Here is a 60,948-nt window from a genome sequence, read left to right as displayed (position 1 = left end):
CCAATGGTTTGTGCTACCTGGGTATAGGGGGCACTGCGGCCACCATCTAATGGCGGATGAAAAAGGTAAAACAAACGCACGCCGTAGCGTAGAAAATGCTAATAAGCCTAGTAATTTTTGTTTGTATGCATTGCTTTTTTGTTTTATTCTTTTAAAATTAATTTTTAAAGTCTTGTGGATATTCTGGCCCACGTAGAAAGAAATGAGAATTCAAGAAGCATTACTAAACATTGGTAATTAATGCAAATTTCGTTAGTTTTAAGCAGCCATTTCCACAATTTTGAATTCGATATTTATCAGTTCTTGATTGTAGCTGAGTTATTTCTCAAATTGCCGAATCGGTTCATTTTAATTTTTCTGTTTCGTAATTTCCAAATTTTTGAATTATGTTTTAATTCTGTCATGCATCATCACGGTTGTCACCATGTACTCTCACGGATACATCGCGGAAGTTTTTATTTTTAAATTGATCTTTCATTATTTCTTTAAACTTATCGAATTCTGTAATCTTACCATTTTAATCTGCACACGATAAAAAATAAAAATGGTTTATAACTGACATGCGAAATCTCGCCAAGGGTTCTTAGCTCGCGCAATACTAAAACTATAAACCTAAACATTTTTGGCGAAACTCTTCAGCTGATAATGTAAGCAATAAAGTAAAGTTGGCGCACTATTTCGGCGATGAAAATTATCAGCGTTAAACATTTTTCATTTCGTTCTACGATAATATATTAAAGAAAATGTTTTGCAAACTGTCCATCTCAACAAAATGTTGCAGTAAAATAAGGTTAGTTAAATTAATTACTTTGAACTAGGCGGAGATGAAAGCCTTAATTCTTCTGCTAATAAAACAGAAAACTACCATCGTATATCCGTGAGAATTTTGTTGATGATTTGCTTAGCATGACAGAATTAAATCATAATTTAGAAATTAGAAACATACAAAACAGAAAAAGTTTAAATTAACCGATCCGGCAATTTGAGAAAAATAACTCAGCTACAAATGCAAAACAATGAGCGTTAGCCAAACAAGACAAAAAAAGAAGTATCATCTTCTTCCTCTTTTGGTAATAATTCGTAATGTCATATAGAATTTAATGTTATTCCTGTCAGTCTTATGGCTAAAAATTTGGTCCATCAAGAATTGATAAATATCGAATTCAACATATCGTGGAACTACGTAATTTGTATTAATTTCTGACGTTTAGTAATGCTTCTTGAATTCACATTTCTTTCTACGTGGACCAAAATATCCACAAGACTTTAAAAATTAATTTAGAAAGAACAAAAGCAAAAAAATCAAGCATACAAACAGAAATTACTAGGCTTATTAGCGTTTTCTACGCTTCAGCATGCGTTTGCTATACCTTTTTCATCCGCCATTAGACAGTGGCCTATAGTTTAGTGCCCCCTATAGTTTGTTGTAGTTGCGAATCTAAGACACATCAAATGCGTTAACAAATACTCATAACAAACGGCCTATGTTTACCAACAGACACACGTGGAACGCAATGTTTTACCTTTTTCTTTGATTTTATAAATCACCCCAAGGTAGCGTATTCAAGAGCTGAGTTGCGAATTTTCACAAACATGAGTGTATAAAAAAGTAAATAGAGATTTTTTATAATGACGATCGTTCTACGCTGGTAAGATTCTCGCCAAAAAATATATTCCTCACTTTGGAAGGAATTTAAATGCTTGTAATAGATTTATCATGAATATTTTTTTACTTCAATAAATTTTAAAGCCTACGAGGAATCCCTGAGGTACACTCGAAGGAGGTCATGGCGCATCTGTGCCATTGAAATTTTTAGGAGCGGGTGTTTAAAGGGGTATTTTCCTCTTTTTGGGGGGGTTTACGTAAACCGGTAATCTCAGCCGAACACGACTTTACCAATGTAGGAGCTTTTTTTTCCTCCCCTTTGTTTTCAACAGTCGGTGATCACAACTGTAACTGTTATACCATTATGGCGTCTCATTCGAGTCGTTCAAGCTCAGGATGGCCTAAATCAACAAATCAAAACAATCAGTACACGGGAAAATACATGACGGGCAACAGTACTTCTCTAAATGCTACTCTTAATCGCTCGATTAGCTTGTGAGTATGAAACTATGTGGGATTTTCTCATATAAATTGCATTTGTGTTCTGAGCCGCCATTTTGTGTCACGGTACCGGTTTATGTCAACACCATAGGACTATTTTTTTTTTTTTTTTAAGATTCGCATTTGTTCTGTTGTGCCTATTTTGTTGAGTAATTATTTTCCAACCAGTATAGACCATTTCATCACAATAATTCCGTTGCTTGAATTGTGTTACCTGCTAAAGCTTGGAGTAGTTGCTGCTTTTTATTCAATGTCAAAATAAAACTCTAGTTAATGTATCCCTCTACATAAAAATGCAATAAATCAACTGATGCTAAATATTTGCGCAGAACTATAACCAACTTGTCAGTTCCTTAAATGCTTTCCAAAGATTCGAGTAATCTTGTCTTATTGAGACCCATCATATGGAACTGAGGGAGGAGGGGGGGGGGGCGCTCAAGTGACTCCTTACTTGATTTTTAAACACATACTGAAATTATGCATTTTTATGCAGCTTGATGTGTTGAAAACTATAAATCACCCTCCTCCCCGTGAAAAAAAAAAGGTTGAAATTGATGGCCCTAGTTTTTATCCTACATATGATTGTTTATGGAGGCTGGTATTACTTTCAAAATATCAAATCTATTTGATATCACCACACTGATATAGGATTTTGAACGAAACAGTCAACATTTATAGACGAGATTACGAGATAGTCAATTACAAGATATCGCACACCAACAAGGACAGTGACGCAACTAAAAATTTGGGAGAAATGTACTAGCTACCAATTGATTTAAAATCTAAATTTTATGCTCTTTCTTGCCACAAAACTCACTTTCATAACTGCTGTGTGGTGTGGTAAAATTGATAGAATCAAAAGTGACACATATTCAAATTTCATAATTTTGAAGAAGAAATTTCAAACTCTTGAAGATGTATTGTTAATTTAGATAACACACAAAAGCTAACCAGTAAATAAAACCTTTATTTTCTTGAGCTGTTTTTTTTGAGTTCTGCCACTTTCCTTGCTGTGGTGCTATATCTGACAGTAACTCGTTTTCATTTATGGAACCAGTGGAAGTTTGCAGACCCCCTTCCTCTTCCTCCCGATAATTCTCTGAAATAGCAGGGCAAAAACTGGTCAGTAAAGTTTAAGTCAGTAATTTAAAAATTGTCAGTTTTTTTAGAATTTAGTCAGTAAAGTCGGTTTTGAAAATTACCAATTAATTTTAAGATAATATTCACTGTCAGTTTTGTTTTCATTTTCTGATAAACTACAGAAAATACCAAAAAAGCAATAAATTGCTATTGTAGCAGCCCAATTTCACCAGCCTCGTAGTCTGTTTTATTTGATAAAAATCTTAGCTATATTCTTTTATTGGATTGGGATGAATTAGTTTTATAGAAAACCTAGCTGCCCCCCCCCCACCCCTGTTTGATATTGGGTACGTTCTTAGAAACATTTTCCTGTTTTTGCCCAAAATACAACAGGGGTCTAGCCAGAGGAAATTTGGGTCCTTTAACGGAGCCCTCACAAAAATTCGATCAACCAAAATGGACCTTTCACAAAATCCCGATTAACCAAAACAGACCTTTCACAAAATTCTGATAAACAAAACGGATCTTTCACAAATTGTTCATAGAAAGAGCAAATCTCGAATCAAAATTGCGCATATTTCCGCACATAAAAACTAGAGACGTACCGAGTACTCGGTAACTACTCAGTACTCGGCCAATTTGCCGAGTACTCGGTACTCGGCCAAACTTTGATCAGATACTTGGCCAATACCGAGTAGTTGCAAAAAATTGAATTTTGTCCAAGACAGATATTAAAATTTATAAAAAAGCTCAAGCATGATAATGTTCATAATGTTCTGCAATCATTTACAAGTCAAATTTAAATTTTGAGAATAATGAAGTTTGTAATGCTTCAATGGATTAAAGCTTTATTTTAATGCCCCCAAAGTTAATAAAACTTATTTATTAAAAATAGTGCAAAAAAGGTATGTATAGGAATATATGGAATTTTTATATCAAAAATGGATTTTTGCTACATACAAAAATTAGTTATAAGAAATATAAAAAAACCTTTGCTTAAAAAATAAAAGGAAATAAAACAACGTTAAAAGCACAGTGCAGACACGTGTTTTGGCATTACAAGGAATTCCTTTTTCAGTGCACAAAATGTGAGCTCGTGGATTTAGAGGCATCCGACAAAAGTAATCATCGAATCGTAATAGTGCGGGAAAGTTGCAATTGGTGAAGACTTTCAAAACAAAAGAAAAATTTTAAAAATCGGATAATATCTTCCGATCCCGCAACAAGCCTGAATATTTGAAAAAATGGAAAATTTCGTGTTTTCTTAGTGATTTTTCAAAAATTTTGTTTTAATGTTTCTTTTTAAGGCTCTAAGACGGAAAAGTTACGATTGGTAAAGCCTTCAGAAAAAAAAAATCGAAATCGAATAATACCTTCTGATCCAGAAACAAGCCTAAAAATTCTAAAAAGTTGAGAATTTCAGGTTTTTTTCCGAATTTTTAACATTTTTGATTCAATGTACTTTTTCAGGCTACAGAACGGAGAAGTTACGTTTAGTGAAGACTTCAAAACAAAAAAAAAATATCTTTTTGAAATAAAACAATATCTTCCGATTGTGCAACGAACCTACATGTTTGAAAAAATGTAAACTTTAAAAAGCCCTTTTTCAGCTTTTTTTTTTATTTTAGTTTAATGATCCTCATAAGTTCGGTATGAAATACTAATGGAAGAACGTTTGTTTATAAAAGAAATGTGATATTTTAGTATTAGCCTGCCTGTGAAATTGTACACATGGCCCTTTAATCACGCGAGATTTATATTTGTTTATGCCGCTCAGTACAGTGTATGCATCTAATACGCCCCATTAGTTGGCTTGTGTCTATAGGTATCTTACTTAAATGAATAAAGCAGTCGTGCTGGCATCAGTATTTCTCATTCTTTCTAATGTGCGTGTGAAGTCGATTTGCTCTGCTAAACGTGTTTCAAACATGAATCCATCTTCGCAGAAAAGAATTACGAGAAAGTCCTTTGAGTGCCCTATATTTGGCTACCCGAGAGATTTGCCAACAAATAAGCTCCCTACTTATGAAAATGTACTTCAAAGTTGCTTTCAAGAGAGATTTGAGTTAGCTAGAAAAGTCAATAACACGAAAGTGAGTTTTTCCATTGTTAAGGACATAGTGGCGCAAAAAGTTAAATGTATCTTTGATAAGGCCTCGATTCCTACAGCTTCCCTGAAAAGAATTGCTCAGCTCATTGATATCTTCTACAAAAAATATCTCAATTTCATGAGATCTTACAACCGAGACAAGGATAAACCAAAGTTTACAGAAAGGATTGATGAATTTAAAAGTGAAGCAAGGAAACTCTTTGACGTCTCTGCGTGTAAGTGCGTAATGAATGTTATTTGCGTAATGAATGTTATTTGCACTTGTAAAAAGACCCTAGACATTTGTGAATATCCAATTTACATGAAATGTATGTGTGAAAAATCTAAAAAGATACCGATCTCTGAACAAAGATTTCTCTATCTTCAGAGGAAACATATCATAGGAAAAATTGGAACTTTGGACCAAAAGGAAACAAAAAGGTCGAAAAAAAAGATTTCAAAGAAAAGCCTATGCCTTAAAACGAAAAGTTACTGAGTGCGTTTCAGTCATGAAAGATGAATCTGATCTTTCAAATGAAGAACAACCAAGTTGTTCAGTCAAGGGAGAACCTGATAATGATTACAAGTCAACCGACTCAGAGAAGAAAACCCGGTGGCAGATGAGGATTAAGCTGAAAACTACGGCACTAAGTAGCGATCATTACGGCGTATCTGATCGTGCAACTGCTGCCATAGCATCCAGTGTGCTTCAAGAGGTTGGCTTAGTGACTGAAACAGATACTTCTAAAGTTGTTGATAGACAAAAAATTAGGAGAGAAAAGAGCCAAAATAGAAAAGATCTGCAAAGTGGCATTAAACAAGACTCTGTTCGTGATATTTATTTTGACGGAAGGAAAGATGATACTTTATATATAGACAAGATTGAATCAAAGCAATTTCGGCGAACAGTGAAAGAAGAGCATTATTCTATTATCAAAGAACCTGATTCCGTTTATATTGGCCACGTGTCTCCAAACTCTGGATCAGCCAAAGACATAGTGAATAGCATTGTTTCATATCTAAATGAACAAAGAATTTCACTGGATGATTTAGCCATCGTAGGTTGCGATGGTACTAAAATCAATATTGGGTGGAAAAGTGGCGCGATTCGTCAATTTGAAATTTATATTGGACGACCATTGCAATGGGCTATTTGTTTATTACATTTCATTGAGTTGCCTTTTCGCCATCTTTTTCGGTATTTGGATGGTGGAACAACTGGCCCAAATTCGTTTTCTGGACCAATAGGAGAACAACTCAGAGGTTGCGAAAAACTGCCAGTAATAGATTTTCAAGCAATTGACTGTACAATTCCAGATGTAAACAGAAAGTGCTTGAGCAAGGATCAAAGATATCTTTTAGATATATCTCAGGCAATAAAGTTTGGCAATTGCCCAATTGATTTGTCAAATCGTGACCCCGGCCCACTCTCACATTCCAGATGGCTCACTTGTGCAAATAGAGTCCTTAGACTGTACGTAAGTGTATCGATCCCATCAGGTGACTTAAAAGACATAGTGACTTTTATTTTGAGATGTTACATGCCGGTCTGGTTTGAAATAAAGAACCGCAAAAATTTCACAGACGGTGCCATTCATGTTTACAGAACAATTCAAACCTGTCGATACTTACCTGACAATCTAAAACAGGTTGTTTACCCTGTCATTGAAAGAAACTCTTTCTTTCTAAAGAATGGTAGTTTTGCATGTTTAGAAGATAACTTAAAAGTCAAGAAATAAATTAATGTTTATGTGTAATATAGTGTTTTTTAAAAGGCTTTTCCCTGTAACACCGGGGGAAAAAACAAGAACAATTTACTTTTTAATCACTATAAGAAAAGATGAAATTCTCCCTTTTTTTCTACTTTTCATGCTTGTTCCTGGATCAGAAGGTATTTGATTTCAATATGTTTTTTTAAATTTCGGAAGGCTTCAGCAATCGTAACTTTTCCGTCTTAGAGTATTAAAAAGAAACGTTGGAGCAAAATTTTTAAAAAATCGCTAAAAACACATGAAATTTTCCATTTTTAAAAATTTTAGGCTCGTTGCCGGATCGGAAGATATTATCCGATTTTAAAAATTTTTGTTTTGTTTTGTAAATCTTAACCAATTGCAACTTTTCTGCACTATTACAATTCCAAAATAAAAATTTTGTTTTTTTCGTTCCACCCTAGTAGTTACATTTCAGCAAGAATTTAGTTTTAAAAACTTTTATATGGACAAGGAGGTCTATACTACTATTCCAATAAGTTCAAAATTCATCACATGTGTATCGGTGGTTCTTCTTAAACATAATTGGTAACTCGGCCGAGTAGTGAAAGGCCGAGTACTCGGTAACTCCGTACTCGGCTACTCGGCCAAAGTGCTACTCGGTTCGTCTCTAATAAAAATGATAATTTTTGGAACGTTTTTTTAAAGTTACATTTGAGGGATCAGCAATTACAAAATCTGCTAATTTTGCCAAAAAAAAAAAAAAAAAAAAAAGTGGCACTCTCTTGTGATGCTCCTGTAAGCAATAAATAACTACTACAGCCAAATAAATGTAATACTTGTTTAATTCTTTTTGTTTCTTTGAATTAAATTAACAGCTGAAAGTCAGTTTGGTTTATAATTTTGCTTGTTAGTTTTGTGCAGCAGTGTTGTTGTAAACTTCTCTGAAAAAGCGTCAACCTTCTCTGAAAAGGCACTTTTCTCATTGCTCATGATTTAATAATCAATAATATACAGGGAAATGAACTTCGAGCTGCAAAGGCAAAGGATAGTAGGGTGGGGGGGGGGGGGGGGATGTGATCGCTTCAGATAGGGTTACCAATAGAGTGGGCCGAAAAAAGGAAATTTTTGATAAGCAACTTCTAATAACAAAAAAGTTGTGCATTGCCATCCTAAACATGGGGGAAAAAATATGTCTTTAGATCGAGCAATGGCAGCAAAGTTTGAAAAAAAGGTAAAAAATGGTCAATTTTCAGATATTTTAATAAAAATCCAAATGTTCAAAATTTTTGTTCTAACTCCATAACTGCCGAACTTGTAAGATTTTGCCTTACATTGTAAGATTTTTGGAGGTATTGTAAGTTTGTAAGATGTTATGGCATAATTGTAAGATAATTAGGTTTATGATCTCTGGTATTGTTTTTTTTTTTTAATGAGTTTCCTGTTATGTTGATTCATAAGAATAGAGAAACTGCAGATAAGAAACCTAAGATAAGCTCCAAAGTGAATTTCGCTCTGTACAAATAGATGATTTGCACGATGTGCTGAAAAGGGAGAGGATGGGTAAAAAATAGGCTGTATTGAAGAAATTAGTTGATGTCAATGGTTTATTGAAATATGAAATGTTCTCCTTTTCTATGCTTTCCATTTTAGCCATACCTCACAGCAATGCAGAGTGCAAAAGAATATTTCGTAGTGTCGGATAGGCGAGGACAGAGCTGTGCAGTTCTCTGTCTGATAATAAACTGGATAACATTTTAATCATTAAGAACTTACAAAAAAAAAAAAAAAAGAACTATTGTTTTGAATAAGTTATTGAAATAAAATTTTTGAATGTTGCTAAGTCAGCAACTTAAGAAAGCTTAAGTTCCAGTTAAAGTAGTTTCAGCAAAAGCAGCTGACTGCATTAATTTATGAAAGAGAAAGTAAAATAATTCTGCAACTTATTAGTTTCTTCCAAAAGAATATTTTTAAAGATTAATATTTAATGCTTCTTACTGAAAAATATTAGACAATATTTTAAAAGTGCACACTTGTATTCTTAAATTTTTAAATGTACAGGCCTGCCTTTTAAAAACTAACTGCTTGTAGTAATCCCATGTTTCTTTTATGTGAACCCAGTTGTTTTTTTTTTTGTCATTTCTTTTTTCCGTGCTGATTAACTGTCCAGAAACAAAACAAAACAAAAAAAAAAAAAAAAAAATAGTGTATCAATTTTTCTTCAAAAAGAAAAAAAAAACAAAAGTTAAAAATATTTTTGCTGTTTTATGGTGGAATGAATCGAATGATGCAGTTTAAACAAAACAAAGTGTGAAAAACTTGCCGTTTTGTAATTATCAGGTAAGGAGTTTACTGTTGTAGTAAAATATTCTACTTCAACATATGATTTTTCTCAAAAAATCTTTAAATTTTCTTCAGAAAAGGTTTTAAAGTTTAGTAGTAGTATTGTTTTATTAAATTTCTTGGTTAATTCTTTATAGGTATCCTCTTACAAATTACACATTTGGAACAAAGGAGCCTCTCTATGAACGTGATAGCTCAGTACCTGCTAGATTCAGAAGGATGCGAGAGGAGTTTGAAAAAATTGGCATGAGGCGTTCTGCCGAAGGGGTTCTTCTTGTCCATGAGCATGGGTTACCCCATGTTTTGTTATTACAACTTGGCACAACATTTTTTAAATTGTAAGTATATTTACAAAAATAACATGATGGCTGCATTTATAATGATCATATATAGTAGAGTTGGCATCAAGCCCTTATCTGCGTACCCGCAGTGCAGGGGTGCCCACGTCCTTAAAGGGCCAAACTGTCTAAGAAATTGATTGAAAAAGCTAGCACTAAGACTTATAACGTTGCAAAGATACACATACACTACTGGTCTTTATGAAGAGGCCAAACATTTATAGATCCGGGCCTGGTCGGCATGTTTTTGTCAAAGGTGGATAAACCGGTAATTACTCGTGGAAAAATGTTTTAATCATTTTTTTTGCCAAACTGGCAGAAATAGATATGCAACTGTGCTTTTACAACCTGAATTTCTAAACATTTTCCAAGGAGTGAGCCCCCGAGACCTTCCCATGGCATTGAAGTCCAAAATTTTGCGTTTTGGACCTTCTGTTTCTTAATATGGCAGTGAAAGATAACTTGAATCCCATCTCTTCCCCCTACATTACCAAAAAAGTCTACAATCCCGTTTTAAAACTTCAATATCGAAAAACTTCCAGAGGAAGATCACAGAACCTATCTCCAGGGTTCGTACGGGTCATGGAAATCCTGGAAAGTCATGGAAAAAAAATAACAGAATTTCTGACCTGGAAAAGTCATGGAAAATTGAAATTTTCATTGAAAGTCATGGAAATTTATTTCAAGTCATGGAAAAATGTCCTGGACAAAGAGAAAGGAACAGTAACTAAAGGAGCATTAGAAATCTTGAGTTATTTAACAATATGGCACATAAAAGCTATTAAAAGTGGCAAATTGAACAATCCAAAAATTAAAATCTGAATTTTGAAATCTCATTGAATCCACTTCTGTCGCTGCCGCTTGCTATTTTTTGCGATGTGATTTTACTGCCTGGCCATCACTTGTTTTGAATTTTCTGTTATTTTCAACCCTTCTTATGTTTCATATTCTGTAGTAGCAAAATTTCACGTTCTTAGTTTTGCCACGCCCACTCAAAAAAAGCAATTCAGTTGCATGCGAGTTCGATTCCATCTTTTGTAAGAACTTTATCATTAAAATTTTCAGAGCTTATCTTAATTTGTTGAATGTTTTAGAAAATAAAGATCTTAAGTCAGGCGACGGAATACAGAAAAAGAGGAATTCTAATGCTCTAAAACAGTAGTGCCCAACATACCGCACGAAAAACTAATCCATGCGTTCCACTGCTACGTTCACTGTCGGGAATTAAACGTGTTCTGGAATTTCTGTACCTATTAATTTATATGCATTTGAAAATATGCAAATTTGTAAAAAAACAAATATACTTTTGAATCAGAAGATAGATTCATTACTGAATGGTTTTTTTCAAAAAAGATCTGGTTTGGAAACATACAGAACTAAACTATGTGGCTTTACTTTAAAGAACCAAAATACTGTTGAGTTACGTGGATGATTAAAGGCACTGTTGACACTAAAAGGTAACTTTTGAAGCAAATTTATTGAAACTTAGTGATGACTCATTCAACCTTTGTCCCATTCAATATCATTCTGCCTGTTTTTTTAAAAAAATCAGACATATAAGCATCATCATATTTGCTTCACTGCATTTTTAGTTTACTTAAATTTTTATGATGAAGAAAAATAAGAATAGTTTAGTTTTTTAAGTGTGCACTTATATTTTTTCCACAACGATTAAGTGCTTCAATGAGGCTGTGGCATTCATATAGATGTTTTGCTAATGCTCATTTCCAAATATTACCAAGTTTGAGATTAAATAGTGCTATTCTCTTCGTGTAACGAGGTCATGAAAATTTTCATTGAAGTCATGAAAAAGTCTTGGAAAAGTCATGGAATTTTTTCATCCAAACAGAGTATGAACCCTGTATCTCCCTAACATCACAAAAATGTCTGAAAATGCTTTTTTGAACTTGATTATCAAGCAATTCCGGCGGTGCTGAACCCCATATTTTCGCCTAAGGCCATCAAAGATGGCCTACAGTTAGTTGCATTTTTAGGCTTACGATCCATCCCCTCTACCAAAATATGAAGATTGACCGAAATTGTGTTTTGGAAACTTCAATAACCAAAAGTGACTGGGGAGAAGTCCCCGAAACCGATTACTTCCCATAAAGCTACTAAAAATGGTTAACTTTTGCATGTTTAAAATTTTAACTTCCAAAAATTTCCGGGCAAAAGTTCCTCCAAAAATTCAGTTTTTTTTTTGAACTTAAATTTTAAAAAACTTTCCAGGGAAAGTTCTAAATTTCGTTAATTTCTCTAACGTCAGGAGCCAGCGTTTGAGTTTTCAAGACTTCAATTTCAAAGAAATTCCGGAGAAGAGCCCCTAAATCCGTAATCCTTTATTTCCTAACATCATCGAAGATGGTCTAAGAAAGCTACGTTTTTGGATCAGTTTGGACTTAATTTTCACTCAAACTCGTTTAATCACAATAATTATTTTATGAAAAAAATACGTCATGCTTCTTTTCTTAACTTCAGTTTCTTTAAATTAATTTTTATAACTCATTCCCCCCTCCCCCATTTATTGGTCGGATACACCGCTGACTTATAAAACCTGGCGCCCTTATAGCTGGTCTTTCCACCTCCCTATTTGGTGCCCAGCATGGGGCCCCTGACGGTTTCTACTGTAAATTACTCTTAATTGTTTCTTCCCAGTTAAAAGAAAAAGATATACATGGAGGGGGAAGCTCCGTCTCCGACTTCAGTGCTGTCAGAATATGTTCTTTCATTTTTTTCTTAGTAGATAGTAGTAGTAGGGAGTAGCAGATTAAAACAATAGAAAGATAGTTACTGTTGCCATACTGAATTATTATCACTTTTTTGGTGATCGCGGCAGTGATAGTGTACCCAAATTTAAAGATGGGAAACTCCTGCACTGCATTTTAAACTGTGCATGATTTCCCAACTTTTTATGTGTTTTGCGCATTCCCACGCCCTATTTCAAACCCTGCATGCAGAAAGTTGTGACATTTTCTGAGAGATAATAAAAGTTTACTCATAAAAATTGCTTCTAACAACAAGTCTGGCAGATCATCTATGAATGAATATACACCCAAAAATGTGTTGTAAGAATCTGTAATTATCACCACAGAATTATTTTAAAACCATACTTTATTGGCCTATCTGAGTTATTATTCATGTGTTAGTTTTGTTATTTCGACGGCCACTCCATGTAAATGAATGTATGATGTCCAAAAATAATTTTATAAAACGGCAATAGTAATTTTGTAAAAGGGTGGTTTAACATCTTTTGATATTGCAATGATTGCGTTCTTCCAGATTTGGTTTTAAAATGCGGCTGGCTTTATGATCCTGTGATTTTATTAGTAGCGGGATACTGTACTACAATTTCTCCACATTTATCTTTTTTTTTTTCCAAAATAGCATTTCATAAATTTTTTCAATTAGTTATTTACGGTGGCACAGAGAAGGGGAGGGGGGATGAAAACACCTCCCAGAGACATTGATTTTAACATAAATGCATATTCTAATACAATAGTTGAAACACATGAAAGAACTTTTTGATCAAAAAAACCCATCCAGAAGGTTTTTCTGGCTGCACTAGTGGTTGTTTGTATTCCGCCGGCACTTTTTACTAAGTAGAAATTTGTTTTTGTTATTGGTAATCACTTAATGCAAGACTTTTATTCTTAAAGTAATCTTAAAAATCCAAGCTAAATGGAGCGCATAGAGAAAAAATATTGACATATGAAGCATGTTGAAACATTGAAAAATTTAAAACATGTGCTTGAGATTAAAAAAAAAATCAAATGACAAGTGAAATAATGAAATTAAGTGATGGATTTTTTAGTGCAGGAGGAAATATATATGTCCTGACATCCCTAAAATATTCATGAGGATTAATTCCAATATTTCATTCAGTTTTTGCAAATTTTGTATTGTTTTTCTTACTTTAAAATAATGTATTCAAATTCTTGTGTTTTGATTTTTGCTTGAACATTTCTGTTGAAAACCTTTTCAACAAGTATAATAATAATTATCTTTTTTTTTTTTTAAATGTAGACCTGGTGGTGAACTAGAAGCTGGGGAAGATGAACTTGATGGTTTAAAAAGATTAATGACTGAGGTATTTAATTATTTAGCTACTTTCATAAAGTAACTAAACAAATTTTCATGTGTAAAGTAAATATCTGTGTAGGACGTCTCCAAATCATTTGTTCCCTAAATGAAACACTTTAATTTTTCCCTAAAATATACTTTTTTGTTAGTTTTGGATGAAAAGTAGTGATTACCTCTGTATTTCAACTGGAACACACAAAATTGTGCAGGTGCTACAGCACCAAGGCCAAATACAGACTAATTTTACTACCGTTTTTCGGTCCTTTCACAAAAATCTTATTTTAAAATTGCTATTTCACAAAAATCAAGTAATAAAATCAGCAGCTTCACAAAGCTAACTTTGAAAATCAGCACAGTCACAAAACAGTATTGAAAAATCGAAACTTTCACAAAAACCCACATTTTAAAGTAGAAAACTTGTATTTCTGTTTAAAACTGGGTTTACTTGTAAAATAAAATGCTTAGATGATTTAAATGAGCAATCACTTAGGTAACAACTTTTTTGTAGTATTGATCAAAAAATTAATGCTGTTGAAAAAAAACTTAAAAAAAAACGAAAAAGAAAGAAAAAAAAAAAGAATATTGATTGGCAACACTTTCACAAAAATAGGTATTGAGAAAAAAATCCTGGATTGGGCTCTTGAGTGCACCTTAATGTCCCCATTCCTACTACTTCCTGTTTTTTTTTTATCCAGACCTCGAGCCAAGCAACCCTTGAACCAACACCCCCAGAGGTATTATTCAGTTGGAACTCTGAGAATTTTGTGACTGCAACAGATTTGACAACCAGGGTTCACCAATATATATCAGTCGATATGTATCACAATATATATCCAATATTTATTATGAAATTATCTTGATATTTTGAAATTTTCAATATTTATTTTTTAACTACAGTATTTTCAAAATAAAAATTATATTAATTGTAGTAATATTGTTCATTTACTATCAAAAATAGCCAAGAAGTCATGTGTTATATTTTTATGATGTATTAATACATCATTAATAAAACAAAGTAACATAATATTCCTTTTTTATATAATACTAGCCTGCGTGCCCGGCGTTGCACGGGCTACTTAAAAAATGACAGAGCTGTTCAATTTATGTTTTTGTATTATTCTGACATCAGTTTCTAAAGCACTAAGGAGTAAATAATTACGCGTAATGCAAGGTTTGCAAAACACCAGTAGAGCATATTTTTGGCAAAAACCTCTTTAACTTTAATCATATTTATCAATAATACAAGTTATGAGTATTTTCAATTAGCACAAAAGATGAAAATATATGCATTTTCAACTATAATATGTGCTCACTTTAAACTGAACTAAATCTGATAGAATATGTCTGAAATATTTATGTACAATTACAATCAGCTTTTTACATAAAATGACACACACTTTTTTGTTGATTACAGAAACTAAAGCACCAAGACTTATTAAATACCAATAAGCATTAATTTAATATCAAGCCATCTTATTCCAATTAAGCTTTAGTTAAAATCCTTAAAAACAATCTTTTTTGTTCAACTCTGTTTCTCTTAAAGAAATCCAAACAATCTTAATTTAACGTGTTCTTTTAACGATACAAACTGTATTGCAAAAACCGCAACAGGAAGGAAAAAGAGATTTATTACAATTCGAAAACTCACCCATGTGACGGAAAAAAAGTCCAACAAAATAAACATAATTAGTCGCACATCCTAAATGTACCCAAATATGAGGCCGGTGAATGATAAACTTACACTTCAATCAATAAACATTACTAAAGAAACATTTTTCATATGCTGAAAAGAGTTAAGAACGTTGAATGTGAAAAAATAAGAAAGGACAGACAATAAATGTCCGAATAGAGCAAACCAATTTTAAACTAATTAAAAATGAAATTCTAGATGGAAACGTTGTTTTAAGATTTGGACAGCAGCCAAAAAAATCTCTCTTTTGACACAATTATTAGAATTTTATTTGCTCACCCATATGCAAAATGGCAACCAGAAGGAAATAAAAAATTCCTGAATAGCGTTATGTTAATTAACGTTTTAATTAATATCTCCGCTAATTAAAGTCGTACAATTATGAGATTGGTCCTATTGTTTTCTTTGGAAAATTTCGAATTGATCGGTATCTCGTTTGACTCCCGGATTCGCAGTGTGTTCTCGAGAACATTGATCTTCAGACAGACAGACAGACGTACGCGAACAGATTTTAATATTATAGTGGATGGATTCATAAAATTATTAGTAATGAAGAAATTTTAATACAGATTAAAAGTGCGTAGTTAAATATTAAACGTTGTTCAGAAAAAAAAAAGAAAATCTAATGACTGTGTACCGACTAATGCATATGTTTAATTGTGAATTGTATAACTGTTTAAATAAGGAAATATGAGTAAAACTGCTAATACTAAATTAACTCCATTAAAATCTATAAAAATGTAAAATAAAATATTAGATATAAATAATGATAGAAACATTACTTTTTAAGCCTACATATTGCAAAAATAATGTAAGAAAATAAAGAGTGATTAAAGATTCTCATTTACTATTTTAAAGACTAGTTTGTGTGATTGAAAATATCGGATAATATATCAAAATATCTGATATATATCAAAACATTGGATATTTTTCATATTTTCGAAAACATCGTGATATTTTCAAACCCTGTTGACTACAGAAGAACGTAGAAGACACTCAATTGGCTCACATAAAGCCTGCATCGTTCCAATTATGAATGCTTTACCAATCAGACCATTTTTCGACCTAGATGGTTCGGGCAACTGGTTGCCTTTGAGTTGGTAAATGAGTTACAGTGAAACTTCAATAAGTCGAAGTTGTAGAGAATGCCAAAAAAATTCGAGTTATCAAAAGTTCGGTTTATAGAATACGAAAACAAAACTATATTATTAAATAAAATACCTCCCCTGACTCTTATTAAATTTATAATGCAAACAAAAAAGTGCTAAAATAATATATCACAGATAATATCTTCGTCTCAAAGCAACAGTAGGATATCTTACTGTCATTCCTGGGATTTGATGTCCCTAATGTTGCCCTGAGGCGACAATATATACTAGTCACAATTAATGTATAATACAATCCTATAAATTCAAGTTTGTATACTATAGGTTCAAATTTATAATTGAACATAACAATTTTTATTTACAGTAAAAAAAAAAAAGATATTTTTTAAAAATCAAACATTGCTTTGGGCAGAAATTAGGTCTTTCATTAAATAGTCTTCGGATAATTTTAAACCAGGGTTGGGTTTTGGACTGTCCGAAACTGGTTTTGGACAGAACAGGTGGTTTTTTACCGTCCAAAACTGTCTAAAACTGCCCAAAAACTATGCTAAACAGGGTTCGTACGCTCCGGGAATTCCGGGAAAACCGGGAATTGTCAGGGAAAATGACACTGTCAAAAATGTCAGGGAAAAGTCAGGGAGTTTTCAAATTTTGTCCTCCAAAAATTTTTTTTCCCCAAGGAATTAAGTACCATGAGGTCTAGTCTTCGTTTTATTGTGATTTCACGAAAAATTTTTAAATTTTTATCTAAACCGACTGGCACTTAAAAACTGCAATCGAAAAATGAACGTTTTTTTCACAACGAAAAATGCGCCAAAAGAGCGAAGATTTTCTTGCATGGAGTCAGTGAGGGGAACGCATTTCTTTCTACTGCCTAAAGTTATAGATGGGTTGCCACAACATTCTATTCGGTTCAGGGTTCTCACGCTTCGGGGAAAACTTAGAATTATCATTTAAAATGACATAGTCAAAAATGTCAGGGAATTTTCCAAATGTGTCCCCAAAATTTTTCTTTTTCCCAATTTTTTCCCAGGGAATTTGGTTTTATGAGATCTAATCTTCATTTTTATCGATGTATTTAAAAAAAATTGTAACAATTTTAAAGCAATGAAAAAAGTGGCGACCCAAAAAATCTTCAGCAGCCGCCATTTTGGCTCTCAGTAGTTCCCAAGGGAAAAAAAAATCAGGTGAACAGCAATTATGCACAAACTCAAAAGGAGAGAAGACAATTTACTGCTTCGGAAGCACAACCTGTAGATGGGAGGGTCGATCGGGGAAAATCGTTTTTTTTTTTTTTTTTGATCGAAAATCATTTCAGCTACGTGTGAAACGTAGTCGCCATCTTTGGTCATTCACAAGATGGAAGTAGATACGACCCTAAAATGCCTAAGTTTCTAAAAACAAAGCAGAATTGGATGTTTTCTTTAATTGAAAACTGATGAAAATAACAAAAAATGGTCTACAAATTGTTTTTCTATAGTTATTTAAAATAATTTTCTTGAGAAATGAAAAATTTTGTTCTTAAAACTTAATCTTATCCTCACTGCCTCGGACGCAAATGTGCTAAAAACTTTTCAATGAATTGTAGTTTCATGAAGATTTATTATTTTTTAATTGTCTTCATGCGACAAATTAAAAAAACTATTTCTTATTTTTGGGCATAGCCGCCATATTTGGTCATTCCCAAGATGGAAGTACACAAGACTTTTTAAGTGCCTAAGTTCCAGAAAACGGCATTGGATGTTAATTGCAATGCAAACGAAAACAACACAAATTGTGCCTTTTTTTTCCGGATAATTTGTAATCATTTTCTGGAAAAATGCAAAATTTAATCTTCATAACATTTTTTGTTTTAATTGATTTAGACTCTTATGTGCTAAATACTGACTATTTTGCTTTTACTGTAGCTTTTTAAGGATTATTAATTATTTATTACTACTTTTATACTACAAATCCAAAAATCTACTTATTATTTTAAATTTTTCACTTTGTCGCCATATTTGATCGTTTTCACAATGGAAGTAGACTTAAACTTCCAGAAACAGAATTGGATGTTTATATCAATGAGTAACATTGAAAATAACATTAAATGTGCAAAAAGTTATGAATTTTTGAAAATTAACTATTACTTTCTGGAAAAGAAAATTTGAAATTTTAATGTAAGCGTCCTTTAATATGTGAAAAAAAAAAAAAAAAGATTATTGGCATTGGCCTATGATCGGCGGATGTTGATTTTTTGTTACTATGCATTACATGGTATGCCGATTGATGCAACAAGTTAACCATATTTATACTGAAATTTAGCTTTGCATTTTGCTCAATATGTTTTGTGTAACCTACTTATAAGAAATATAAAAAGTATTGTAAACCAAAAGCGGATGCTAAAAGGTTGCTGCAGGACTACAGCAAAAACGCGTAAATAATATTACGCGTGACATCAAAGAAACGCTAAAATAAGTTGAAAGTACTCTGTTTTCAACAAATAGTAAACAAATTAAAACAATTTTGAACAAAATGTTTAAAGAAAACTTAAAATTTTGACAGAGAAAACAAAGGAAAAAAAATCCTTTTTTTTTTTTAATCTAAGGGGAGAAGTTTCAGTTCTTCTGCATTGCTACTTTAAACAATTTTAATTATTTTGAAAATATTACTATTTAAACTTAAATTTTGAATGAAGCAAGTAACCTGGAATTTTCTAAAAAACAACCTGGAAAACCTGGAAAAGTCAGGGAACTTTTTTTAACCAAAAGTGTATGAACCCTGGCTAAAGCTAAAGGGGTGAAAATCTTATCAATTCATATTTACTACAATATTTGTAATGCATAAATATAGATATTAGTGAGGTTTTATTAATGAGTATTTGATAACATTTTTCTCCAAAATGATCATTAAAAAATATTTTACTTGAAAAAAAATTGTCAATAACTCTATTGCAAAAACTTCCTTATGTAACAGTTGGTAGTGTTATGAAAGGAAATTCACAACACTACAACTAATTTCAGTTCTATTTAAAACTCAAAGGAATGTTATTAAATGTGCAATATTTAGGTGCAAAAAATATTAGGTGCAATTAAGTTTTACATGATGTTTTTAACAAAAATTATTTTTCAAATCATAGATTAAAGAACAAGAAATTGATAACTGAACGCTTATATTTTAAGCTGTGCTATTCTTATTTAGTTCATATTTTTAATATATTACATTTATTGCACTACATTTTGAACATTTTCTTCTGAACACACATGCATAAATGTCAAAAAATTTGATTTATAGAACGAAAAAAAAAAAAAAAAAAACATGCATACAAATTGAAATTTTTAATGAAGAATTTAATTTCTAGCTAACTAGATTAAAATCTGCTGCATAAATAAGTTACGTATATATTTATATTCTTGAAGATTCACATTGAATAAATGTATTAAATAGTCAAAAAAAGCATAATTTAACACATTTTGTTCTGTTTTTGATATTTTCTCACAAAATATAGTTTCTCAAAAATAGTTTTGGACACTTTCAGTCAGTTTTGGACACATGAGTTTTGAACAGGACGGTGAAAACCTCCACAACTCTGCTTTCATTTGCACACATGCATAACAGGGGTCTGTCCAGAATTTTTCACAGGGTCCGTTTTTTGTGAAAAATCAAATAATTTTGTGAAAAAAGAATTAATTTTGTGAAAAATCAAAAAAATTTTGCAAAAAAAAAAAAAAAAAAAAAAATGTTAAAACGAAATTTTAGAATTTAGAGATGGCACAAACTGCATCAATTAAACTTAAAGTTGAGTGTTTTCCTCTTTTATGGCGAGAAAATCATTCTGGATTTTTTTCTGATATTTGGCGGGGGGGGGGGGCATCGCTCTTTCAAGTATCAATATTTATCTACCATTCTGCATTATGTTAAATTTTATACTAGATATATTTCTGTACAATATTTAAATAATTGTAACAAAAATATAAATAAATAAAACAAAATTCAGAATAGGGTCCAGCATTCAACTTTGTGACCCAAGATACTCTTAAAAAGCACAGAATGTCGTTTTAAAACTTATAAATTCCGTGATTTTAACAAAAATAAAAAGATATTTCAATTGTTTACCTCTTAACAAAGCGTAATAATCATCAAAAATTCGAAAAATCGGATTCCCATAGCGGATGCAAAGAGATCGCAATTCTCAAAGTGCAGGCATCAAAAGTATAAAAACGGCTTGTAAAAAGAAATATTTTTGATAAAATCATTTTAAAAATTGCATTTTTTAGAGTCCTATGATAGCATATCATTAATATCTGTGGACACAGTTGACCCCCCCCCCCCCAAAAAAAATAATAATAAAATAAAATAAACCATCTATTTCAGCATTTTAATTTTTGACTCATAACAGAAAATGGAATTTTGCTTTAAAAACTTGAAATGAGAGTTCTAACAGAAATAAAGAGACTTTTCATTTATTTGAATCCTAATAAAGCGAAGTTAGCTTTAAAATAGAACAAAATATGATTCTCATATTGGATGTTAAAAGATTGCATTTTTCAAAATGTAGACATCTAAAGAAAAAAAAACGGTAATTAAAAGAGTTTATTTAAAGTTAATCATCCTTGTTAGCATCGAAAAATCAAAATCCATATAATTTTCTCCCAAAATAACAATTAAACCTCGCACCGCACCACACCGTAAAAACACAAATATTGACAAGCCAGCGGATAAAATGATGAGAATATTTTCTAATCAAGTCATTATAAAGGTTCAACGCCAGACACTAAGTGGTGATAGTTTTGAAGTTGGTAACCCTATCTGAAGCGATCATATTTTTTCCTCACCCTTACTATCCCTTTGCAGTTCTAAGTTCATTTCGCAGATATATATTATTATTGTTTATTAAATCATGAGTGGGGGAAAAGTGCTTACCAATGCCTTTTCAAAAAAGTTTACAACAACACCGCTGCTAATTAGCTGTGATAAAACAAACAACCATTATATTTATTTGGCAGTAGCAATTATTTATCGCTTGCAGGAACATTGCAAGAGTTGCCGATTTTTTCTTCTCATTTTTTCAAAATTAGCCGATTTTGTATAAGCTGATCCCTCTAATTTGACTTAAAAAAAGGTTCCAAAAATGATCGGTTTTATACACAGAAGTATGCATTATTTTGCTTTCAAATTTGCTCTTTCAATAAACAATTTGTGACAGATCCGATCTTGTTTACCAGAATTTTGTGAAGGGTCCGTTTTGTTTGATCGGGATTTTGTGAAAGGTCCGTTTTGTTTGATCGGGATTTTGTGAAAGGTCCGTTTTGGTTGATCGGATTTTTGTGAAGGGTCCCGTTAACGGACCCAAAATATCCTCTGGCCAGACCCCTGCATAAAACATAAGGAAATTTGGTTACTATTATTAAAAAAAAAAACTGATGAATAATCATAAAACTCATGCATACAAATTGAAATTTGAATCAAGAATTCAACTTCTATGTAACTAGATTAAAATAAGCTGCAACATAAATTGAATGTTCACATTGAATAAATGTTCAATATAAAACATTACTTCGATACAATTTTATTCTGTTTTTGATGTTTTCTCATAAAACACAATTTCTCTAAAAATATAGTTTTGGACACTTTCGGAGAGTTTTTGGACACCAGGGTTTTGGACAGGACGGTAAAAAACCAGGGTTTTTACCGTAGTGTCCAAAAACTTGCCAACCTTGTTTTAAACCATCAGAGAGGGGAGTCAGTGACATTCGGAAGGGATTTCCTAAAATTGCGCCATGCATCTGCTGTTTTTCTTGCTTGGGGGCACATCAAAATTTAATGCAAATATCCTTATTCTTTGCTACAAAAAACAATCAAAATTAACTCAACTTTTTCTTGGTAGCTTAAAATTTTAAATATTCTCTGAACCTATTTTAAAGTTCTATCCCAAACGTTCAGGAATCAATGAAGCGGCACCGCAAAACATTAGCTTTCTACAACAGCAGAAGAAAAAAGCAGACAGTCTTGGAAAGATCAACAGCTTTGTAGAATACGCACCCCTCCCTGTAATATTTTCTAACTTTTTGGCTGCACTAAATAAAAGCTTTGGTTACCCCCCTGATCAGGTTTTTCTTTTCTACTGAAAAAAATGAAGTAAGCAATTATTTGAAGGGAAAAAAAATCCCAAATTATGTTTCAAAGATTTATTTGATCCACTTTGTCTAGGCGCCTTTTCATGCAGTGCAATTGTGCCACTTTCTTCTTTTTGATCATACTTTTTGATCAAAAAAAAAACAACACAAACTTTGAATTATAGAGTTATGCTAACTAGAAAACTTTGACTACAGTCACGAAATAAAATTCGACTTATCAAATATTTCGGCTCAACGGAATTGGGCTTATCGAAAATTCATAACATTAATTATCCATTTTATGGGAATAAATATTAGCTTCGGCTTGTCAAAGTTTTTGTCTCATCAAAGTTCAAACTTATCAAAGTTTGCTGTAATATGAAAGCACAGTGGCACTTGTATTTTTACTCAGCAGTATTGTGCAAATCCCACTGAATTCTTGCTTTTCCCATTTATTCTTTTTCTTTTTCCAAGATGGTGGTGTCATGACCTAGATCATTTTACCTGGATTAGCCCATATTTTTTGTTGAGTTGTCCTTCAAATTTCGTATATTTGTTTTAACTTATTTCTTTGTTGAAACACCAGTTTATTGTTAGTATCAAAAAGGGTAGCAATGCAATTAAGAAATTCACAGAAAATGCTTTCGATCAACTAAAGTAATTCTATCCTTTTCCCTAGATTTACACTGACCAGTTCAATTTGGAAAGAGTTTTTACGAAATCTAGGATATTCGCACAAAAAATCAAGATTTGAGGCACTAAAATTAGGAAAAGAGTGGCAGGGATCTGACCGAAATTTCTCAGATCTCCTTGAAAATTGTCTGGGTATGGAGGTTAGAAATAAGAATCAGGACGGTATATAGAAAATAATTTCGGGTGAGGGTTTTAAAACTTTCATGCGGAGCTTTGCACAATTTGTGCTAATGTTCAAGTGGTCGGGTTATCGATTATGAAAGCATTTTATGCGATTAATATACATATTGTTAAAGGTTCCGGTGCGACTTCCAACTTTCTTGAAAGTACGACACAGTTCTTGAGAAAAACACAGGAGATTTATTTACACTATGTACAGGAGAGATCGTTAACAACTGCTAAATTAATCATCAGCAAATAACAATCAACACCGTAAACTCAACGATTACACACATATTTACATCCAAATACGAAAAACAACACAGCGAAATGCCTCGCAATAAACAGAGCTAATACACTCTCAGTACAACTTCTCAATCGAGACTGACTTTTTATCATGTGGGACGGCTATTTATAGACATCGAAAGAGAACTCTCAAATATTCCACAAGATTCCCAAAAATCGTAGACCGTTATCTTATTTCTTTCCATTCAAATTTTATCATTCAGAAATGAGGGAACCGTATACTTCAGCCGAATGTACATGGGCTGTATATTCATTACAAGAAACTATTAACAGGTTACGTTACTACAATAATTTTAGATGAAAGAGAATTTAATAAACGCCAGATTTAGCTAGATTACGACAAATTAATCACAAAAATGATCATTATTTATAGAATTTGTAACAATATGAAAGACATTTGAGTTTTGGAACAATATTTTTTGGAAATTTTTAAATATAAACAAACATTTAAATGTCAAATTGAACTTTTCGGGGGGGGGGGGGGGGTGAACCCTAAGAACCCCTCCCCTTGTATATGGCCCTGATAAGAATCTAAATCCAGGTGGCTCAAAGCCATCTGAGATGCTTTTCCTAGCCATCAAAATGAAAAATCTAGGTGCTTTGTTTAAAAACTCAACTTAGACAACTCAACAATGGCAAAAGGTATATTTAACATTTCTGTTGCATTTGCTTAAGGCAAATTGCATTTTGTAAAGATAAAATTGATTGCATTAAAAAAGATTTAAGAATTGTACCACTTGTTGCAGAATTATTTGCCCCACTTCTGTAAGCAATTTTCAATGCAAATTTTGGCAGAACTGTTGTACTGTTGAATTCATAGATCTATCAATGTTGGTTCCAATTTTAACTAAATGTTTGAAAGTACATCCACTAAGGAAATATGCTATGTCCTTAACATGTTTTTAAGCAAACTTTTGGTCTAAACTCTTTGAAGAAACATTTTCTTGTTTTATCTCTGTTCTTCTGATATTCGGTTTTATAAGAATTCCTTTTTACCCTTAGACTTTAGGTCGACAAGATGGGGTGAAACAGGAGTGGATTATAGAAGACACTGTTGGTAATTGGTGGAGACCAAATTTTGAACCCCCACAAGTAAGTGTTTTATTGAAATGACTTTTAATAATGTGTGTTTATTTTATGTAAATGTGTCATTTACCAAATTAACTTGAAGCAAATTCTTGCCGGTAGTTCTTAAAGCCTTCTTGTTAAATAAATTTTGAACTCTATTGACAGACTCATTTCGTTGTAAGCTAAAAGTGGGGGTTAAAGTATTCAGTCTTTTAACAGAATTTCATCTTCTTAAAAAAGTTTGGGACAGATTGAGACGGATCAGGATAAAATTAAAAAAGTAACAAGATACCAGTGAATGAATGAAGTCTAGGAAAACTTTAGAAGATTTAACTTTTTTATTTAATTAGTATTGTGTTTATGTGACCATATAAAAGAGAACTACTACTCATTACCTGATGATGAAAAATTAATTAGTCTTAAATAAAAATAAAGTTAAATAATTTTAAGCAGTATTTTCTTCTTTAGTGTATTTATATAACTTTTAATTTTTGAACACTTTTCATGGAAAAGAAGTTTTTATTTTTCATACATCAAGTTCCTTAGTAGTACTTTTATTTATTTAAGAACTAAATTACCCCCCTCCCCATCAAATCAGTAGAAAGGCAAATACCATCACAAAAACATACACTTTTTGCGCTAAAGATTTTTACAAACAATAGAAAAATAGAATGCTGATATATTACGTTTACAAAAATAGATAGAAATATAAACATTTTCGATTGGCCCTTGCCATCATACATTTAGACCAGCTGTATTTAGCCATTTGAATCTACTATTTTTCTTTATATTTTCTTGATGGATTATGATCTAACAAGCAGGGTTGGCAAGGTTTTGGACACTATGGTAAAAACCACGGTAAAAACCCTGGTTTTTACCATCCTGTCCAAAACCCTTGTGTCCGAAAGTGTCCAAAACGATATTTTTAGGGAAATCGTATTTTGTGAGAAAACATCAAAAACAATAAAATGCATCAAAGTAAAGTTTTATGTTGAACATTTATTCAGTGTGAACATACAACTTATTTATGCCGCTGATTTTAATCTAGTTACAGAAGTTGAATTCTTGATTTAAATTTAGATTTGTATGCATGAGTTTATTTTATTTATTTATTAATTATTATTACTACTTTTTTTTCATAACTTTAACCAAATTTACTTACGCTTGTGCATGTGTGCAAATGAAAGCAGGGTTGGCAAGGTTTTTACCATCTGGTTCAAAACCCTTGAGTCCAAAAGTGTCCAAAACTTTTTTTTGAAAAACCATATTCTGTGAGAAAATATCTAAAACATAACAAAATGTGTCAAAATTGTTTTTTCTTTTGACTATTTAATATATTTATTTATTGTGAACATTCAAGTGTAAATATATATATATAGCTTATATATACAGCAGATTTTAATCAAGTTACATAGAAATTAAATTCTTCATTAAATATTTCAATTTGTATGCATGAGTTTTTCCCTTTTTTGTTTCCATAAACCAAATTTTTCGACATATATGCATGTGTGGAAAGAAAATGTTCAAAATATAGTGCAATAATTGACTTAAATGCAATAAACAACAATTTTTTGTAGTTTCAGAATGTATTATATTAAAAATATGAACTAAAAAAAGAATAGCACAAATTTTAAAATGTAAGTTTTGTTTAATCACTAATTTTTTGTTCTTTAATCTATGATTTAAAAAATAATTTTCATTAAAACATCACGCAAAATTTATTTGCGAAAACCATTAAAAAATGAAGCTTTTTAAAAAATATTGTACATTTAATAACATTCCTTTGAGTTATAAATGGAACTGAAATGAGTTGTCTTGGTAGCAATGAATTTCCTTTCATGGCTTTACCAACTGTTACAAAAGGAAGTTTTTATGTGATAGAGTTATTGGCATTTTATTTTAAGTAAAATATTTTTTAAATGTTTGAACAAAAGTATGATCAAATACTCATTATATATACAGGGGCGGACTGGCTCACTTTGGCCCAGTCGGCAAAAGAGTATTTTGGCCCACCTCTGTAAATTAAAAAAGTTGAATTAACCAGTACCGGATCTCGATTCTTCCGAGCCGAGCAAAGACATTAAACTACCTCTATAGTTCCTATTTCCCTTTAAGTTTCTAATCAAGTTTTAAAGTTCTAAAATAAGAAAATTGAGAAACGTAAATTAAAGCTAACACTGACACATATTTTATGTGCCTTCAAAGGATACTAATGGTATAAGTCTGAAAAGGCACATCTTTAGGCTTCTATACTGACAACATAGGAAGGACACGAGGAAATGGAGGAATCGGGTATATTCCCCCGGAAATTTTTCGAAATTGGTTGATCTGTATAGGCATAAGGAGAAATGAATTGGGAGAAGGGGATCTATTCCCTTCCAAGCGATATTTTCAAAGTTTATCTCAAAAGGTGTAATTTTACAATTTTCGGTAACGTTGAAGACAGGAAAAAGAAAGGGTTCTCCGCCACGATTTTGTTCTCTTAACTTTTTTTTGTTCAAAATTGAAGTCTATTTTTGGCTATCTTTGTTTACAATGGAATGTCGAGGGCTCTTCCGGAAAATTCTCCAAAATAGGAAGTTTTAAAAATGCAATTTTAGGTTATCCTTGGTAAAATTAATGGAAATGGGAAGCATCGGGAGCTCTCTATGAAAACATTTCGATTTTGAACTATTAAAAAACGAAAAACTATCATTGGTCACACTTGAGAGAGGAGGAGGCTCCGTGGTCTAATATGGAAGCATTTAAAAAACTGAAGGAAGAAAAAAACTGAAACTCTACCCAATTTTAAACTGCATTTAGTTACTATAGGGAATTCGGCAACTCCTTCTTAATTTTTCGACATTGGAATTTTGAAAACATAATCTTATAATGTGTGTAAAAAATATGAAAAGGAAAGGGGACAGGTTTCTCGAGTGCTTCCTCCCAGATTTTTTAGGAGGACTCTGTGCCCTTCCGCTTTTAAGCAAACTTTTGAGCCTTAACTTGATCATCCCTCCTTGCCCCTTAAAAGTTTAGACAAAACTGCACAAAAGCTAATTTTTTTTCAAAAGGTACAGATTCACATAAGCCTGTCCTTGAAACGTCACTCTTTCGTTTCAATAACTTATCTACAAGAATCTGATTAGAATATATCTGAATAATTTTTGCATTACCTTTAAAACTAAAGATCAAACAGCTTTTCAATATTTTGAAAATAATTACTATGGAAAACACTTTAGCATTGTATGTACCTAGAAAACCAAAAAGTAAAAGATGCACCTTTTGTGTTTTACAAAACTTCTCTAAACAGTACCCTTTTATCTGAAAGTGCACTGCCCCTTTTGTGGTCTGGGGGAAACACTAGTTCCCTCAGGGCATTTTTTCTGAAACTGAAATCAGTTTTTGGCTATAGTGCTTATAAAAGGGTTACGGAGTTCTCCCACGAAAATTTCAAAATGTGAAATTTTAGCCTATCTTTAGTGACTTTAAGGGAACGGCAAAGGTTTGAAGATTTTGTCTGGCAATTTTTCAATATTTAAATCTGAAAAACAAAGTTGAGGTTCTTGATGCAAGAACCAAGAACTAAGTAAATCCAGACTCACTCATTTTTGCAAATAACATCAGTGTCTGGTAAAAAGGCTAATATCTTTCCCACATTATTTACTAGAAAGCAGAGGTCTGATCTTACATTTGGTTCCCGTTGAAGCACCAATCGAAACCTCTATACTATCGGCCACACGCAAAAATGAATTAAAAAAAAAGTTTGAACTGAAGGTTCTTGCATCAAAGTCCTCAACTGTCGACTTAAGGCTAGTATCATTGGTGACTTTTAAACTACTGAGGGACCTTATACCTGAAACACCTTAGGTATCCCGTTAAGCATAAATCTGGCCCTGATTACAACCGAGGACTAATTTATCAAAAGGGAACGAACGTATCGATTTTCCAAAAATGTTCAGTAGGTGAGAAAAACGAATTAAGGTAAGAGCAAAATAGTTTTATGAACCTCTTTGGGTACAGAATGGAGCACAAAAGCACAGCAAATCAAAGGGCCAGAGTAAGAAATGTTTTTGTAAAAAAAAAACTAGTAGATATCGCCATCTTAATTTTGGATATGTGCCCTTTTGAACGAAAACCCGAATGTTGAAAATTCCTATTTCAACAAAACTCTAATATTTCACCTTCTTATATTCTCTTATTGAAGTACATGAACCTAAAAGTAGTGGGTTAAAGTTTGAGGATTTTGGACATGTGTTCTTTGGATCTAAAAGTCTTCGTACTGCAGATTCTTCCTGGATATGTCCCCTTTCGTTCAAAATGAAACGTGCAGAGGACGGATTTGTTACCTTTTGATCAAAGAGCCACTTTACCCTTAAATAAAATAGGATTTTCCACGTTCGGACATCTGGAGAGGAAGTGATTTGATAAAGGTCATCTGAAAGATTTAGAAAATATCATAAAATGAATTTTCTAAAAATGGGACATGTTCCCTTTTGATAAATTACTCCTTAACTAATGTAGCTCAAAAAAAAAAGAAAGAAACCTTGCCCTCCGCAGCACCCCGGAACTCAGTCCTAAATCCGCCTGTGTTTAGGAGCTCTCTCGAAGTTGAAATTTTGTTCTGTTTCAGATTCAGTTCATCGTAGTCGAGACTTACTTTAGCGATTCGGAGATGAAAATACTCATATAACGATAATTTACAATAGACCAATGAAATATCTTGCCAACTGACAACATTTAGTTGAATCTGTCACAACCAGTGAATACCAGGGGCGTGTACAGAAATTTTGGGGCATGTCGCAAATGACTTTTACGGGCCTCCTCTCTATCTTGTCTACCCCCTACTTCCCTACATATAGTTCACCCCTCGTTTAAAAAATCTCGGGCCTTCTTCAAGATCGGAACCGGGCCAACATTTGTTCCTTCTCTCCCCTCCCCCATCCCTGTGTATGCCCCGCTCGTGCTCATGTATCAACACCCAAAGCATGATCCATACATTTATAGCAGTGCCGGGGCCGCTTTGTCTAATGGTGCAGGTCCCTTCAATTTTTGTTAAGAGACGTGTAAATATGAGTTTTTAACCCGCTTTTTTCGTCCCGGGCGCTTTTCCAGGCCGCGTTGGACCCCAATTTCTCTGGCCCCCTCCCGTTTCCTCAACGTGGGAGTCATGGCCCCCAGAGCTCTAAAAACTAGAGAGAAAGTTGATAAAAGAGAGGAAAGCATTCGTACGTGGTGAACTTTGGCTATTTACATTGGTCCCTGCTTAGGGTGGAAAAAAAAAACCTGTTTCCAAACACTTTTTTTTACATAGATTAAACGAATTACATGTTTTTATTTATTTATTTTTTAATGACACTTTAAAAAATGTTAGGTGTGAATCTAAATGTATTAAGTTTAATAAAAAAAACTGCTTGAAGTGGTCCACTGGGCGGTTGGCCCAGTCGGGGATCCCCGACTAGCCGACCTGACCAGTCCGCCCCTGTATATATATATATATATATATATATACAGGGGCGGCAAATAGGGGGGTCAAGAGGGGGCGGTCGCACCCCCAAATTTTTTGAAAGGAGTGATAGAAATGAGCAACTTCAATTTATGTAAATCGCAAAACAATGTTCATGAAAAAAGAATCTTGCTGGTTCTCCGTAATTATTGATGAAACTTGACACATTTCCAAACATGAGCGAGTGTTCTCCGTTTTTTGAATGATTTATTAGTAACTCATCAATCCTTTACCGGCCTTTTCAGAACAGAAAAAACTGATGAAGAATCATGGTTAATTTTAACTAAAGACGTAATTTCCTCATATTGGCTAAATATTTCATTCTTGTGTGCTCTGTGTAATTATGGTTATGAGACCCGTGCAATGGTGTGGCTGCATGATTTTCACAATAAATGCCTTGGTATTTTTCATTCATTGTTACTCTCATATTTTAAGTGTGTCTATTTAATGAGTGTTCACCACCATTTTCTTTTTCCAGAAACACATTTCAGCTATAAATGCATAGTATGATTTCATATTATACTTCTCAAAAATACATACTAATTTTGAAAAAAAATCTCACATCAACAAATATCTTTCCTGGGGGCCCTTTAACTATTCAATCTCGAAGTGACACAAGAGGGTCTTCAAGAGACAACACAAGATGGTCTTTAAAACCATAAAGACTCTCCTCGATAATTTCAAAGCAGTGATTTTGGAAAACGAGTCTTTCAATAATGAAAAAGCTACTGTCCTTCAACACGTCTTCGTTTGAATGTTTATTCGCTTTGTTTGTATTGTGGAGAGTTTTTGAACAATGCCTTACTCTATCAAAACATTTTCAATCAGTTAAACTTAATTTTTGGAATGTTTAAGCTTCAGAAAAAAAAAAAAAAAAAAAAAAAGCTTACTAAATAAAAAGCATGACACTGGGCATTGCAGGATTAGTAACCAGATTTCCTGTTCTTCCGTATTTTAAAGATCAAGCATCAAAACTTTATTAAAAGATGAAAACTGTAATATCAAGATACTTTGTATGGCAAGATATTGTAAAGTAAATTACAAATTTTGTCACAAAAATTTTAATTGCTTTTGAACATTAATTTTTATTAATTCTAAACCCATATCATGATTACTTGCTGTTAGCCAATATGTGTTTTGTTCCATACTGAGGTAATTAATATTTAAGAAACTCGACCCCCCAAATGAAATGCTGAAACGCCGCCCCTGTATATATATATATATATATATATATATATATATATATATATATATATATATATATATATATATATATAAAATTAAACCTCATTAATATTTATATTTATGCATTACAAATATTGTAGTAAATACAAATTGATTAGATTACACTCCTTTAGCTTTAGCATAGTTGTGGACACTTTTACATAGTTTTGGATGGTAAAAACCACCTGTCCTGTCCTAAACCAGTTTTGGACAGTCCAAAACCAAACAAGGCATTTTGACTCTTTTTCAATTCATTATTAATGAGCTCTATAATTAATCTAAATGTTTGTTTCATTTCAGTATCCATATGTTCCACCACACATCACAAAACCAAAGGAACATAAAAAGTTATATCTGGTACAACTTCCTGAAAAAGGTGTGTTTTACTTAAATAATTTGTTTTATGACATTTTTTGTGCTGTGTTCATATGAATAATAAATAATTTGGCCTTTCAGCACTATTTGCTGTACCCAAGAACTATAAACTAGTTGCTGCTCCTCTCTTTGAATTATATGATAATGCACAAGGCTATGGTCCAATTATTTCAAGTTTACCTCAAGCTCTAAGCAGGTAAAAAAAGTTTGGTATTTAAAATAATTAAACAGTGGTTTTACTTCTTTGCACAAAATATTGTATTTATGTAAAATTTCCTACTGAAATTTTAACTCAAATTTATATTCTTATTTACTGTTTCACCCATAAATTAATTTTGAATATCTCCCCCCCCCCCCTTATGTCTGTAACTATTTTGTTAGTACGAGGCACAGGTTACCAAAAAATTTGCTTTGGCAATTCTCAAGGCCTTACTTGACAAGCATTTTATCACGGTGTCTAATGTCTGTACATATGTATGTTATGTCTTTTAGTTCCAAGCCTTAGTATTGCCACACATCATGAGAGGGGGGTGGTGAATTCATTCCCACACCCATGTTTAGAGCTTGAACCTGGGTCATCTTGGTCATATGTAGGACCTGTACAATGTTTAGTTGCAGACTTTTTGGTCTTTGTCAGATCTTCCAAAGGGTTCTTTACTTTGTTTCTATGATTACTTTTCTGTGTCTTCTGTGTCAGGGTTTTACAATCTTTCAGGCTCTGTGCCTCCTTTTGAACTTTGATCTGAAGTTATATCTGCCCTCTCCTCACCACCAACATATACTGTCAAGGCAAGTCCTACAATCAGAATTGAAAACTGAAGTTGGTTACAATTGCTTAAATTAAGCTGGTTATTGTAAATTCAAATATAGATATTTTAGGGCATAAAATACAACATTACAATTCAATTGTAACTTTACAATCCAACAAAACTATGTACATGTGAGCACAACATTGATCAAATTATAGTTCATTTTAGTTTTATTTCAGCTTTTGTACATTCACCCCGCCACCCTTCACCTCCATCATGTACCATTCACACCCCAAGGGGTGAAAGATTTCCATCTTTTGAAGGATTTCTGTTTTTTTAAACAAAAATTGAAATTGAAGGATACAGAATAAAGTAAAAATTTAAAAATAAGTGAAATCTGAAAAAAATCTAGACAAAGTAGCTTTTTTTAAATTTTTTTATCTTAGTTATTTTAGGAATTATCTATCTTCTCATTATTAAATGATAAAATGTTAATTATTTGTGAATAAAGGGAAATAATTTAGAATAGTTTTATTTCTCAAGTATTTTTCATAATTATTCAGTTAGTTCATTTATATATTAAGTACTAGAGGACCCGACAGACGTTGTTCTGTTCAAACTTTGTAAATTGAAAATATAAAAAAAAATCAATAAACTATCAAGTGTTTGAACCGTTCTGTTGAAAAAAAATAAGTAAAAAAAAATGTTTTAAGCTGCTGTGGTGTCAGAATGCGTATATTTATTACAACTTGATTTATCTAATGCTCACTGAGCAAATGTTTTATTAACTATTTTTTCTCCCGTACTTGATGGTTTGTTCCTTCCGCCGTACCCAAAGGATAAAAAGCGTCCTCAGATATTAAGTGTAAAAATCTAACTACCCATCTAGAACAAACGGGAAATCCCGCTGCAAAATCCCCCATATGAAAAAGGATAAAACAATGGAAAGAATATCGTTTAGAAAAATTATAAAGGTAAAAACAGTTTTCTGAATAAGTAAAAATTACTCATCCCTCACACATTCTTCAACTTATTCTTCAACTAAACATACTTTAAAAACGAAAAACAATTCTTTGCAATTTGAAATATTTTGCCAAATAAACAAAAACTGCAATAAATTACATTAACAGTAGCTTTAAAATGTAAACAAATGATTCTGGAACTCTATTGTTTATAGCCAAGGTCGCCACTGCACCACGTTACTTTAATTCAGCCGATAATTGAGAGAAGTCAACTCCGACCGATTAGCGGTCCAATCTTTTGAACGTAAACCCCCTTTTTAAGCTTCATATATTGCCTAATTTGTTCTTTCCGCCAAAGAGAAAGATCTTCCACTGCACTGATCTTTTGTGTACAGAACTATCCTGTTGTAATTTATCTGGACGAAAATAAAATTTGTTTTGTCTTTAAATTCCATCATCTTTTCTTTTAATAACGTACTGATTAATTTGATAATCCTTAAAGTATTCTTGATATTGGTGCCAAAACACAGATGAATTTAAGCTGAGAAACAAATGTTGCTAGGTACGGTACTTTCTGATCATTTGGTTAGGAAAACCTAAAGCACCGATCTGGTCACATGGTTCAACTACGACGACAGAACACACGTTTTGCGTGAACCTTACAGTACTTTACTTCACGGGACCTAAAATCGTTGCTTTCAAGAGAAGTGAAGGCTTCACTCTCTCTTTCTACGTTTTACCTACTCTCAATTGACATATCACAGTAGGAAATTTCATTATAAAAAGCAAAGCTGGCTTTCTTATTGTCCTTTGGCAACGGGTTAAATATTTATTTCAGTTCTCGCTCAACAATAGGTTAAAATAAATATTAATCATTTGGGAGATATAACCATCCAATGTTTAAATTAATTAATTAACAAAAACGTTTCCTATTCGATCCATTGCGCTTCGAAACCATGCTTGCCACAACTTAATTACACACAAAATTTTTTATCAAAATCGGTCCAGCTGTTTAAAAGCCTTATGGTGACAAACGTCCGCACAGTAGATTTTTATATATTAAGATAAGGTTCCATATTTAATCCTTTTATTTTGTTGGAAATGAAATTTGGGTCATGAACTTTTTTTTTTGAATGATTCCATCTTGAGAATTTTGGAACTTTCTCCTGCCCTAAAATTCTTTCACTTCAGTCAAGGGGGCATGCCCCCTTGAGAACCCTTGTTCTATGGAATGAAATTAGGTGGCAAATTTGGTAAGATTCGAGGTCCATCTCCGAACCCCATGTAGCTGTTAATAGAGGTTGTCTAGTGGCCTCAACCTGTTTGGTGTAATAATTTAAAATGTTTGCAAAGCTTTAATAACTCATAATATTGTGAGAGTAATCTTAATAGGATGGAGTACGTATGAACTATTTACATCTGCTTCAGATGTTTCGTTCATACTGCCCCCATCATATTTCTTTGGTCTAACTTACAAATTGAAAATTTTGTAACTGCTTAAAAATAGAGAGAAAGAAAAAGAAAGTTATAATCCCACCAAAATTGTGCTGAATGCTCGCTCATTTAATAAACGGAAATTATTTGCTCTAGTTTATCCGATAGTTTAAATTGTTTTTATTTGAAGTCGATGATAAAAGTATACATAGCACCCCCTTTCAGGGGTGTTAGTAATCCGAAATTTTTGAAAATTGTAGGTTGCTGTTACTGAAAATTTCGGGAAAGCAATACATTCTAAAACAAAATATTTAAAAAAAAAAAAAAAAAAAAAAACCCTTTTAAAATGCTTTTTCTTCCTTAATGATGTCAATGACTTTTGTTTGCATATTTGAAGAGTTTTAAGGGGAGGGGGGGGGAGTGAGTTTCCTCATAGACTTCAAAAAATTCCCACCATCATCAGAAAGTTTTTCTTGAGTCTACTATCACCCCTACCTACTTTCAAAAATAAAAAATGCACTACAGGGTGATTCCACGGTCATGTGTGGGACAATTTGGACTAAATATTGTTTATAATTTCATCTATACAGGGTTCGTACGGTTCATAGAAATCCTGGAAAGTCATAGAAAAAAAATAAGCGAATTTCAGACCTGGAAAAGTCATGGAAATTTATTTCCAGTCATGGAAAAATGTCTTGGACAAAGAGAAAGTAACAGTAACTAAAGGAGCATTAGAAATCTTGAGTGATTTTGATAGCACATGAAAGCCATTAAAAGTGGAAAACTGAACGATCCCAAAATCAAATCTGAATCGTTAAATCTCATTGCATCCACTTTTTTCGTAGCCGCTTGCCTTTTTTTGCGAGGTGATTTTACTGCTTGGACATCACTTAAAAAGCAGTTTGATTTCATCACTCGTAAGAACTTTATTATTAAATGTATCCGAGTTTATCTTAATTTGTTGTAGGTTTTAGAAAATAAAGATTTTTAGTCAGACGAAAGAATACAGAAAAAGAGGAATTCTTATACTCTAAAACATTCATGCCCAACATACGACCAGCAAAACTAATACTACCATGAATTTACATTGACAGTCACTCGATTTTCCGCCATGGGCTTGTTTTGTTTTCAACGTGCTTTTGGAGTAATGGCTTTTAGACTCGAGCCATTTGACTTTTTTTAGGTAAAGCTCCCCACTGCTATACGTTCAATGTCAAGAATCAAACATTTTGGAATTTCTGAACCTATCAATTTATATGCATTTGAAAATGTGCAAATAAGTAAACAAGTATACTTTTGAATCGGAAGATTAATTCATTACTGAATGGTTCTATCAAAAAAGATCTGGTTCAGAATCATAAAAAACTAAACTATATGGCTTTATTTTAAAGAACCAAAATACTATCAAGTTACATGGATAATTAAATGCATTGTTGACACTAAAAGGCAACTTTTGAAGCAAATTTATTGAAACATTGTGATGACTCGTTCAACCTTTGTCCCATTCAATATCATTCTGCCTGTTTATAAAACAAATATCTGACTCTTAAGGCTCTTCTAAACCTCTCCGTAAAATCAGATTCGACGAAAACACGAAATCTGTGGCAACACAAGGGGTGTATCTGGGAGGGTCTAACTCGATTTTTTTTGCACTGCTAATTGGTCAGATTTCATGATGGACAACGTCAATCACTGAGTTGTTGAAAGGACAGTCGTAAATCTAAGCTGTCCCCATCGGTACTCCTTTTGCGGTCGGACGAGGGCAGAGAGCTAGTTCCAAAACATGTCCCCCCCCCCCTCCGGCCTGTTTCCCACCACGACAACAGATCGGCGTAGCGGAAAGAACTGACGAGTATGAGGATAAAGAAAAAAGAATCCAATTCTCCTATTCTATTCTACCACCCTTCTCACTTTTACTTGAAAACTTTGGAATCGCGGGACAATTCTTTACATTTACTCTTCGAATCGAATTCTGTATTTGTTTTGCAAATCATGGGCGGCATAATCTTCATTTTTTTTTATTTGTTTTATATTTATTCGTTCAGTACATTCATTTATGTATTTTTCAATATATAATTGAGGGGGAGGGGGCGAACGGAACACTGATGATCTTTATAACTTTATCGATAAAAGAATGCTTTGCTTTTTACAGAAATTTCTGAAACTATTCTTGAAAAGAAAAGCAAAACAATCATAGAAAAATGTCGAAGAATTTCTGCGGATGTCGGTGTGAGCATAAAATAAAAACATTTGGTAGTTGTGTAGTTAGGTTTGCTGATTGCTAGTTTGATGAATGTTACAATTAATAAAAAAAGCATAAAGAGTAAATCTTTCGAAAACACTCACGCCCTGTACAAGGATTTTCTGTGCAGTTTTTAATTAGAAAATTATGCTTTTGTTTTGTCTATGAATTTTCTGCGCATCAAAAGAGGAAAGAAAGAAACTGACGAATCTGCATGTTGGCACGATAGAAAACAGGAAGAGAAAAAAAATGCTGTTGTCTTTTTAGTGATCAGAAGGATACCATATTACCTGTGGCGCACGGGAATTTTTTAAAGGGAGGGAGGGAGGGTTCAAGGTCGAAAGTCTCATTCCATTATTACGCCGTCAAACATATTGACTTGATTTTATCGATTCCCGAGAACAAAAAACAGTAAAAAATAAGCTAATGAATAAATATTAGCATTAAGTAAAGAAATAACCAGAAGTTAAATAATTTACGCTTTTATTTTTCTCATAATTAAAAAATGAATTCAAGTTCAAAGGATCTCATTTCAATTTGTAATCACAAAACTAAAAACATAGTTATTACTGTGTATTCATTTATAATCCCCATTCTTCTTCTCATAGGCTAAGTGCACGTTATTTTAAAAAATCTCTTAACATGAGGGTTTTATTTTTTCACTTATTAAAACAGAAGTTATTGTTACCTTTGTTTGAAATTATTTCACGCACAAAATATAGAATCGTAATCAATCGGGGGAAAAAGCAAGACCTATGGGAGGGGTCCTGACCCCCTGGACCCTTGTGTGCGCCACTGATAAATACCCACTAAGGTTTTCATTTTTTATACACGTGTACTAAATAATTAGAATGAAATGACACCTCTCAGTAATACTAAAAGCAGATTATTGCAGAGCTTAGTATTTTTGACAGTTGCATGCAGAATCAACGCTTGATTTAAATCTGAGAAAAGTCATGTTACTGCGTACAAAAGCCCTTTATCACGCTCTGAATGCAAATTGGGAATTTTACTGTTGTTTTTCTTGGATAAAAGCCTACTTCAATTCAAACTTTCGTCGATGTGCCTATTCATCAACATTTTAAGATAATTTCAATTCATTGAGCGTATTGTTAAAAGAATAAAAATTATATGTTCACAAATTTTACCAATGCATATAATAAAACGTAAGTAATTGAACTCTAATGGTTTAAATATACTTCGAAAGAATGAATAAAGTGTAAGAAAACGTACAGTGGTTTAAAATAGTCAGCAAGTGGTATTTAGGAATTTCCGTATCGTAAAAATTTGATTTCTTGATCTTGAGGCAAAGAATGTTTTTTTCTTTCAGTTTGACACTCTCTGTTATTTAAACATTTTGTTCACATAGTAGGAAATTAATAAAACTCCTTATGAAAATAGAGTGGCGTTAAACAATATGAGTAGCACAGTATACAAATGAAAAACGTTATCTATCATGAAAGCGTCTCGAAAAATATTTACGTGTACCAACAACTACGCTATTGTAAAAAGATTGCCATCAATCATGAAACGAGAAAAAAGATTTTCCTAAAGAAAAGGGAAAGAACATGGTTTTGTTAATATTTTCGAAAAAAATTTTCGTTTAGAGTTCAAAACTGTCATATGAGAAAAAAAAAATGCATCGATTCAATGAATCAAATGTATGATCATGTTCAATCTCGAGAATTATAGGAACAAATAGATTGCAAAAGACACAAAATTAAATAAGCATTATTCGAAAGGGGAGACAGTGAGGCACTCAATTTATGTGCCGAAGTAATTATCACTATGAGGAACTTTCTTGTTCCCAGTCTCATTTGCTGTACGCAAACGAGAAGACTTGTTTATCCAAAGTGGGGAAACAAAGTGCAAAAGGTGAGAAAAAATTATACATGAAATCAAATGAATTGATATCGTTCCATCTTGAGTATTGGAGGCAAACAAAATAATATGAAAATTCAAAAAAAAAAAAAAATGATCAAGGAAAAAGAGTACTGTGGCCCTAAATTACTGTGACAGTATCACCATACTGAACCTTCTTGTTTGCAGTCTCATTTCTTTTCATGCAGTCACGATGATTGACAAATTCGGATTGCAAAAATAAACTTTATGTAACATGAAAAGATTTCGGAAAATGCATTGTAAATTGTGAATAGAGTTCTTTGACTGTGAGCATGCGCAAATGATCAAGACGAAGGTTCAACTAATGATACTTCTTGAAATATCGAGAATGTTTTTGATATGAAGTGCTGCTGGCGTCATTGCTTTCTGGATTCTTTGAAAAAATACTTTCAATTAGTGTTTTAAAGAGCCATTTGGGTGAAAAAAAGCATCACTTTATACTAGGGCTCGACCGATGGCAATTTTTGGCCGATGGGCCGATGTCGATTTTTGGCCGATTGTTTTTCTCAAAATGACCGATGGCCGATGTCGATGGCCGATGGCAAAAAAAAAAAAAATCGAAAAATTAAAAATTACCGTCGGTTCAACGGGAATCTATAACAAAATCACAAAAATCGGTTTCGCCATCTCATATTTGTTTCCAAGTAGGTCTCCAATTCGGCAATGTATCCCCAAATGATCAGTCTCAGATGCAATAAAGTTTTGCATTGAAATAAGTAATTGATAGCCACAAAAAATGAGTAAATAGGCCTTTTAGAACACCCGATTGAAAACAAAAAGGGAATAGCACAACTGGAACGTACGCAGACCCCACATACGAAATTTTAACCTTCTACAGGTTACCATTTTTGAGTTATAACTTATGAGAGATACTTACGCACATCCAGCCGCAAAAAACAATGCAATAATTAACTTGTATGTACCTGAATGCAGTATTAAAAATTCTTTCAGGGGTGACTAAAATAGAAATTCATGCTGAAATTCAAGTAAGGGTCAAAGGGTCAGCTCACCCCCTGTGAGAAGAATGTCATTATGATTATTATTAAACTTCAATTTTTTACATCCGAAAAAATAGTACATGGAATAAATGTCAACATTTTTTTTTTTTTTTTTTTGCTCGGTTCTGTAAGGTAGTTCTTTTTAGCACGTCATAATTCAAAGAATTGACTGGATTTGTTTACTGAGGTATTGCTATTTTGATTTCTTTGTTCATTTTCAAAAGCGCAAAGTTCTCTAATGAGCTTAACTTTTTTCCCAGTTCTCCTCCCCCTCAAACCACATGTTGTGCGTGTCATGTGTGCCTTTTCCTACTATTTATAGATGTTTTCTCATATAATCAAAGCTTATGGTGACATGACCAGCATATCTGCCGAAAGAAATGTGACTTTTGATGAACGTTTAAGGGAATATGATCCATGGCTCAGGCTGTGGCATTGAAAATTTAGGGGGAGGGGAGGTAATTTGAATGGGTTTTGACTTGGGGGGGGGGAGTACTCCGTAGCATATGAGGCGGTACGCTCTCCTGCATGGAATGATAGGCAACCCTGATTAACCGCTACTTTTTTACGTAGGAATAATAACGATATCCATTGAAACTAGACCCCCCTTACAAAAATTTCTGGATCCGCCCCTGTTGATGTACTAAATCATACTTGCTGATGACAGTATCACCGTACTCAGCTTTCATGTTCGCAGTCTCATTTCTTTTTCATGCAGTCACGATGATTGACAAATTCGCATTCCAAAAATAAACTTTATGTAACATCAAAAGAGTTCGGAAAATGCATTGTAAATTGTGAATAAAGTTCCTCGATTGTGAGCATGCGCAAATGATCAAGACGAAAGCTCAACTAATGATACTTCTTGTACTATATCGAGAATTATTTTGATATGAAGTGCTGCAGGCGTCATTGCTTTCTTGATTCTTTGAAAACTTGGGGTTTTAAATAGCTATCTGGCGGAAAAGCATCACTTTATACATGAAATTGAATGAATCAAATATGATCCTGTTCCACCTTGAGTATTGGAGGAAAACAAAATAATATGAAAATTCAAAAAACATTGATCGGAGAAAAAAGGTTGTGAGATACTAAATTAATTGCTGATGGCTGTATTACCACACTCAACTTTCCGTGTTCGCAGTCTCATTTCTTTTTCATGCAGTTGCGAAGATAGACATTCGCTTTGCAAAAATCGACTTTATGTAACATCAAAAGAGTTCGAAAAATGCATTGTAAATTGTGAATAGAGTTCTTTGATTGTGAGCATGCGCAAATGATCAAGACGAAAGTTCAACTAATGATACTTCTTGTACTATCGAGAATTATTTTGATATGAAGTGCTGCATGCGTCATTGCTTTCTTGATTCTTTGAAAAAATACTTCCACTTGGGGTTTTAAATAGCTATCTGGCGGAAAAGCATCACTTTATACATGAAATTGAATGAATCAAATATGATCCTGTTCCACCTTATGTATTGGAGAAAAACAAAATAATATGAAAATTCCAAAAACATTGATCGAAGAAAAAAGGTTGTGAGGTACTAAATTACTTGCTGATGGCTGTATCACCACACTCAACTTTCCTTGTTCGCAGTCTCATTTCTTTTTCACGCAGTTGCGAAGATAGACAAATTCGCTCTGCAAAAATCGACTTTATGTAGCATCAAAAGAGTTCGGAAAATGCATTGTAAATTGTGAATAGAGTTCTTTGATTGTGAGCATGCGCAAATGATCAAGACGAAAATAAAAGTAATGATAATTCTTGAAATATGTACAATCTTCAAAGGAGAAGCATTTTGATACGAGGTGCTGCATTCGTCATGACTTCGTTGATTCTTAGAAAAAATACTTTCACCTGTGGCTCTAAAGTCACAGGGGAGGAAAAAATGCATGAATTTGAATATATATATATATATATATATATATATATATATATATATATATATAATTGGATTAATCAAATGTGATCCCTTTCCATCTTGAGTATAGGAGGAACACAAAATAATATGAAAATTTAAAAAAACAATTATCTGGGGAAAAGATAGATACTGGCTGATGACAGTATTGCCATAGTGAACTTTCTTGTTCGCAGTCTCCTTCTTTCCTTTTTTTTCACATTTATAATGACTGATAAATTGATATTGTAAAAAAAAAAAAAACTTTATTTAAATGAAACATTAAAAGAGTTCGAAAAAAACCATTGTGAATTAAGATAGTAGATCCATGGCCGCGCCGTCCTTATGTGCGAGGTCGTGAGGCGCACTACGGCGCCAGAGTCAAAAAGGCGCCTTTCACTACCAATCAAAAATGTTCCAAATGGGGGGAATCTCTCCAACCAAAGAAGGAAAAAAAAAGAACTTTTCATTATATCCAGTATCCTATGGGGCCCGCTCAGCCCAAAGTGATGCCCAGGCCCTGGCAAAATTTGGTGGCCCCTCTCACAGGAATATCTGCAATTTTTTGTGTGGAAATAATCATTCTCAAAGAAAGAAAATGGCAAATCAAAAGTTCCCGATAAAAATTAAACGCAACCCTCCATAAATACAACTAAAATCCTGAAAAAAAAAAGAAAGAAAAATCGCCAAATAATAATCAAAAGGGGAAAATTTTACCTCAAAACGAAAACAAAATTTTATTTAGTCACAAAAGAGAAAAAAAACTGGCAACCTTCTAAACGCTACTTTAAAATGAGATTGCGCAAACGATAATTTTCTGATTTAAAATTTCTGTTCCATTAGGCTTAGCAGTGATTTTAAATTTTTTCCTGGTGATTTTAAAGCTTTTTTACTTACAAAAAAGGAAGTATTGTATTCATGAAAAAAAATTATCTCAAAATTCGGACTTAATTTCCATTTTGCTCACCCACGAATGAATATTGAGTTTTTTTTCCAACCCAACCACACACGAATATGTGCCTAAACACCCGAAATATCCATTTTGACATTCCCCGAGTTAATTACAACGACAATTCGCGTGACGTCCGTATGTTCGTAAGTGCGTATGTATGTCACATAACTCAAGAACGGTATGTCCTAGAAAGTTGAAATTTGGTACGTAGACTCCTAGTGGGGTCTAGTTGTGCACCTCCCATTTTGGTTTCATTCAGATGTTCCGAAAGGGGTCATTTACACCTTTTTTTTTGGGGGGGGGGAGGGAGTCAATGTTAATTCAATGCAAACTCAAGTAGTGTTATAATTTATACAAACATTTGGCAATTTCTCGCCAAGCTTTTGGTCACCAAGTTTTGTCGCCAACTTTGCGACACATTTGGCGTTTTTTGAGCAATCACGATTGCTAATTGTTTTCATTTGACCTTCCTTGATGCCTAGTTCCTTTTTCAACCCCCTACATTCCTACTCTGGTGCCCAAGTACCTTCTGGCCAAATTTGGTCCAGATCCGACGAAAAGTGTGGATTTGTATAGGGATCATACATATACACATATACACACATATTCTTTATATATATATATATATATATATATATATATATATATATTTATTTATTTACTTATTTATTTACATGTGGTGTGTAACGGAAACAAACTGTTGATTATATATAACTAGCGACGATTATTCATAATTTTCAATAGACTTGGTAAATATGATGCATTATGTAATGTTTGTCAAATTTACTAGTTTATTCACATAATTTCCTATTCTTCGTGGATATTGCAATAAATTAGGATTATTGTACATTACTTTCATTTCTTACCTTGGAAAATGTATATTAGATAATAGTATTAATTCTATTAAAAAAAAGTTTATATTATTAACTATTTAATTTTTACCTAAACAAAACGGAACTTCAAATTTAATTACATATTTAGAATTCTAGATAATGTCAAAGTCTTAAAAATTAAAGATCTGAAAGTAAATGCACAGCACACAAAGCCTCCATATCAAAAAGCAAACTAAGCCAATATTCTAAAGAAAAACATTTTCTTGTAAGATAACCTATTCAGACTCATTCTGCTATGACTTTCAGAGAATTATTACCAACTGTTTCACTAAACTTCATTTTCAAAGGCATCGTTGTGTGTGATATATCTGATCCTTCCAGAAAGAGATGATTATTTTTAATTAATATTGCTAGTTCTGGAACATTGTCAAGCAAAATATTTTTTCTTTACAAATTGACTTGATTTTTAGTAAAGCTATGGACTTTTATTATATTCACCACTAGGAGTCAAGGAATATAGTTGATAAACATTAAATACTAGTAGTACCCACACGGCTTTGCCCGTAGTAGAAAATTAAAAGGTCTTATGGTTCGCCTGTATAATTACAAAAAATGTATGGTGAATTTTTCACCAATTGGCTTACACCATGTTACTGTTCCACGTTATGATAACTTGGTAATTTACTCGTTGATCGTATGATAATTTTGCTCGTGAAAATGTTCTTAAAATTGGAATAGAAAAAGGAAAAAATCGAATTTTCGAAAAATTGCTTCGAGGTGCACACCCCACGCTACAAACTAACTTTGTGCCAAATTTCCTGAAAATCAGCGGAACGGTCTAGGCGCTATGCACGTCACAGAGATCCAGACAACCAGCATCCCCCAGACATCCAGACAGACTTTCAGCTTTATTATTAGTAAAGACTATTTCCCCTGCTTTGACGCTTAGTAAATGACAGTAATTTTTGATCGTGTTTGTGGGAAGCTTTCTTTTCTATTCTTCTGAAATTACATTACACCACAAACTGTCTGAAGCCTGTTATTTACCCCAAAGAAAACACGTGGAATGGAATGTTTTACCCTTTTCTTTAGTATTGTTTAATCACCGCAAGGTAGCGTATTCGAGCTCTGGAGTTGGCAATACGATCTGGCCGTTTTTTAAATAATTTGACTAATTTTAATAATTTTAAAAATTTATTTTAATCGGTGCGCTTTTATTATTTACGGCTTCTGCCGATGACATCACAAATGATGAAATGCCATTCACTGTTGCCATTCGTAGAGCTTAATATTTAATTCGCATTTTTACTCAAGTGTAATGGCAACGATATGGTTGATAACAAGCGTAGAGCGCAATATTTAATTCGCTTCTTGATTACAATAACGTGAAAACGCAGTACACAGATGCGCCTAAGTACATCATTTGTGACGTCATAAAGACCACGTCTTATTTTCAAAATCGGACATGTTAAAAAATTGATTAAAAAATAAGCGTCTGGAAAATGAAAGTTTTTTTCTCGCTTCATGTTATTTCTTTTTTTTTTTTTTTTTTGCTTATTCTATCAATTTCAATGACTAAAAATTAGTACTTTTGACTGAAGGAAACAACTCCATTTTGAATAATCTCTGCGGAATATGTATAATCGCCAGATTAATCTCGTTCTACTTGCACATACATTCAGGAGAGGGAAATTTCATGATTTACTCGCCACTTCCCCTAATGTGGCTAGTGTATTTTATGTGAATTGGTTTATATTTTTGCAAATTTCACATCGAGATATAAATCGCAATCACTGTACTTGGTGGTATTTTTTTTAATTATTAATTTAATAAAGAAATACATAAATAAAAATGGCATTTCGAATTTTTTTCCCCATTATAAAATGCGGTAATTTTCACTGATTTTTCAAACAAAATAACTTCCACATTTAAACGGGGGGGGGGTACTTATATTAAAACAGTATTGAAAAATATATCACCTAAATAATTTCAAAAACTTATCGCATAGAACTCGAAAGAAGAAAAAAACTGTTCTTTTTAGAACGAATTTCGTCGATGTCACACAGATACAAGACCAACACACAAAACGACAAGGAATGAATGGTCATTAGTCAGTAATTTATTGCCCGTCATTGAGGTAGAGCAGAGGAACGGAGAAGCAGCAGACAAGACCCTGAAGACCCTGGGGGGAGAAGAGGAAGTGGTCCCTCAAAGCTCAAAGTGGGAGGAAATGGGTGTGGTCTGGTGAAAGGCGTGTTTTTCGCAGTTTTTCACAATTTTTCGAAAACAAGGCTTTACTCCGTGGAGAATATCAATAGAACAAATTGTCTCAGAAACAAACTCAAAATATGTTTTTAAAGAGAAAAGTTCAATCTCTTGCGCTCCTTTTTCAGTTTTTCCATATCATTTTTCAAACGTGTTAAAATAGTCGTTTAAAGTTTTAAAATGCTATTAAAAAAATTTCAAAATAATTACAGAAAAAATAAAAAAGCGCATATCTAGTTCTGTGTCATAGCCATCGTTTAAAACAAACCGCATGAAAATATTCCAGTAATTTCTCGTGTTATGCTTTGCATAGGTAGCAGATTTTCCCGTAGAGAAAGCATTAGCGTCGAAATCCAAGATGGACGGTATAGAAGAGCCTTAAGCATCATCATATTCGTTTCACTGCATTTTTACTTTACTTCAATTTATATGATGAAGACAAATAAGAATAGTTTAGTTTTTTATGTGTACATTTACATTTTGTCCATTACGAGTAAGTGCTTCAATGAGTCTGTGGCATTCATGCAGAAGTTTTGCTTATACTCATTTCTAAAAATTAGCAAGTTTGAGATTAAATAGTGTGTAACGAGATCATGAAAATTTTCATTGAAGTCATGAAAAAGTCTTGGAAAAGTTTCATCCAAATGGAGTACGAACCCTGTCTATACACAAACTAATAAGGGTTGACAGTTACAAATTTGTTGACGCAGTGAAAGTACTTGACTTGTGTGATTTTCAAGGCAAAAGTATTTTTTCTAATTTATTTTTTAATTGGTATTTTTTGAATGAAGCTTACTTGTCATGTGTGGGACACATTTTTGGACATCGGCTTCAGAGCTCTTGATTCTAGCAATATATTCTTTGATTCTGTTGTTGCAAGTGTATTACATATATACTTTGCTTTCCTACTAATTACTTTCTAGCGATAATTTCAAAAAGATACAGTGTGCCATGACACAGGAAATCCGATATTTTGTCCCACATGTGTCAACTCTGTTTTACGCCAAAAGTAATATTTTAAAAACAACAAAAAAAGATTTTTTACCTAAGAAACCCCCCCACACACACGTGTCATTTCTTAGGCAAAAGAAATCAACTTATTACATGTTTTGAAACAAAATATAGATGTTATGTGCAGGACAAAATGTCTTTTTTCGTGGAATGACCCCACAGCATCCATAGTGCAGATAGTTTTGTTAAGAGGTGGGACTAGCACTTTTATCTTCTATTTTTAATATATATATATATTATATATATATATATATATATTTTTCAAATTATTCTTGGTAACATTTCCCATGTTTTTAAAAGTGCTTCTCCTTATCTCAACGCTCTCATAGTCCTTGGATTTGATTTCCCCAACTAGAGATCCTGAAAAGTACTTGAAAATTGGGGGTAGTTCTTGAGGAATACGTAGTAATGATCTGTAACTTTGCAAGATTAACCAAGTCTCTGTACTTGGATAGTAACTAACTGAAAGAAAAGTAATCTTCATATCAAAATTAAATGCATTTAAATAAATAAATGGGCAGCCTCTTTGCTTTTAATGTAGGATGACAGTGTTATTAAAACAGTTCTATAATTTTAACCTCTCGAAGTCAGAAGTATGCCAACCACAGTGTTGGTAGTTTGCTTCCATCTGGTTTTAAAACAATTCAGAAGAACTGAGACCAAATATCAATAAGTCAGCAGAAAAATCTTGAAAGGACGGTATCATTATGGGCCCAAATTACTGGGACGTTGCTAATGCACTATATCACATAAAAGATGCAGGATGCATGGAAAAGACTGGGTTTCTGAACATAATGAGTCCCTAAAGACGCACTATTTCAGGTCCCCTTCCAAATATTGTCTATTTTTTTAATTTTTGCATGTTATATAAGTGTAGGCATCTTTTTTTCTGTGTGTTGTAGACCTATATAAATGTTTTATTATTCACACTGAAGTGATTTTTATTTTAAATTCTTTTGTGTCATTTATTTATTTATTTATTTTCCAGGTTTAATTTTGTGTTTGTGACATGAGCTGGCAGCTTTTAAAATTTGAGATGACTTGCTGTTTAATTCCATCTATGTTCTATTTCATGCATAACAGTGAAACATTATTGTGTACAAGTTTTTGCTTCAGAACTGCTAATTTCACTTCCTAAAAGATTGTACAATAAAACTGAAAATAGTAGTTTTTCCTTATTCATATTCACAAACATCTTTAAATTATTCATTTTTACTTCATTGATTAGATTAATTTTAAAAGCTTTTATTTTTCCAAAGGATTAATTGAGAAGAATGAAATCAGAAAAGGGAGTGGGATTTCAATCTTCGATGTATTAGCTAAAGTAAAATATTTATAGAAAATAAAAAACTTCTGTACAAATAAAAATTCTACCAAATGCCTTCCAATTTTTGTTTACCATTTTACCTTTTATTCTATTTGAGGCTGAGGGTTCAAATTCATGTGTTGCTTCAATTTTTTAGAAACTCATGATTTGATTTTTCTGTTATTTTTTTTTTTTTTTTTGTATTTTTAGAGAATGAAACTCTCAGTGGCACCATAAACTTGTTATGCAAATGAACTCGAATTGTTATTAAAGCAAATATTTTTTTTGCAATAAATTGTTTTATATTCAGCTGTGAATCTCATTGGGACAAATGTTTATCCATCCCCCATGAAATAATGGATCCTTTTATTGTGCACTGAAATATAAGACTGTCAAAAAATGACATTCTATTTATCAGTTATACTACGTACTTCATCTTTTCATTTGGTTCAGAACAATGTGTACTGTTCACTGTTTTCATGTAGTTATAATTAGAAATTTTTAAATGTTTTTATCGCTTGGCCAAAATGCTTAAGTGCAACTTTGAAAATTTAAACGTAGGCAATTAATTTTTTTAACAAAGTACAGATAAGAAGGTTTTTCTAATTATTTTGTATTTGCATGAATTTTAGTGATATATGTAAAAATAGGTCTTAAAAAAAACTTAACTATTCAATCTTGCAATCTTTTGCATATTGCAATAAATGTATTCAATAACAAAATAGAATATTTGCCTTAAAGCTGCTATAGTTCAATTTTATTTAGTCATGACCAAACAAATTTTGGTTTTTCATTATTAATAGTTTTGAAAAAAATCTGTTAAGTGAACTTTCGAAAATGTATTTTCACTGAACTGCAAATGTTGAGAAACTTTATCGATAAAAGTTTTGTAAATAGTAATGACTCTTTAATCTAAAAATTCAATTGAAAGTTCTCGTCTCGATGTTATGCCTTTGGTTTTTTTCTGCACTTTTAAACCTTCAGGAATCTATTTTAAAATTTTCTGCGTGTGACGCTTGTTCTTTATTTGATTCTATGTGATTTTTTTGTACAAGTACAAATGTGATTATGGATCTAAGGTTTTATGTGGTGGTTTTGTAAATATTTCACATTGACTTGACCCATCCTAGAGAATTCATGGAGCCCTCAATACATTTTGTATGCTGCTGGTTTGATAACATTAGAAATATTTTTATTTGACATTTGCATTTAACTGAAAGAACAAGTTACATCTTGTTTTTTCATAACATTTTATGGACACTTAAAAATTGTTATGAACTTCAAACAGTTGCAAAAAAAAAAAAAGTTCCTTTTGATTTATGCCCACTATTATGCCAAAAGGAGAAATTCTTTTATGAAATTATGTCTGTAAATATTTGTTTTTTTCGAAACTAATGTACCTATAATCATATTTCTCAATGCTGAAGAAATAAATTTAACATTATTACTTTATGAAAAATGAATATGTACTGTTATTCTCACATTATTTTGTGTGAATATTAAGTGCATTTAAGGTTCAAATATTATTTGAAACTGATTGGTCAGCATAACCATGCCACAACTTTTCAACTTTGCGAAAATGTATTAATGTTAAAAGTGCAGGTTGTCCTTAGCAAGAATTATGTTCACATTTTTTTAGAATGTTCAAAAAATACACTCATTTTTTTCTTCATTGCTTGGAGCTTTTATATTTCTTAAAAATCAATGTTCTAAATGCAAGCAGAAAAACCAAATTATTTAAAAAGAAATGTATAAAACTAAATTGTTAATTATTTATTAGCCTTTTCTTAGTACTGTCATATCATTTTGTAAAAAGTTAGGGCATATGTGAAGTTATATGTTCCTCATATTTTTGTCTACATTAAATTTCTTGTTTAACAACATTTTTTAAAAATGTTAAGCAGACTAATGTTTGTATTGTCCAGCATGTCAAGAAAAAATTGGCTCGTTATTTTTTCAAGCTGTTGTAGAGTTGGGCTTGTATTTTTGTATTAAGTTCACTAGTGCTAGTTTTGGAGAACAATAACCATCTTTATAGCACAACTGACATATCGCTATTATATTTTTTGCACTCAGTGTGATAATCAATGTTCTTCAGCATTTCAAAGAAAAATTGTGCTCATCCAAGGAAATATGAAATTATCTGAAACAACATTCTTTTCATGCCAAGAGATGTTATTCCATGCAGCGACCTTTGATGATATATTTTTTCTCTTTTTGTTAATAATGACGCATTTAAATAACATTTGGAAAATTTTTGTAAGCGTGGAAATTATGAAACTCAATTTTACAAGAACATCTTTTTGTTCCAAAAGTTAAGTAAACAACAAAAACTGAAAATAAACTATTCTATTGTAACAAGAATGAAATGTAAGAAATAATTTGCAAATCAACAATAGAACTAATTATATTTTGCTTTTTTTTTTTTTGTGAAAATAAGAATATTTAATTTTTTTACTAAAGTATTTACCCTGTATACTAATACATGGATTATACCTGTTGGTGTCGGTATAATGCTTGTATTACTCCCTGGTTCCTGAATGCTAAGATCTTAAGAAAAAAAAAAGCAAACTTTTAACAATTATAACGTCAACTCTTGTTCAAAGAGAATTTCAACAAAGGACCTTTCCTTGTAAATGCATAATGGATACATTTAATCTTGCTATCTTGATACTAAGTGCACATCAGTCCCTTTTTTGAAAACCTAATCTTGCAAAGATATTTTTAATGTTAAGTAATTTCAAAAATCCTATCGGTTTCCAGTCAAGCTTCCAGTTACTCAATGCTTCTAGCTGTAGAGACTGGATCAATTTTTCCATACAACCGTAGTGAGTATTTCTACAATAATGAAGACTTCAAGAAAGATTTATTGTGGGAATTTCTAATAAGAGATTAGTGTCTTTTGCTATTAAATTAACACAATCACAGTTGAGGTACCATCCAAGTACCTGTAATAGAGATGTGGCATGGCTGCAAATGAATGGTTATTCTAATCCTTGGTTAGATTAATGACAAAAACTAACTCATAAACTGGCTTAGATTGACAAGAACACATGAAGATCTAGTAACCTTAAACTACCTCAGTTTTACAGTAAATAAATTACCAAAGACTTGCAGCCACCAGGAAATGGCAATTGAACTTGAGTCTGCATGGCCTCAAATCCTTTTGATACTTTTCAGCACATTGTTTATTTTCTATTCCCTCTAGTCATAAGCTGGGCAGTACAAAACAAATAATCTGAATTTTGAAAGGTGGTGGCTCCACACATGCACACACATATACAAAGCCAGAAACTGAAAGATGTGAAACAGGTCACAAATTAATTACAAGATGATTTTACTCATCGTTTTAGTTGTAAAGAAAGGTTTAAAGTATTTTGTAGTAAGTTACCTCCGTAAGGCAGAAATACTTAAAATACACCACCAGCTTAGTTATTCCATCAGAGGACTGCAGTTTTGTGCTTTTTAGCACTCATCAGCCCGGAATAGGAATCACATAAGCTGGTGGCGAAAATCCTCTTAAGGGAGCCAAGAGAACCAAACAAACTGTTAGCTAATGTTCTTTGAGTTGAACCTCACCATTGCTGTGGTCACTCATCTGGTGTGATAATTCTACATTAGCTACCAGTTTGGCTCTCTTGGCTTCCTTAAGAGGATTTTCGCCACCAGCTTATGTGATTCCTATTCCGGGCTGATGAGTGCTAAAAAACACGAAACTGCAGTCCTCGGATGGAATAACTGAGCTGGTGGTGTATTTTAAGGTTTAAAGTAGTTATTTCAAACTGGGGAATGTAGCTATAATGCTCGCATCATAGCATAAGTTTAATGATTGATGAAAGTTAATCAAAATGGCTGCAGGCTGCAAATTTCAATAACCGCTTTCAACCTTTCTTAAAAATTTCGCATCTATCAGTTTCTGGCTATGTGTCATGCAGCACGTCAGCATTGTGTTTGCGACTATGTTTCAGTCTGATTTCTGCTTCTTATCATTTCCTCTGACGACACTTTTGAAATTTGGCCCAATCATTGTGGGACACTCTGTTATTAGAATTGGGCATTAGTGCAGATTTGTATTTGCATAATTCAGCTGATTCGGCCTAGTCCTAAAGGGAGAATTCTTTCGTAGAAAAAGTTTTTACTGCATGAATTTAATATGGTGAAGGTAAGCTAGATTACTGTATTGATAATGGCAATGAAATCCAGCAAAAAATTAAATTATGAACTGATCATTCTAACTTTCCGATTGTTTTTTACTCTAATTTAATTTCTTCCTTTAATGTTTCTTTTCAGCATTCAGATCCTTTGTTTTTCTCAGCCAATAATTTAATTCCAATTGTTGCAATTCAGCTGCTGGGGGTGCAAATATGTATGTAAATCTAAAAATGCTGGATATATTATGTGTAGTTATTGATTTTTATTGCGGAAAATAACAAATTTAATTGCAAAATACTTGAGAATATCATTAAGTTAATGAACTTGATTTTCAGATGGATGAATGAAACATGAACTTTGATACTCTAGAAATATTTATTTTTTCATTCAATAATTTTCCCCTTTTATTTATTCTCTGTTTTTGGAATACTTTCCTTATTTGCACTGACTGACCTAACTGATAAATTTAATGTTTACATAAAAGCTTTTTTTTTTGATAAAATTGAAGATGTCGATTTTTTTTTTCCTTTTTGAGTGTTGTGGTAATTAATCCAAAGGGACATAATTTTATAGAAGAGTTAATATCAAAGCAGATACAGACTATCTTTTTTTTTTTTGGGGGGGGGGGGTAATTTTTGGAAAAAATCAAAAAAGTGGTCAATTCAAATCAGCAAAGAATAAGGCACCTCAAAGGGCATAATTGTTACTAATTAATTCCATGAGTAATGAAAAGAAGTTCTATTTCAAATATTTACCTCTAAAAATAATTGAGAAGAGTGATGAAATTGCTTACATCTTTTTTTATAAGGTATTTGAACACAATGGATTAATAATATTGTCAATGGTGTTCAGGGGGAGGGGGGGGGGGGCTGTCATGACCCTCCTTAGCTTTGATGTCGTTTACAGGAAGGAAATGAAGAGGTCAGAGATGGGCATCCATTGAAAAATGCTTAGGGAGAATGCAATATTAATCTAATTGCAATAAGTCTTTTTTGTAAAAAAAAAAAAAAAAAAACCTGTTTCTTTACTTTTTAATTTCTAATAATTATTTTAATTTCCAAAATGTCGTTTAAATAAGTTCATGTTCACAAAATAATGAAATTAGCTATTTTCATTAGTATTGCAGGAAATTATGAGAATGCTTTAATAGAAAGAATTAATTTTGATAACCTTCCATAATTGATCTCATTGAACTGCTGAAAATAATCATTTTTAAAATTTTCAAAAATAGATTTAGTTTTTTTTTATGATTTCTAAATTGAAAGAAAAGTTCAAACTTTAAAAAATTTTTATATAATGTTTTATGTTGGTTACATTCTTGGCACATTTGAAATTGCTGAAAGTTTTTCGTTATTGAATAATGACATTCTGTATTGAGCTAATTCTCACATTCAACAACACACCAATGTCTTTCCATATTTTTTTTTTTTTGCATTCTATGAACTTTTAATTTTATCCGACATTATTCCTATTTTGCTTTTTTACAAAATATTGATACAATGAATTATTCAAAGAATTAAAAAAATATATTGAAATCTAATGAATTCTTATAAAACTTCATATATTTATTACTCCATGTGGAGTTATTTTCATAATTTTTTTTTGTTATACAATCTGATTTTGTATATTTAATGGAAGTTTCTGATTTTATTAGAAATATTTTTGTCCCCGAAAAATCTTCAACTTATGTTTATAATTTCATACATGTGTTCTGTTGGTCACCGATTTGTATCTCACACATCTTCTCATGATCAATTATTGAAAAGAAGAAGAAGTAAAAAATAAAAAATGGACACTTCATTTTCTTTTTTGCATGAAACTTGTAGTTTCTCAAAATACTATTCACTGCATTCCATTGAATTCTCATTATAAATATTTATTTTTTCATTATATTGGAGCTTTTTGTGATTGAAAATAAGGAAGCAAGCATTATTGAAATCATCGATTTTAACAAAGGACTCAGATGAGACACTGTTCATAGCTTATGTTTTAATGCAAAAATGGAAATGTCTTTCATCATTGTAAATACAAATGGTTAGCTAGTCATTAAATGTGTTTTAGTTTCTAAGAATGGTTTTTGTTCTTCCTCAGTTACTATAAAGTGTCAAGCAACATATAATTACTAAAATTTGGAAAAAACACTCGGTTTTGTAAAAGTTAAGGAACATTTTTAGGGAGTCTAAAAATCATAAAAATGAATTTTGAAGAAAGTTTTTTTTTTTAAATAAAGGAAAAGGTTTTGCAGAGGCACATATTTTGCCAAAATTCTAAAGGCTGCTTTGTTGGAGCATTAACATATTGTAAAATAATGGGGATTAATGAAAATAACTATGTAAACCATGAATTCGTCTTTGATTGGATTTAAATATTTCTTCAACATTTTTTTTTAGAAGTATGCTGTAGTTTTTTTGTTAATAATTTTTAAACACAGAACCAGGTTGAAATCTGAATGTTTAAAAGAAAGGAGAAGATATGCTGTTTGCCTTTGACAAGTTGAGCTCTGCTGGCTGACCGATTAAGCGATTCCATTTGTTGAAATAGGGGTGAAGAAAAACGTCGGAACTTCAAAAGGCTTAATGGTAGCCCAACTCTGTGCCTAACAGTTCCTCTTCATACTGATTGCTCTCCCTTAAAAGAAATGAACTTGCTCGAGGCCAAAGCTCAACTTCTCAGAGGCAGATAATATGTCTTCTCCTAACTCTAGGCCAAGGGGAAATGATGTCACACGCAACTGCTTTCAGAATTTATTTTCATCTTACTTTTTTAGGAAAATACCTACTTTTCCTACTTCTTAACTTGGATCTCTTTCAAAAGACATTAAAAAAGTGCTGTAATTTTAAAAGTACAGTGGACTCCCTCAATCTGAACATTCTATAATGTGAACACCCCGATATTCTGAACACATTTTGATCGTCCTGGCGAAACTCCATAGACTTAACATAGGCTGACCTCTCTGAACATAATGCAAATACGACATCCCAGTTTTGTGAACGCTATTTTTAACCCTTTTACAATAAATGAATGTATACCGAACATGTTCACGATCAATACTCGGGAATTGCTATGAATCAAATTGAAAAGCATTGAAATACATTCCCGATTTTATCGCAATGATTGAATGGTATTAAAGAGAAAATGGAAAAAGGAAGAAGAAATTATTTTCCTGGATATTACTGCAACACATGAAATCATTCAGCTGAGCAATATGAGCCAGTTTCTGCCACTGAACTATATTTCAAGAATACAACCATTGTATCAAGTTGTATTCATGATCTTTAAAGCATGATTATACCTTCAAACAAAATGTGGCTGAGAATCACCCGGAGACATTTTCATTTGGATGATACCTCGTACTTTGCATGAGAATATGCAATTTTAATTTTTTTTTCATGTACTGTACCGATAGCTGCGTTGTAATATTTTAGTGTTTAATCTTATGTTAAACTTTTTAAATTAAAAAAAATATATATAAATAAATGCAAGTGTTTAGGTCCTACTGAGTTGAAGTAGACATTGCACTAGCCACTAATCCATAGCTAACTCCCCACTAATCCACAAAACAAACTACTGCACAGTCCATTAACGCAATAGAGTACATATGCAATTATCTAGTCTCCCTCTATAACGAACACCCCATAATATGATCACATTTGTTCGGTCCCATGAGTGTTCAGAATAGAGAGAGTACACGCACACATTGAAAACACAATTTCGTGTTTCTCAAGGCACTGGGTTAAGAAAACGTAAAACACAGCAATACATCAAATAGAAAGAATTAAAGGTAGTAAACTTTGTGAAAGGTAGTGACTCTTTCAAAAGGTATTTTTTCTATATTTTACAAAAAAAAAAATATTATGCACACTCTCTTAGATTATTTTAACACATTTATTTGTGAATCCTGGTGTTTAGGTTGAAAATAGTTCGTAATGGTGGATTGTTATTCAGTGGCGTAGCGTAGGGGGGGGGGGGGGGGCAAAGGGGGCACTCGCCCCGGGCGACACTTTGCTAGGGGCGGCACATTCTGTAACACTACATGAACATCGAAAAGGCTTTTTTTTTTATTAAAACGGCGCTTTGCTAGCGATGTATCACTAAATCAACATCAAAATGTTTTTTTTTACACTGGTGTGCAAAAATTAAGGACGAAGTCGAAAAATTAGCATATCAACTGAACGAAGAGGCAGAGCGGACAGAAAGACCAATCAGGAGATTAAGTAAGGTGATGTACGGTAGCACATGCGCAGATATGCAGGCAGACGTAATGGGGGAGTGTCTTACCGACATAAAGCATGCTGTCGGTATAAGATCAGTATTTCTGGCAAAGAGATTGCACGCCGTATAGCAGTTAAAATCACACCGAGTTGCTGCTCAGCGAGAAATGGCGAATAATCAATCTGTTAGACGACATCTGGATGCTTTTACCCGATGTCGAATCATCGGGAAGTTGGAGGAAGGCCGCAGTGTGACAAGTGTGGCTGCAGAGTTCGGAATTGCTCACAGCATCGTTTCACGACTTTGGAGATAATTTCAAACTACAGGAACAGCTATCCGGGGGTTCAGTAGTGGTCGTCCACGAGGAACCACACCTGCAGATGACCGGTGTATTGTCTTACAGGCCAGAAGAAACAGGCAGCAGACAGCGGGAGAAATCGCTAGACACACGACACAGGCGACTGGACGACCGATATCGCGTTTTACCGTGGCCAGAAGACTGCACGGTGGTGGTCTCTTAGCACAACGCCCTATACGGTGTGTACCTCTAACGCCTGCCCATCGGAGAAGGCGTTCTCTGTGGTGCCGGGAACACCGGAATTGGAGAGACAATGAATGGGGACGAGTACTCTTTACAGATGAAAGCAGATTCAGTCTGAGTAGCGATTCTCATCTGGAGAGAGCGGGGAAGCCGCAATCATCCCTCGAACATCATTGAAAGGGACAGGTATGAAGGTCGCGGTGTTCTCGTTTGGGGAGGCATCATGCTTGGTAGTCGTACAGACCTTCACATCTTCGACGCAGGTTCAGTTAACGGGATCCGTTATTGTAACGAGATTCTTCTTCCATATGTGCATCTTTTTAGAGGCGCTATGGGTCCGCAATTCCTTTTCATGGACGACAATGCACCATGTCATCGCACAGTAGCTGCCGAACAGCTCTTAGAGAGTGAGGATATTGAACGTGTGGATTGGCCGGCACGATCTCCGGATCTCAATCCCATCGAGCATGTATGGGATTTTCTAGGCAGACGCTTGGCAGCTCGTACCTTACCACCAGTAACGATTCGGGAGCTTCGATTGGCGCTGCAAGACGAATGGGCAGCAATGCCTCAACAACTCATTGACACCCTCATTCTCAGCATGGACAGACGCTGTGAAACCTGCCTAGCAGTCGGGGGAGATCATATCCCCTACTAAAGACCGGATGTGTCTTGCTGGACACCCATCACAGGGATGTTTCGGCCTTCAGTCGCATTGCGCTCCATGCTACTTTTTCAATAAAGCTTCTTTTTATCCCTCTGATTTCTCTTTTAGTAAATGTTGCTTACATTACACATGTCCTTACGTATTGGGGATCTTACGGTATTAAATGTGTTGATTTGGAAAGCTTTTGTACAAAGTTATATTGAAAAAACCGTCTCGTCCTTAATTTTTGCACACCAGTGTACTCTTCAGTTCTAGCTCGTCTCAGGAAATTTTTCTCGTTGGAGCACTAGCACGAAATACTGGATACTGACATGCATGCGGACCATCATCACTGGCGCTGACATAGAAAAACGAGAAGAGAGAGGGCAATCTCGTTGGAGAGGATTATAAATCACAAAGATCGACAAGCAGGCAGGGGAGGACTGGGCCCCCAAGAGGGCGCCAACCTTAACTACCAAAGGGCACGAAAGAACTAAGGTTCAAGGGCGCAAAGGTTTTAAAGGTGAAAAAATAAACGAAAGCGCACAGGTTTGAGGGCGTGAAAAAACAAAGTCACACAGGTTTGAGGGAGCCAAAAAAAAAAAAAAAACGAAGGCACACAGAGGATGATCGAGGGCGCCTCGGCCTGCAGGCCAGTCCGCCCCTGCAAGCAGTCACTGCCTTAACTAGCGTGATTATGCCTCCACGTGTTTCCCTTGACGGGACTAAAAAACCTTATACGCCCTCTCGGTATGTTCTGCGCCCTTTTGTTCCTGAGCTGTTTTTTTTTTCTTTTTTTTGCTCCCTCAAACCTGAGCGCTCTCTCTCTGTTCTTCTTTTTTTTTTTTTTTTTTTGCGTCCTTGAACATGTGCGCCTTTTTTTTTTGCGTTCTCAAACCTATACGCGTCTTTGTTTTTTTTTCTTTTCTCTCTCTTTTTTTTTCTTTTTTTCCCGCCCTTGATCCTGAGAGCCACCGTTTTTTTTTCACTCTCAACCCTGAGTGCCTTTGTGTGTTTTTTTTTTTTTCACTTTATTGCGCATGTTTCTTTTTGCTCCCTCAAACCTGTGAGACCTTTTTATATTTTTATTTGGCCCTTTGAACTTGTGCGCCTTTGTGTCTTTTTTTTTTTTGCGCCCTTTGAGAGTTAAGGTTGGCGCCATTTTAGGGGAACTAGTCCGGCGCTGGTAGAAAGATCCATTTTTGGGTCCGAAACGTAAATTTCGAATAAAAAAAGAATTATTCATCGTAATTTTTATTGAAAATATCTATAAACCTTCCCAGCACTAACCTAGATAAACTGAAAATTTTAACGAAATCGATCCGGTAGTTTCTGAATTCACCCCGTACATATATATTTGGATATTGTGTTTTATTTATATAAAGAAGATATTAATGCTAAATTATAGGCACACTTAATTTCATTCGTAATCTTCAGTTTGAACGTAAGTAACTTCAATAAATATACATAATCCGAGAAGGTTTGTGACCCGAAGATCTGTGATGCGACTTATATGCAACATACGGTGCTTCAAGATTTATTATTATTTTTTTAATTTATATTTATTTCACTTTAGTTATTTATATTTATTTTAGTATTATTTTTTTTCCCTTGAACTTTTTTTCGGACATGGGGCTCATAGAAGTGAAGCCGATACTTGAGTTTTACGTCGAAAAGTAAATGATTGTACATCAAAAAGTACAATCGAAAACAAACTGTGAAAAAAAGAAAAAACAGTTCGTTTTGATGATTTTTTAAAATATTTTAGGGGGGAGTACCACCCTCAGGGTCCCTCCTTGCTACAAGTGCTCATCTTTTTAAACTTTTCTCTTCTCTAGTCCCTCAGAAGAATGTTAACGATTAATATAATGCTCCCACTCCAAATAAAAATATTGGCTTAGAAAAAATTGAGAGGGGGAGGAGGTTGATCTCCAAAACGGGGTGGGTAATAGGGGGAAACAGTGATCATATTTGCAGACCGGATCTATAAATTTTGGACCCCCTTGCAACTGAATCTGCAGGGCCTCTCCACAGAGGCCAGCAATGTATATTTGCAACGTTAATAAGTCTTAGTGCTAGTCTTTTTCATTTTTTTTCTTCAGTTTCTTGGGCCATCGGGCCCCTTAAGGCCGCCCCCCCCCCACTGTGGGGTCTGCGGGTATGCAGATCCGAACTCGCATATTTGGATAAAGGGGGTCATTTAAAAAAACGACATTTTATACAAAATTTTACAGAAACCATTGATACAATCGATATTGATGTTGTTAAAGAATTTCCGTTGATAAAAAGTAGAAAATAAAAATTTTAGGTTAAGAAGAAAAAATCTTTTCAAGTATAAAACAAATTTATTGGTCAGGTAATTTATAATCATATTTTTTTCTTCTTCTTTTCAATAAAAGGTTTAAGAAATACTACCAGTATAGACAGTTTTAGATCATGTTTTAAATGTTTTTAACTGGGGAAAATATTATCTCTCATAATGCAATAAATTTTGAAAAATATTAATTAGAATTTTTCGATTAACAGTATTTCCTGTTGAAGTAAGATTATATTAAAGTGTAAAGCATGTTTCAAATAATAAAATCTTGTTTTCGTTCTGTAAAATATTAAGAATGTCGTGTTTTTGTTGTGTGTGGGAGGGGGGAGGGCATATAGCAAGACAATGTAAGAGGGGCGGCAAATTTGGTGCCTGCCCCGGGCGGCAGAAACCTACGCTACGCCGCTGTTGTTATTTAGTCGAGTTCAAAGTAAATGCAGCATCTTCCAGAATTGAAGTACTTCGCAGGTCTTCCTCTTGTCCATCTCCATCGTCGGATAATAAGTCCATAAGGACAACTACAGATGTAGCAGGAGTAGGGGAATGTGAGGCAAAGTGAAGAAAGAACGTTGTATTTTATG

The 60,948-nt window shown here is 33.1% G+C and overlaps 1 protein-coding gene across 1 annotated transcript; it reads left to right on the top strand.

Annotated features, from left to right (window-relative positions):
* Window positions 1–1,958: 1,958 nt before the first annotated feature.
* LOC129221975 (cleavage and polyadenylation specificity factor subunit 5-like) lies at window positions 1,959–48,641 on the top strand. The gene is made up of 7 exons (XM_054856383.1): window positions 1,959–2,101; window positions 9,466–9,666; window positions 13,690–13,753; window positions 24,798–24,887; window positions 31,873–31,948; window positions 32,029–32,143; window positions 48,182–48,641. The coding sequence occupies exons 1-7, from the start codon at window positions 1,971–1,973 to the stop codon at window positions 48,204–48,206; spliced, it is 702 nt and encodes a 233-aa protein (XP_054712358.1). The 5' UTR covers window positions 1,959–1,970; the 3' UTR covers window positions 48,207–48,641.
* Window positions 48,642–60,948: the final 12,307 nt, after the last annotated feature.

The sequence above is a fragment of the Uloborus diversus genome, chromosome 5 (genome assembly GCF_026930045.1).
Source record: "Uloborus diversus isolate 005 chromosome 5, Udiv.v.3.1, whole genome shotgun sequence".
Lineage (NCBI taxonomy): Eukaryota > Metazoa > Arthropoda > Arachnida > Araneae > Uloboridae > Uloborus > Uloborus diversus.
The sequence above is the reverse complement of the archived record's forward strand: the minus strand, read 5'-3'. Positions and strand labels throughout refer to the sequence as shown.

Coding starts and splice junctions, on each gene's coding strand:
- LOC129221975 (XM_054856383.1), top strand. CDS start 1,971: ATGGCGTCTCATTCGAGTCGTTCAAGCTCAGGATGGCCTAAATCAACA. Junction 9,667..13,689: donor GGCACAACATTTTTTAAATT/GTAAGTATATTT, acceptor TTTTAAATGTAG/ACCTGGTGGTGAACTAGAAG. Junction 13,754..24,797: donor TAAAAAGATTAATGACTGAG/GTATTTAATTAT, acceptor TTTTACCCTTAG/ACTTTAGGTCGACAAGATGG.